Consider the following 72,089-nt stretch of genomic DNA (forward strand, 5'->3'; position numbering starts at 1 on the left):
TCACACATGAGTGATTGGGATGAGTGATTCTATTTATCGCTTTAGCAAACAGTGCATCGCAATTTTTCCTCAATTTCGACTTGCGAATGTTTGAATTTCCAGCATTGACACGAAAGAAACGGAGAACAGGTAAATCCATGTGTGCCCTGCAGGTGGAGCTAGCTAACTCAGCAAGCTAGCTAGCTTCCCGGGCAAATACTTTTATTTTAAATTAAGCATGACAATTACAAAATGAAATTGCAGGTAACTTCACTTTAATTTGAATCATACAGCAGCAAGTGACAATAATCCAGATCCAAGCATATTGACAATGAGCACTTAAAAACATACCACATACATAAATTGCAACTACGATAAACAAATTTGTCTGGATTGGGATTTAAACCTTGACTCTCCATATTTTAGAGGAGGTTATTTAATGACTGCACCAACCATTAAACAGCTATTTGCACGTCCCACAGGAGTGATTGGGATGGGTTGTTTCATTTCTCGCTTGCGCAAAGGGCTGTGTGTTGCAATTTCTCGTCAATTTCAACATGCACATTTCTTAATTTCCAGCATCCAGAATTAACAGAGAACAGGTGAGTCCATGTGTGCCCTGCAGGTGGAGCTAGCTAACTCAGCAAGCTAGTTAGCTTCCCGGTCAAATACTTTTATTTTCAATTAAGCGTAAAATTCACAAAATTACATTGAAGGTAGTTTTACTTTAATTGAATCCATTTTGTAACTTAAGAGTGGACAATTACTCTAAAAAGATTAATGACACCTTTTGTTTCTTTTTTTATGGGAGATTGTTTAGTTTTGGGTGCCCTCCCGACCTGGCTATGTAGACATAATTATTAAATAATCTCATGATTCTAATTAACACATCTGGAAATAACAGAATCGAATAAGCTGCATGCATTCTTGAAAAGCACCGGGTCCAGATCATGTCCCCTGTCAATCATGACAGTTACTGCTACTTTAATTCTATAACTACTTAAACATTATCTGTTGAAACTGAACTTTGACATTGTCGATCATTATAGTCAACTGGTGGAAAGACATAAAACAACAGAGCATGAATCAACCTGCTATTGGTGAAGCAAAGGAAGTTGAATCAAAAAGCATTCTGTGAATAAGTGATGTGTGATATATTTACTCCAGAGGGCAGAAAAGGGTCTTTCTTGTGTCTTTGACATGAGAGGAAAACCTCATACATGCACTGTGGCATTATGTGGAGTATGTACTAAATGTAGATACAACAGTCCTCTGACCACATTTTGGGTAGGTTTGCCTTTTTTTATATGCCTGCCTAGTTTTGACAGTAAATGTGAACTATTTGAGTCCTGCTTGGTTCAAGCCTCACGTCCCCTGAGCTTCACAAAGCAACACAAGTCGAGCCATGTTTATTGATATATAGATTCATATAGAGAAGATTCATTAGTTTCTACAGTATTAACATCTGTATAAACGGGCTTGGCCTGGTTAACTTGCTCCACAATAGATTGCTGCTAAATATATTAGTTTTACCTGATTATCAAAATGTGTTCGTCATTGTTCATTTATGTGAATTAATGCTGAAAACCTTTGATTTCCTGATGCCACGTGAAGACTCAAACACTTCTCAGATCTGCTCTGTGACCTTGACACAAAGTCAAACCTTCTAATTCTAGAAAAAATGTGTGAAGAGGAAGTTCCCACCTCCAATATATTCATCAGTCATTCAGTCAATAGACATCATGGAGGCCACACCTCTCTGCAGACTGTGTGAGTGCTTAGAGTGTCTCTCTAAATCTGCTGCTAATCATAATGTATATATGCAAATAAAAGCTGTTTTCCTTCGTGTCTCCCTTAATACATGTACTGGTGCTTCTAAATGCAGAGAAATCTAGTGAATATAAGTTATTTTATTATGTTCATATACGCTTAATGTGCAGTCACTTGACTTGCATGAATCACTTTTGTCACAACAGAAAAATATTTAAAAAAAATTCTGCGTCTTATTCTCAGAAGCAGCTTTTTTTCATGTTGTTCAAAACAGGCTCCAGCTCTTTGAATATGACTGGATCTTCTTTGATTGTGAGGGATTCAAAAATAACAATTTCAGTGTTTGTTAATTTAAGTTCAACATATTACATTGAATTTAGATATTAAAAGGGAACCTAATGGAGAAAAAAAAATGCTGTATTTGTAAACGATTAATTAGAACCGTATATACTTGTTCTCTTCCATATGTCGGGAAAAACATTTCTAAGTTGATAAGGGCATTACATAAATGTTAAACCCTTGTTGTAAGCTGGTCCTCTGATCCTGGAGAGTCCTGCACTTCCTGTTTTGGAGGGAGACAATGTGACTTTGAGCTGCAGTACCAAGATGGCGTCCTCAGACCTCATAGCTGATTTCTATAAAGATGGCAAGCGTATACTGCAACAGCATCTACAGCCTCTTTAAACCACCCAGAATGCTGCATGTGAACTCGTGTAAATAACACTTGCTTGTAAAAGAGTTCACCAGTCTGCACGTTGCTGCTTACAACAATATATTTTTAGATTCAATATTGCTTTTTGAAGTCACAAACGGCAAAGGTTGAAAGCCTGGTCTTGTCCAATGTGTCAAAAGGTCAAGATTAATTTATATAGCTGCAGACTTCTCATGAAGAGATCATGTGAGAAACTCACAAACAGAAAAAGGTAGGACCCTCGGTGCATCAGTGCTGCCTGCACTCTGATGGGGGGAGGGGCTCCCCTTAACCAACACGTGTGTGCAAAACAATGCACCGTTTGAATTTCAAGATAAGACTCTAGAGAACTCCTTCATTGATTTCACCAAACAGCTTCAGTTTCATTGCCACAGTATTCTGTGTGAAAGTGAAAAGGACCTTTTCATCAATCAAGTTTGCATTTCCTTTCTTTTTTTGTTCACATTCAGTGTTATGTCTCAATGAGGTCTGTGTGTTTAAGTTTGAAGTGTTTCATTAATTTCAACAGCAGACGCAAGGGTATCAGTACAAGGGGTACCAGTCATCGACACTCCCTCAGCCGGTACCGAGCAAAGCACAACAGATGCATATGCCTTCTATTATACCATTGATTAGGTAAGTATGATGATACACTGGCCTCTAGTGCTGACCTCATCTCAATCTGTCCTCTTGACCTTTCATAGTAGTTCTCGTGGCTCCTTCTGACAGTTGATTGATAACAGTACAGTTAATAAAGAATAATAATGTTAATAGTTGCAGAAAGTATTTACATTAAGCCTGCAATAATTATTTTGTATAATCCAAACATATTTCAAGCTTTTGTTGTTTGTTTTTACCATGTATGTCCTTGTCCTTGAGTACCTTGTAAAGCGCTATACAAATAAAATATTTTTATTTTAATAAAAAGTTATAAAGCATGGAGAAGTTTTGTATGTTTTCCCCTTTTTTTTGATTGTTAATCATAATTTATATTAATCCTGTGTTTCTTCCAGGTCGCTGAGAGCAGAGATGTCAGACTGAAGGAAAGACGCTTGTTTACGACGTTTCTCTGTTATATGTCAGCTTATTTTACATTTTAAAGTGGGAAATATTTGTATGTATTTTGTATGTGTCATACAAGGACTTCTGTATCAAATGTTACACATGTGATATGATTAGTTGGTGTGGTGAATACTCATACTAAAAAATAAAACTTGTTGCCAGGATATATTTGGAATCATTGAGCACAGCTATGTGGCTGTTCATCGAGCGTCTCAAAATGGACTGACGTGCTTCTGAGTCGTCTTGCAGCATCAGAGTCTATTTTTAAGAATGAGCGGTTCATTAGAGCGAGACAGTTAAACCACATTGTTCTATCTGCTCGCTTCCGAAGAGCAGTAAACGTTTAAATGCACTCAACTGTGGTAAACTACTGGCATCTGAAGCAATCAAAACAAAGATAATAAAGTATGATAAATAAGTAAATAAAACTAGAGTCTGACTGTTGTGCACAGTTTAAACATTGGATTGCACATGAATGAATGAGGAATTGTCAGTTTTTGGTCTGTGTGATCTACTGGTAGCGGTACTGGTTGTGCAGCTAATCAAATCTGTTGAAAAATGTTTTGGTTGGAGTTTTTCCTGCTCGAGGGACCGAGGATGCCGTTTGTTGTACAGATTGTACAGAAGTTCTCAGAGGCAAATGTACGATGTGTGATGTACTGTAGGGCTGTACAGATACACTCGAATGTAATTGTGGCACCTACAAAACCTGTCACACTTTGCATCACCTTTTACATCAAGGTGCATTTTTTTATTTGAAAATGTATCATCTTTACCCTCTAAATCACCGTAATGCAACTGTTGAATATTAGTGTTACAATTCCATAAATATATTGATGGTTGCAATCAAAGCAAGAGAGATGAAGCTGTCCTGTCACGCTTTTAAAATGCTGGATTTATGTATCAGGGATTTAAGAGCAGATATTAACACGTCTTCAGCAGAAGCTCACATTTGCTTCAATTTCATTCGTTAACTACGAAGAAAGGGGAGGAGCCTGCTTTCATGAGACCTCACTGTACTTCTGGTGAAGGTCAGACGACATGGAGGCCACAGCCCTATGCATCAGACTGAGTGAGTACCAAGTCTGCTTTAAGTGAAAAAGGTCCTTTTTTACTACAAGAGACAAAGCTCATATCACATTGAAAGAATTATTATTTATTATATTTCCTGACAGACATCTTCTTTTATCTCTGCAGTGATGAATGTGTTGCTGTTGCCGGTTGCAAGAGTTCACCTTAATAATGCACAGGAAAGTTGTATGTAACAGTTTGTCAATTACTTATAATTTTTTGTGCTAAATGTCAGAACATCTGTAATGATAAATCTGAATATTAGAAGTTAATATTTCTAAATCTCTTGGTTTATCCTCCTCTCTGTATTTCTGTCATATAGATGCTCTGATTGTTCCAACCAAACTGCAGCTCTTTGAATACAGCTCCCTCTCTATTACGTGTGAGGGTTTCTACACCACCGGATGGACCGTCATGAGGAAGATAAAGATGAGGGGGGAAGTTGAGGAGTGTGTCAGCACCTGGGCGACAACGCAGGCATCCATCTGCGCCATCAAACCTATTTATTTAACCGACAGTGTAGAGTACTGGTGTGAGACCGGAGACGATAGGAGCAACGCTGTCAACATCACCGTCACCGGTAATTCACTTATTGTTGCTTCACATGTTTGCTGATAACTCATCTAAAAAAAAAATCATCAAATAAAAAGGGTGAAAAACAAGCAAAAACATAGGCTTTGTCAATAAAGACAATTCATTTAATTAAAAAATGTAGTAAAATGTTCACAATTTATCAGCTAAATCTGGGTTTGACAATGTGAGTTTTAATGTTTACTTATTGAGGCGTTTTCTAATAGTGTGTTTAGTAAAAGGCTATAATTAACTTATATTTTTACAGTGTATTCCTGTGCTTTTACATCCATCATAACTCTCTGACTCTTCCAACTACTAATCACGGTCCTAATAAACCAATATCACATTTTTCTTTGTTGAGCCGGGGATGTGATCCTGGAGAGTCCTGCTCTCCCCGTGATGGAGGGAGAAGCTGTGACTCTGCAGAAACAAAAGGACCTCCTCGGCCCTGGTGGCTGATTTCTATAAAGACGATCTTCCCATCGGCACCAGCTCCGCAGGAGAGACGACCATTCACGGCGTTTCTAAATCCAACGAAGGACTTTACAAGTGCAGCATCTCTGAGTTTGGAGAATCACCGCAGAGCTGGCTCGCTGTCAAAGGTGAAACATATCAGGGTTTCAAGCTTTTGTTGTTGTTGGCATGCACAATATGAGGCTTAAATATGAAATAAAATTAAAAAACTGCTTAATGTGCTGCTACTGTAAACTAATCTAATGAGCCAAAACTGCTGACTTCAACTGGTTTGGTAGTTGTGAATGTGCAAAGTGTTTTTTATATTACAATGTTAAAATCTGAACAAATTTACAATTTTAAGAAATATATTCAAAGCTTATTTCTTTCCAATTGTGCACATGTTGTACTTCTGTGATTTAAAAATGATTTAATTATTGAGTAGATAAACAGTAAACAATTATTTATGTCACATAGATGTTTCTGATTTAGAGCCAAAATATGGTTGGGAAGATGAAGAGCTTCATGTTCTTTTGGAAGAAAAGATACAAGTATCATCTGCAAATGAAAAAACAAGACAAAATAATAATGATAATTTTTCTTGATGAAGAATGGTGATGACATTTTACGAATACAATAAAAAAATGGTCAAATACTGAACACATGTTGAAACTAAACAGCTATCTTTTATCATCATTCTTACTGATACAATTGAAGTTACTTTCACGACCTTATAGAAAACATGCAAAAAGGTATTTGCTTCTACTGCAGCAATATTCACTGTGCCTTCCTCTCACCATTTATTTGGGGGCAACTGTAACTCAGGGGGATGAGTGGTCGTCCCGAAACCACAAGGTACCCAGTTCGATCCCCAGTCCCCCCATAGCTCACATGTCGAAGTGTCCCTGAGCAAGACACCCAACCCTTGCTCCCCGGGCGCCTCAAAGGGCTGCCCACTGCTCCCTAACCAGGGATGGGTCAAATGCAGACAAGAATTTCCCCAAGGGCACTAATGAAGTGCATGTTTTCTTCTTTTTCTTATTCTATGTATCTGTGTCTTTGCAGCAGTTCCCAGAGAGACTCATCACTCCTGCCAAGTGGACCTCTTCTTCAGGACCGTGTCCACCATCGTAATGGTGGTTCTGCTGTTGCTGCTGCTGCTGCTGCTGCTAGGACTACTTCACTGTGGGAAACTCAGTCACAATAACTGATACCCACCAATGTGCAAAACTGAAGACAAAAAAAATTACGTTATTTCAAAGTTTTTTTGATACATTTCAGAGTTTTGAGATTTTAGTGACAAATGTGGCTTCTTTAGGTCTCATGATTCTATTTTATTGACTTCATCACAAGCAGAAAAAACTCTACCCTACAGATCGACGCTTGACCTATTTTCTATTTTTAAAAAGCGCGCTGTATATCTTGTTCTATGTTTTGTTTTAGAGACTGCAGATGCTGGTGATTATTTAAGTGACCTAGACACATACCACAAAAAAAAATATGAAAGGGTCACACGCTCAAAGATATGCTGTTAATATAGAACTCAACCTGTTTTTGAGGGGTCATTAGTATCTTCTAGGGCTCCACAATCTACTGTTTTTCTATTGTATGAATAAATAAAAATTCAGAAGTCAAATAAAGACATTTGTATAGGTATTTTGTGTGTTATATATTCTTAAATGTCTGCTCATTCAATTTCTTACAAACATTTAAAAAAAGGCAACTTAAAAAAAGACCAACAAAAGACATCTTTTAAGGTATTGTGACTGCAAAAAGTTTATATTAACTTTTTGGTTATGATTAAATTTTTCATTGACCTTTGAAATCACTCATATTGTATAACTGCTCATAATGTAATGAATGCACATACAATAAATGCAAAATACATGTACATGACACAAGTGGAGTCCTTTAATTAAAGCATATGGACTTGAGGACATTTTCATCTGATCATATTGAAATATTCAAAGCCTCTTGAATGAGTGACATATTTCAGGACTACAAGAAATCGATCTGGACAAAAGAGAACCTCCCCAGGGATGATGCTGAATGTATTATACTGGGTGGTTCTTAGTATTTAAATAACTGGCATGTGATCCAAGCCCAACCTAACACGGCCTGTCAGGAGCTATTGCTTCAATTAATTCTTAGGGATTATTTACTCACATGAAACACTATTTTAAAATATATTTAAAAAAACATTTTTAGGATTAAACACATTCAACTCTGGGTTATTGGAGCATTGTTGTATGTGTTGCCAAAAAAGTGAAAAAAGCCCAAATTCACTGTGGTCCTCTGTTGTTTGGAATAGTCTGACTTCTTAAACCGATTACATTAGAGATCTAAAATGAATGCATCAAATTATTTATTTCCTCTCCCTCTCTGACTGCTCCTGAAGTTTCTTCTGAATCTCTTCTCTCTGACTTTCAGTCTCTTTCAGGAGTTTGTTTTCTCTTTGTCTCGCTGTAGTTTCCCTTTCCATTATGGCATGTTATTAATCATCTCCTCTGTTGCCTCCAGTAGGTTATCTGTGTTCTGTAAGAGTTCCTTACATTGGTCCTCCCTCCTCTCCAGATTATTTAGGTTTTATTTATGCCTCCTCATTCTTGTTTTTTGTCTGCTTTTGGGGTTTTCTTCGTCTTCTTCTTGTTCTCTTCTATCTGTGTCTTGTTCTCCTGCTGATGTGAGATGAGTTTCTATCTCTGGTTCTTCAGATCTTTCTTCTGGTTCGTCAGTGTCGTTATCACCTGTTGTACATGACACAGTACTTCCTCATTGTTCTGTAAGTCCTCATCAAGTTCAGCCTTCAAATGCTTCTCAGTGTCTCCCGCGTCCATCGGAGGCTGAAGTTCTGTGCTGTTGTTTGTAGTTTCTATGTAAATACAAGAGATGTCTGTTTAGTTCAAATTAGTTTTTTTATGTAGTCTTGCCCTTTGCTAAAAAAGATTGAATATAACAGAGAAACATAGCAGAACGGGGATATCATTATCATCACATTATCATCGTTTTAACAACGGTTATGTTTATAACAGCAAAGTTGCTTCATGACGTCAAGAGAAGTTAACCAGAACCATAAACCAGAGACAGATGGCTTCTGTTTCAGTGTTGTAAATAAAGGTTGTGGCCGTTCTTCTGTGCTGTGCTTGTGTAAATAGGATGGTGGTGACACTACCTATGATCACACCAGTTAGTTAGCACGATGGACACATCTAAGCAGATGGAAATGTGAATAGCAGAACTAGACTGGACCTTAAAGAGATCAGCTGAAAATATAAAACACATAACTGTTAGTTACAGACTACAACTGTCTGTCACTGAAAAGGTGACAACACCTCTGACTTATACATCCTTTTTCTACCTGTATAGAGGTCATCAGGACCTCTGACTGTCTCTGGAGGTCCAGCAGGTCCAGCTCTGGATACCAGCCTCCAGACTCACAGTGTAGCACCATTGCACTGCTGGATTTGGAAATATCTACGTGAGGTAAGGAGACAGAACCCAACAGAGTAGAAATGTTAAAAACTGTTTGAATGTAAAGTTACCATAATACTTACCACACCCTTTTTGGAACAGTTGCTCCGGCCAGCCAAAATGCTATTCTTGCGAGCCTAAATTCCCTTCTGCTTAACCCAACTGGGATTCAGGTGTCTCTGTGGTTTACCTAGGTACCCCTTTCTTTGAGCTCACGTACAGCACCCTTCTTGTCATCACAGGAACCCTACAGGTTGCCCCAAAGTTCAAAGTTCAGGCTCTGGATACCAGCCTCCAGACTCACAGTCTAACACCACTCCAGTGCTGACTTTGGAAATCGTTATTTCAGGTAAAGAGACAGAACCTAATCGTGAGCACGAAGGTAAAAACAATCTTTGAATCTTAATTTGCCACAAGAATGAAAAAATATCACTCTTTCAAGTAAATGTAACTTAGACACTGCACCTCCTTTACCTGTCAGCGCTTTTGAGTTGAGAGTTTCAGTGAAATGTCTCCGAGCTTAAGATTGTTGACGACCAGCGATGTTCTCCTCTTGTATGACGGATGCTGATCATCCAGAAGTTCTTGTCCAGAACGCCACACGTGGACAAATCTGGGTTTCAGGTCCGGTCTCGTCCACTCCACAGTGGTGGAAGCAGCATCCAGGGCGGGTTTGATGTGGCATGGCAAAATGATGTCGCCACCAGCTACTGCTACTATTGGCAGACGTGGACCGATTACCTGCGACTGACCTGAGGAAGAAATTATGGTATTTTATAACGGTGGTTGGAGCTGAACGCATTCCCCTCTGGAATGCTGATGGTCTGAAAACAGTCTCTCTACTGGTAGCAAAGTGGAAACAACACAAAAGCGGAAACAACAGCTTTAGCCTTCTATTCATTAAATATTGTGTGGGGACAGTATTGCTGTAAAGAAATGAGTCTGAGATTGGCAGCCTTTTAACTTCCAACACAACATTAATGAAGATGTACACTACCTTCACAGCAGTTTAGTAGCAGAAACAGGACAACAGTGTGATGGAACACCAAAGCACTGGAGGTCAAGAGTCAACGTTTCAGGGATGGTTCATCCTTCTGGTTAAACATCCTGGAGCTCTGAAATTGTACAACTTAGGTCAAACTTGTCAAATTTAAACACAGTAAATGCAGATGACGTTACTCTTTCAGGTCTCTATCCAAAATACATTATTTTGTAAATTCTCCCCCTTTCTGATCTTTTTTTCACTTTCATGTTCATAGACTGAACATTTGTGAACTTTACTTTGCTTTAAGTTTGAATAATTTTTTTGAGTTAAAATGTCGGTAAACCTTCAATAAATAAGCACAGGAGATGTTAACTGTATCCGTACCTTTATGCAGGAGTCAGTATGTCGTCTCAGCACAGAAGACTGACGGCTGCATGATCATTAGTAATAATGAGGAAGGACTCCAGGGACGCGCCAGATGGTTTGTTACACAGAACCATCTTAGAAAGCTGTCATTGGACAGGATATACGTGGCAGGTGATTGGATGAACCATCTGTCAGTCAAACTCTTACTGGAGCAATTGGGAGAAGATTGAAAACGTATTTTATATGTAGAAAAAACTAATCAGCTAAACTAATCTGTTCAGGAGACGCCATTGTTTATTTTTTATAGAACAAACAGTTGTCTCTACATATTATCTCACACACGCCTAAGCCCCGCCCCTAGCTGCCTGGCGCTCCTCACAGGAAGCTGATTGGTGCGTGCTCTGGCTTAACGAATGAATGTTATGTTTCATCGTCACTCTGCTGCAGCTCTCCATTAAAATCTCAATTTCCCAAATTAAGTCAGATGAATCAATATAGTATTTTCACCACATTATGACATATTGTTTGTGTTTTGATGGACTCATTCATTGTATTTCAAGACCTGATCGCTAGTTAGAAACAGTTATACTATTTTATCCAGCTGGCCAAATGTGTACTGTTTTCAAGGAAACGTTGCAATTGTCACGATTCAAACAATTCCCAGTCAACATTTAAACAGTTTTTAGTGCCGTATTCAGAGTCTTAATCAGAATCATTTAAGTATAATTGCAAGACGCTAACTACACAAAAGATGCATCTTTGTGTGCATGTTAGCACAGACTATGATGCAATCAGACAATCAATTATATTTTTAAAACACATTTAAACAATGACTCATGCAGACGGCTCTCCTGTCACGTTTACATTGTCTTAATGTTTTCACCAGGTAACCACCAAACGGATCAGAACGAAAGAGTAAATGAGGATACTCAGGACAGAGATTAATGAATGACTTTGGTCAGTAAAACTATAAAGTAGTAAATATGGCAATATTCATTGCAGTGTTTGGCATCCCTTCAATAGGTTTTATGATGTGGTAGATAAGGTTAAAGCACCGGGTGCTCAAGAGGTTAAACATCCTTTATGTTTATGGATTTTATTTAGTCTGATACTTCCATCTGCATCCTGTAAAAGCAGATTAGCAAACCACAGGAAACATTCACTGCTGAGGTATTAATACTCACCTCTATCTGTTTTTTATGCCGTTTCACTTTGTATTGCTGCAGCTAAAAGAAACATCTGAGACTTCTGTCCTGGTTATTGATTATTAAGTTTTATCAGTGCCAATATTTGACACAAACAAACATGGCAGCTTTCATAAAATGAAATACCTATAGAAGATTGCATAGTAGTTACGTTCATGTTTATTCAATAATTTCTTTAAAAAGAGAACATATACAGTTATTATTATAAAAATACAAAACAGAAGAAGTTGTATTAATTTTTGGGAAACAGACTGATTAGTCTGCAGATCAACAGTGTTCTCATACGCATTTGCAACAAATAAAGGAAACGATAATTAATGCACAATATATTCAAATCAGGCTTGATTTGAATATATTGTGCAACACAATGATGAAACTTTTTTTTTATAGAACAATCACATTTTGAGCACTAAACTGACTGAATGATGTGAGCAGAGAATAAACTGACCAGTTGAATGTGGTCACACTTCGTTTAAGATAACCACGTAGATGTATTAACAACTGAGGATCAAAACTGAACACATGCAATATTTTAAATGTTTACGCAATTGGATGATTTATTTCCTCTTCTCTCTCTGACTACACCTGAAGTTCCTGCTGCTCCTGAAGTTTCTTCTGCTCCTGAAGTTTCTTCTGCTCCTGAAGTTTCCCCTGCTCCTGATGTTTCTCCTGCTCCTGACGTGTCTCCTGCTCCTGATGTTTCTCCTGCTCCTGAAGTTTCTCCTGCTTCTGATGTTTCTTCTGCTTCTTATGTTTCTCCTGCTCCTGAAGTTTCTCCTGCTTCTGATGTTTCTTCTGCTTCTTATGTTTCTTCTGCTCCTGAAGTTTCTCCTGCTTCTGATGTTTCTTCTGCTTCTTATGTTTCTTCTGCTCCTGAAGTTTCTCCTGCTTCTGATGTTTCTTCTGCTCCTGAAGTTTCTCCTGCTCCTGATGTTTCTCCTGCTCCTGATGTTTCTCCTGCTCCTGATGTTTCTTCTGCTCCTGAAGTTCCTTCTGCTCCTGATATTTCTCCTGCTCTTGATGTTTCTCCTGCTCTTGCTCCTGAAGTTTCTCCTGCTCCTGAAGTTTCTCCTGCTCCTGATGTTTCTCCTGCTCTTGCTCCTGAAGTTTCTCCTGCTCCTGATGTTTCTCATGCTCCTGATGTTTCTTCTGCTCCTGAAGTTCCTTCTGCTCCTGATATTTCTCCTGCTCTTGATGTTTCTTCTGAATCTCTCCTCTCTGTTTTTTATTCTCTTTCAGGAGTTTATTTATTTTCTCCTTGTCTCTCTCTTGCTTCCCTTTCCATTCTGTCATTTTATTAATCATCTCCTCTGTTGCCTCCAGTAGGTTATCTGTGTTCTGTAACAGTTCCTTAAGTTCTTTCTCACTCCTCTTCAGCTTATTTAGGTTTTCATAACGCTTCTTCTTTTTGCTATCTTTCTGTGTTATGGGGGTTTTCTTCTTCTCCTTCTCATCTATCTGTGTCTTGGTCTCCTGCTGTTGTGAGATGAGTTTCTCTCTCTGGTTCTTCAGATCTTTCTTCTGGTTTGTCAGTGTCGTTATCACCTGTCGTACATGATCCAGTTCTTCCTCCTTGTTCTGTAAGTCTACATCAAATTGTGCCTTTCTCTTGTCCAAATACGTCATTTTCTCACTTGTGGTCATGAACTTCTTAGTGTCTCCTTCCTCCATCAGATGCTGAAGTTCGGTGCTGTTGTTTGTGGTTTCTATGTAAATACAAGAGACGTGTTTAGTTTGAAGTTCAAGCCTGTTCTGTTGCTAAGAAAAGATTTTAAGGGGACGAAACAGTGAAGCAAAGCAGAAAGGTGACGTTAAGAATAGCAACAACAACAAAACTACTTTTATATTACAGAATCATGAAGTTATAAACTGATGGAAGGTGGGAGATAAATCCAGTCAACTCATATCAGTTTATTTTTTATCTGTTTCACTTCCATTTGAAATAGCAATCACTTAATGAATGAAAAGTAAAGATGTAGTTCTAGCTTGGTGCTCGGGTTATTTATGTAATAACCAGCAATGAAACAGAATTTTACAAACTCTAGTTGAGGAACAGCCAAGTTTAATTCAAAATGGGTTTAATATTTGCTAGGAAGAGAAAAGGGAAGATTTTTTAAGTGAAGTTAGCTTTGGTGAAGCTAAAGCATGTGAGTCTGAGGGCCAGCTGTACTCGGGACTGATTCATTTGAAGATAAGCAAGGGTCTTGGGATAAGTGGTATAATACCAAACAATTTGTATGCTCCACAACTGCAGTGGACACAGAGGATAAGATCATGTCAAGTGGTTCTCAACCCTTCGTAGATCTACAATCTTAACAGAATAAATGTAAAAATAACCATGAAAAAGATATGTAAACCAGAGACAGACGGCTTCTGTTTCAGTGTTGTAAATAAAGGTTTTGGCCGTTCTTCCGTGCTGTGCTTGTGTAAATAGGATGGTGGTGACACTACCTAGAATCACACCAGTTAGTTCTCCTTTCACCATGAAAGTAATTCATGTAAAAATGTGAATTAAAAAGAGACGTGAAAGCAATTGGAGGTTTGAAAATAATATACAGTATAAAAAGAAGTACAATGAAGTTCCAACTTACGTGTTTTGTTTCGTCCCCGTTTCCACACAACAATGATGACTGCAACAACAGGCACGATGGACACAACCAAGCAGATGATGATGATGCGAATAACAGAACTAAACTGGACCGTAAAGAGATCAGCTGAAAATAGAAAACACATAACAGGCTACAACTGTTTGTCACTAAAAAAGGTGACAACACCTCTGACTCATAAATCCTTTTTCCACCTGAAAGACGGATGTGGGTCTCTCTGGTCTGGTTGGTGGTCTTCTGGTGGACTCTACAGGTGAAGCTGTTTCTCTTCTCTACAGTCAGTCTGCTGCTGACAGTATAGAGGTCATCAGGACCTCTGACTGTCTCTGGAGGTCCAGCAGAGAGGAGGTTTCCCTCAGCGTCCAGCCACAGCAGCTCAGGCTCTGGATACCAGCCTCCAGACTCACAGTGTAGCACCACTCCAGTGCTGACTTTGGAAATCGTTATTTCAGGTGAGGAGACAGAACCTAATCGTGAGCACGAAGGTAAAAACAATGTTTGAATGTTAAGTTGCCACAATAATGAAAAAATAGCACTCTTTCATGTAAATTTAACTAAGACACTGCACCTCCTTTACCTGTCAGCCCTTTTGAGTTGAGCAGTAAAAATCATTTAGTTTTGAAAATGTAGTTTTGTTAACCATGACTGGAGGGTTCAAATGCCCTCCAGTCCCCCCTTGGCCCAAATAATCTGCACAGTATAACTGTCAATTAAGACTAAATAATGTATTTATACATTTCCTGGATGACTATAGTGTTTTAAGTGCTCAATGAATTCACACCAACTTACCGACAGTGAGCTTGACCACAGATTCTGTCTCAGATTTGGAAACTAAACATTTGTACGTTCCCGCATCAGAGAGTTTTACTTGAGAGAGTGTCATTGAAATGTCCCCACACTTCAATTTGTTGGTGGACAGCGATGTTCTCCCCACGTACAACGGGTTATCCTCAAGCTGAAGCTGCACACCGTCTCTTCTCAAAAGGACAAAACTGGGCTTCAGGTCAGGTCTCAGCCACTCCACGGTCAGGCCAGTGGCATCCACGGTAGTTTTCAGGTGACACGGCAAACTGATGTCATCACCAACCATTGCCACTATTGGCTGAGATGTACCACTCCCCTGAGGCTGACCTAAGGGGAAAAACACTGATATATCATCAATGCAACTATGTCATAATGTTATACCACTATGTTAAAGTTATGTAACTGACTTTTGATGAACAGTGGCCACTGGGGCCACATTAAGAGATTACTGGACCATTGAATTTTCCTTTAAATCCCACAATTCCATTCTTCTAAAAGTCTTCTACTCTACTTTAAAGTAAAAGCATGTGGCCATTGTTGAAGAAATTATGTTTCTAAACATAGTTCAGGAACTTGGGCCACGCCCCACGCGCAGCTCGTTCCCTCACACCAGGGTACTTAAATGCAATCAACACGGCACTTCTGTCCCGACTCAGTCCCTACTAGTGATGGGAATTCCGGCTCTTTTTAGAGAACCGGCTCTTTTGGCTCGGCTCACTAAAAAGAGCCGGCTCTTTCGGCTCCCAAATGGCTCTTCAGATTTTTTGGTGCTTAAATTAATTTATTACCAACAATAATGTAAAATGATGCGCAATATGAATTACTAACGTAAAAAAAACATGCACTATATCAAATGTGTATTATATAAATACACTTTTATTTATACACTCTACAGAGTGATACAAAAAAATTAGAAAGTGCAAAAACAAACGTTTAACTGTTTTCAAATGAACTTAACTAACTTTTAACTATTTTAAACTTTTAGCTTTTAATACTTAACAAATTTAAAGTGAAACAACATACAGAAGCTTACAGAATCACACAATAAAATATAAATAAAAATGTATAAAACAAAAAGAAAAAAATCAGCATCCTGAGTTGTGTCCTTCATTGAAGGTTTACATTGAGAAAGACCAGGTGCCTCAGCTTTGAGGGCTGATCCTGTTTCTTCTCCGTAATGATCTACTCTGTTTTGGAGAAGATTCTCTCTGAGGGACTGAAGCTGCTACAATGCGCAGTCTCTGTGCGTCACGTGAGTGAGGCGTGGGCCCCTCCCTCCTGGTCGTGTGCTTGCTGTGTGTGTGTGTGTGTGTGTGTGTGTGTGTGTGTGTGTGTGTGTGTAACTCCCGCCCCTCCCCCCTCTGCTCAGCGCATGCACAGAGACGACGCTACACATGTTGACCAATTAAATGCGGCTTGAGAGAGAGAGAGAGAGATTGAGAGAGAGAGGAAAAAAAAAGCGGCTCCCAATCAGGAGCCGGCTCCCAATCAGGAGCCGGCTCCCGTCGTTCACTAAAGAGCCGGCTCTCAGAGCCGTTTCGTTCGCGACCGACACATCACTAGTCCCTACATCCCTCCCACCCACCCCATTCTTCTCTCTCTCTCTCTCTCTCTCTCTCTCTCTCTCTCACAGGAACAAAGGGGGGGCTCTGATCTGCAGAGCGCCAAGAGACAGCCCCCACCCACGGTCTCTACCCCCGACGTTACCGGCCGTCCGCCGGAACCGCCACCGCCAAACCTGCCTCTTTCTCCCATCCCTCTCCCCTCATCTCTCGCTCCCCAAGAGGGATGCCAAGGCCATTTTTTTTCTTTAAAATGGAACAATATATTAACCTTTTAAAGTATACTATAAATATAAATAAATAAATACATACAAAACACTTGTCTTCAAACTGCAGCGTCAAACCTTTTAACTTCAAACTATAAAAATATATATTTAAAAAAAGAACAGACACAAGCATCAGGTGGCCTGATGGGACCGTGTGCAACAGAACTCAGAAACCGTCGGATTCTACAAACTGCTGCTTTACTGGACTACACGTCATCATTCATATCAACTGGAGAGATTTGTTCCATCAAGGCGAGGACGGACGTTCAAAAGCTCGTGCTCGTGTCTCCAGCGATCTCTGTGTGCGCTCTGATCCGCGCTCTGATCCGCGCTATTTAAATTGGCTCAGGCACCGGAAGAAAGCACCGAAATCTGCGTTGCTTTTCGGTCCGGTAGGTACCGGACGTGTTGGTGTTTGCAAGTTGTAAAAGCTCAACTGTTGTTGTGTAGTTTACCTCCACAAGAGTGTGTTAGAAGAAGGAGGACAACAATGTGATGCAAGGCCAGTGCACTGAAGTCCCAGGGCCGAGGTTTCAAGAGGAGTCCGTCCTTCACAGGAATCATCCTGAAATTCTGAAAAAAATAATCGTTTAACTGTAAAACACGTGAGACCAAGTCATTCTAAAATCTTCTATTTCAAAATAATTGTAGTTATATTTGTTCAAATTGTATTTGTTCAAATGCTATGACAAAGAAAAATAGATGAAATATCAGTGGATGTCACAGGACTGTAATAATACATCCGTGATAAGCAGTTGTAAATCAAAGTGAATTAAGATTTTATTTGATACTCCAATATTACAGGTGGTGGACCATGTCATGAATATGAGGAAAGCTCGAACCAAATGGACTTTCAATAAGTTAAATTAATGGTTTGGTCCCAGATTACTCAACCACTCACTAAAAGACTGATTTTACAATCACTGTCCATCTTAGTCTGTTTTTGCTCTTCTATATGCAGTTTCATGATATTTACAACATATTGACGTCAACTACATTTAATTTTCTGAGCGTCTGATTTGAGCTTCAAAACCCACAGACATCTATTTAAAAAGAATGCAGAAGAAGCGATGAGGTGCTTGTCACTAGAATAATGTCTTAAAACACGAGTGTTTCATAAAGAAATCCTACATACCTGCTGCTAAAGAGTCGCCGAACCGAAGTAAAAGTAAACTGTTAGGTCGTAGTCCAAGATAAAACAGCCTACGAATAAAACCAAGTGTACTTTTGCCCCAACCCCTCTGTCAATAGATAACATGTGCTATTACTTTATTGATCCTTTCCATTAAACTCAAGAGCGTAAGACTATGCACAATGTTCTACATCTGCATCTATTTGCCTTGAAGCCTCAAGCTGTCTTGATTGTTGTGCAGAGTTCTGCTGGATGCAGAACATCAGAGGCCTTCTGGACCACGTAATCCTGCACTCTGATCCTTCAGGTAAAATAGAGCCAATCAAAGTAACTTCTCCAAAACGTTGAGAGTAAACGTGTGTGTCCCTTCATTGCACTTTCGTTTCCTCTCCGTCTGTTTATTTATGACCTCATAGTTCAAACTGAACTCTGGACCTGCTGCCTGCAGTATAGTTGTCGTAAAATACTTGTATATTTGTATGAAATACTAAAGGAAGCTGCGTCGGTTTTCCTTTAACAAATGCATCTGTCTGGATGGACTGAACCAATTCAATGGACTATTTCTAATAATGGTGGTTATTTCTATGGCTTATTGTTAGTGTTATTTATTTGTATGAGGTTTTTTCACTTCAGGCCAAAACAAATCCCAGCGTCCAATACAAATGTCCTGATTATGTTTGTAGGAGGTGAAGTGTCTTTATATAAAACTGTACTTAATATTACATGAGATGTAATAGTTTGTTTCCTGTTCACCAGAGTTCTGTCCTTTAAATCTCAAATCCCCTGGCGCCACCTGTTGAGATCGTACTTTATTTCCTCTGGTTTTAAACTCACAGCAGCTGTTTCCTCAGCAGCAGAGGAAGAGGAGGAGGAGCTTCTGACTTCTTGATGTGTTGAATGCAGGTGATGCTCAGACAGTCAGCAGCCGAACAGCATGGAGGCCACAGCGCTCTGCAGCCCGCTGAGTGAGTAAAGGTCTTTGTGAAGCAAATAACAGGAAATGTAGAGTTGTAATCTCACTGATGATGCAGCAAATATTACAGATAATTACATGTTCCAGTTATGTGATATATACATAATATATACAGTATATATATATCAGAAGTAATATCTGAGACAGTGACAGTTCTCTTGTCTCTGTAGTGAGGACTGTGATGTTGCTGCTGGTCGCACAAGCTGATTTGAGTTATTCTCAAAACGCTGGTAACTAACTTTACAATTTTATGTGTATTTGCTTTCTTTTTTTTAGAAACAATGTCTTTTCATATTCTGTATCCCAAGTGATAACACCTAACTACAAGTATGCTTGAAAATAAGATACCGGTAATAAAGCAAAAAGCCAAAATGAGCCTTAAAGGAGGACTTCAGAAACATTTCAAGAGTGTAAAACAAATTCAACTCCGTTTCAAAAACATGAAAGTCTTTTGTTTTGTTTTAAATGTAAAATATATTTGATGCAATAGCAGACATGTCCTTCTTTGGATGCAGCTTTTCCGCAGGTTGTTCCAAACAGACAGCAGCTCTTTAAATCTGAGTCCCTCAGTGTCAGCTGTGAGGGACTGGAGGGGCTGACTGGATGGAGAGTGATGAGGAGGATCAAAGGAGTAGATGGAACATGTGCTATAGACTGGTCATCGACAGGACCCTGTGAAATTAAAGATCTCTTTCCAGCAGTGGACAGTGGAGAATACTGTTGTACAATGGGAGCAAAGACCAGTAACACTGTCAATATCACTGTCACTGGTATGAAAATACTTAAATACTAAGAATACAATGTGTGTTGATGTATTACTGTGTTAAATACAATATGATCGAATAAACTATTAAAACCAGGAATCCTCAGCCACATTGGCCTTCTTTATTCCAAAACGTTTTAAGCTGTGTAATTAACACATATTCCATTAAAACGTGTCGTTCAGAAGGTCCAGTGATCCTGGAGAGTCCCGTCCATCCTGTGGTGGAGGGGGAAGCTACGACTCTGAGCTGCAGAGATGAGCAGGCGTCCCCCAACCGCACAGTGGACTTCTTTAAAGACGGCCGCTTGATGCAGAGAAGCTCCTCATTAAACGTAATCATCCTAAGTGTCTCCAAGTCCAATGAAGGAGTCTACAAGTGCAGCATCTCTGGAGCTGGAGAATCACCAGAGAGCTGGCTGACGGTCAGAGGTGAGACGTACCCGTGTTTCAAAATACATCTATGGATGCTTTGTCCCAAACCCATGTTTTAAAGCTTGATGGAAGTATTACACACAATTTGTACAACTCAATGTGAATTTGTACAAGTTGTCTGAGAACGGATGTCAAAGTCTCAGGAAGTCCTTTACTTTTTATTTTCAGAGAAAATTGTGAAAAATAGAATGGATTGAACAAAGCATTTTATTTCAAGTCTGATATTGACATCCAAAATAATGCTTTTCACAGCATCATGTCATGTCTAATCTGTAAATTTCCCCACTGCGGGACTAATAAAGGAGTATCTTATCTGCTGCACATCCCATGATCTCTCCAGCCGCCGATGAAGCGCCTCATCACGGCCCTCGGATCCTTCTGCCGCTCTGCATTGGTATCAGTGTGTTCCTGGTGGCTCTGCTGATGTCGGTCGGATTGCTGCAATGTAGGAAACGACCACCAATCACCAGAGGTACAGACAGATGGACCCCGCTGTTATTACTCATGCAAAGTTTGCTAAAAGTGGGATCTTCATTGCTATACTATGCAATACTATGTTAGTATTCAACATAATTTCTGATGGTTCCTGATGGCCAATCACATGGTTCGCACTCATGTTTCATAGATGCAGAAATTAAACTTTCTGTTGGATCAACAAGCCAAAGAAGACGTCCTCCCATCCACACCCTGTAAGAGGGACATGTAAAGTTAGGCCTATAGAAACATCTCCAAGTTCTTCCCTTTTTGACATGTAGAAAAATGGATTCATGCCTTCATTTTAAGAAGAAAAAAAAAGAAAAGAGAGAGGTATCAGTCCAGCTGCAGCCATGCAGAATTTATTTCATAATTTCACTCATATTAAGCAGGGATCACATTATTCTTTTAATTGTCTATAATTTTTGACCCCATTGTCCTTCTGACATTGTCGTCTGCCGACCTCTACGTATATCATTCTGGGGCATTTTGGGTGGTGTGATGAACAACATCGTAGTCCAGTGAATCATGTGTTTCATGCACGAACATTACACATGCACACGTGTGCACACTTCCACGAAGGGTTAAAAGCGTAGCAACTATGTCAACGATGATAAAGAGTCCGGGGTTGAGATCCACAAACAAAATATGGTCGAATAAAGTTAAAACAAGTCGAATAATGTGTCCGCTTTAATACTTATAGGACTAGATTTATAGAATGCATGTACATACGCTTAATTGCTTTGACATACCTGCCTGTTACTCATGAGGTGTTGTATTTGTATTATACTGCAGTGTATGAAGAGGTCAGAGCAGATGTTCCCACCCAGGCAATGTATCCTTTCTTGATGAAACCGAGGATGGAGAACGGTAATTAACTTGACTCTGAAAAACAAAGACTTTAACATGTAAAAATGTAATATGTTAGTATTCAAGATTGCATTAAGAAAATCTAACCTGACATTTATAGACTATCTTTTAGGGTTGGTTCATCTTCAAGCTTTTAAGCTTGTGATACTTAGGCTTCTTTTTTTAGCAACCCAGACATAAACCACCCGAGAAACCCACGGACAGAAGAGTAGACGGGCCCCAGGTTCACCGTGTAGCAGCTCTCATGCTGGCTGATCTTGCGGTTATCAGTCAAGAGGCCACTGTGGAAATAGTTCACCACAATGCACGTGTTAGCTTTATTTTCATCAGGACATCAAGCGCTATAAGCTTTAACCTGAAGTGTTGTGTAGGGAAGTGAACGGAAGGTCAATAATCAGACCTCAGAAGACTTTACACTGCAATACATTTGAACCCTTATTTTCTCACAGATACATAGTTTATCTGTATTACAGTAAATAAGACCAATTGACACTACGTCCATCAGTCCAAACTGTGATCAGATGGAATAGGGCAACAATTTGTAAAATATAATTACTTTAGAATAGAAATAATTGGACTCTAATAAAAGTCTAATGAAGTATCTAACAAATATTAAGTTGAGTATCATCTGCATGATAATGATTAAAGCTGTGGATTGTACAATTCAGAAAAAAAGTGTTTTTTAGAAAAAGTATTGTGCCAATAATTGAGCCTGACATCTGTTTGTGTGGTTGTGTGTATTTATATAATTAATTAATCTTGTGTTTTGTAATGTCTCAGGCTCTCAAATCTAATGGACAATTAAGTCATCTGAATCTGATGTTTTGACTAAAAGATGTTTTTTTATCCATAGCTGTGCATTATACAGCACATAACAGTTTACATCTGCATTTAATGGGTAGTTTATAGACTGATTCATGTACTTTTAGAGTCAGTGTATTTTAATCAGGCTTCCCCTGTTGTTCTGAATTTCTGACGAATGTTAGAATGCTATCAAGAAACTTCCAAGTTATGTCGGGTCGTATAGATTTCTGCTTTCAGATGAATTAAAAAGTTCACAATTTTGAATTGAATTTCTCTCAAACAGAACCAAGAGGATCCAGCCATTGCACCAGAATTGCAGGTACCAACCAACTTTTAACAGAAGAGGATCACTTCTATTATACGATTGATTAGGCAAGACTGACTTTGCTTTATTTTATGTGTAGAAATAGAGAGGAAAAACAGTAACTTGTCCTATTGATGAGGGGACTGTGTACATCTTGACTGTTCTCAACTTCTAAAATTCATATTTATCAAAAATTTAAAAACATCAGCACAAACATGAGAGTTAATGTTGTGAACATACTGACAGATATGTCCTTCGTCCCTTGTGTGTCCTGCAGGTTACTGAGCGCAGAGGCTGAAGAAAGAAGAGATGGAAGACGTTGTCATGTGTGCAGGTCGACCACACACAGCTGTTGAATTAATGCATTTTGTAATATGTCGACCGAACAATTTTTTAAACTGTTACATTTCCAATCATCCCCGTTGCAGAATCAAAGTTTTATAATTTTTCTCTAAATACAACTATTTTCAAACTGTTGGGAGAGTCGTGCATGTTCATGATAAAAGACAATATTACAGTATCGCAGGCTATGCACATTTGTAGAGAGAGTAACTGTATTCTTATGTAATGACAATGGGAAGTTTCTTCATTATCGGAGGGCTTTAGCTAACTCACAGCAGCAGTTAAACCACATTGTTCTACCGTCTCTTCTTCTGAGATGCTGTTTACCAGAACGGAGCTGCTGGAGATCGGAACTCACTCACTGCGGTCAAGTAGTAACATAATTACATCAGTTTGACCTGAAACAAATATAGAAACATGTATACTGTGAGAAATGGTAGCATCCCTTCTGATGCATGAACCAAGCTGTTTAATTTTATTTTTCATGTCAATATTAGATAACTTGACGCAACATTAGCATAATAAATACAAATGAATACATTTTAATTTAAATTGATTAAGTGTCCCCATTTCCACAAAATTAAGACAAGATGAAGCATTTATATCAACATCTGTTAGAGAAGCTTCTTAAATGATTTCATGTAAAACCTGATATGTGCTCAGTTTCACCAAATGTTTAATACAATTATTGTATATTTGTATTACCTAAAGCTTACATCCTCCATCAATGTACGGAGCCAATAATGCTGCTGTTTTCAAATCTATGTATGACTTTGTTGAACAAATTCTAATCAAACGATAACATAGCTTGTGGGAAAGAAGTGGCCAACGTGGTTAAAGACAGTATGTTGTATTTATGAACACAGTAAATACTGTATTGATATAACAAATGAATACCGATGTGTGAAAATGGATGGAACGTTAGCTCCTCATCTGAGCTCTGCAGCTCACTCAAAGCCTCCGTGGCTAATTGTGTTAGAGTGCAAAGGTTAAACCACATTGTTCTGTCAGCGCAGTATGAGGAAGCTCACACAGGAAGAGCAGAGCTCACTGTGGTCAGCAGGTTCACATAAAGCACTCGAGTCTGCAACAGATGCAAAAGATATGAAACCAATAATAACTTCATCATTACCAGTTCATGATCAAAAATACAAGACATCTTTCAATGATACACAAGTTATTTACAAACACATGGACATTTAAGAGTCATGGCCTTTAACATTGATACAACACCACATGTGTGTGTGTGTGTGTGTGTGTGTGTGTGTGTGTGTGTGTGTGTGTGTGTGTGTGTGTGTGTGTGTGCGTGTGCAGGGGCTTCTGAGTAAAAGCATGTAATATTAAAGGGAAAAAAGTATTTACAAAAGAATAAATCACCCTCATATAAAGTTTTTAGGATAAATATAATAATAATCATAAATATCAACCTCAAAGTCAGGGCATTGCAAAAGTCAGTTTTCTCTGCTAAAAGTGGTTTGTTTAGGTTTTGAAAAAAAGTTTCCCCCTGAAGTCCAGTCCATCAACCCGTCATACTTCACATGGCCACTAGAAGCCCCTGTCAGGTCAATTTAAACATACCTAAAACACAAACGTGCTCCTTATGATGACAGCTATAAGTCTCATAAATGTTTAGTGGTTCATCCTGTACTTTGTCACTGTTTTATAATCTGTCAGCAAAATAAATATGCCATTCAAAATCTCTGAGGAGATGAAGGGATCCCTTTTGTATCTGAAAGGTCTGACTTTTTTCTTCTCCTCCAGTTGTTTATTGGTTTGCTTCTTGAGATTATGGAACACGCTCTTCCTCTCTGACACTATCGTATCCCCATATATAACATAGACCTTAAAAATTTGAGTGTATCTTGTTGTTTTTTCCTAAGTTCAGGATTTATTTTGATATCTTGGCATTCTGGCTGTTTTCTATTGGTCTCTCTTGCAGTTGGTGATGTACCGGCTTCTCCAGGCCCTTCTTGTGATGCATTAATAAATTAACCACTCATAGCACATCTTTACGTTCTTCCTCTACTCTCTTTAACTGCACATCAAGGTTTGTGAGGATTTACTTTCCTAATGTCGGTAAATGTGCTTCCGCTGGCAAACTGTCTTATTGAGGTTCTTCCCTATGAAGCCGATACGATGTTTCCTCTAAACAACAACCACCTCGACAGTAAATTCTCTCTTCAGTTGGAATTAAGCATAATAGGAATGTTACTTATTTTCAAACTCTCCAGTTTGATGATGGACAGTGACGTTCTCCCAATGTAGGACGGACAGTTGTTACCCTGTAGATCCACACCTTCACGCCACAATGGACAAATCTAGGATTCACGTCTCGTCCACTCTGCAATCATGTCAGTGACATGCACAGCAGGTTCCATACAGCTAACATGATGTCATCTCCAACTGCTGCCACAATTGGTTGTAATAAATACATTGCACCATTACACTAAAATGAGTATTCTGAGAGAAAAGAGGTGATGTCGTCAGAGAAGCACAGGTTTTTCTTCTACACAAGAGACCAGTGAAACCCCTATAAATAGTTTTTTTATGGGTGACGATGGTTCTTTCTCTCACCACTGTGGAAAAAACAAGCTGAGAATAGTATGCAGCTTACAACATGGCCACTGCTGACAAAATGCAATATGAACATCTAATTTAAAATGCCATTCCTTTATTTAATTATATGACACATTTTGGTCTTCTGTTTTACATTGTGAAAAAAGTTCATGAGCATCAGAATTGAGGTCTTTCTTGTATTTGAGTCTGTGTTCCTTGGCTCCACCCACTGACATTAAGCTAACCACTGAGGCTATTTCCACCTTGACAGCAGCTCGTTCTCTGAGACAAGGTTTTCAATCTCAAACTCAAAGTTAGTGCTGCAGCAACAGCAGAAAAACAGCCACACAGGAAGAGACCACGTCTCACTGTTGAACTCACTTTCACAGTCAGATGGTCAGACGGTCAGCGGCGAGACGACATGGAGCTCACAGCTCTCTGCATCCGACTGTGTGAGTACTGACTCTGTCTCCAGTTAGTAAAAACTCAACTACCAAGATGATGTGACCTCTTGGTGCAATATGTGTTCGTGGACCAGTCATGATATTTAACAAACCTTCCAGAGCAGCTGTAGTCGCTGCAGGCATCGATACAACATGTGGATGCTACGAACACGTCTCAGTGATGTTTAGCTCTTCTTCTTTGTGTCTCCAGATCTGAATGTCTTGTTCCTGCTGTGTGCACCTGATCAGAGAGTTGGTGAGTACCAGATGGTTGCTCATCTATGAAGCAGGAAGATGTGTTCTTATGTGATTTTAGTGAAGTCGTTTTTATTGTGTTTTATGTGCAGATTGATTTCAGATATATATTTCACTAGTTTATAAATCAACATCAACACAAATATCCTTTTTCTTTGTCTCAGGTTCAGTGTTTCTTCGTGTCGTCGCAAACAGACTGCAGTTCTTTGAATATGAGACTCTGACTTTCCAATGTGAGGGGCTCAAAGGGGAAGAACTGTCATGTAGATCTACTGCTAAGATAAAATCAATGAGGTCCTCCTGCGTCATCGAAAATGCTTTCCCAGAAGACAGTGGAGAGTACTGGTGTGAAACTGGAGCCGTGAAGAGCAACATCGTCCACATCACCGTCACTGGTATGTTTGCATTAATATAATAACTCGTTGTTATTAAAACATCATGACTATAACTAGAATATCAAACACATGTTTTCCAGCTGGCTCAGTGATCCTGGAGAGTCCCGTCCTTCCTGTAGCGAAGGGAGATGATGTCACTCTGCGCTGCAGAAGCAAGACGACTTCCTCCGACCTCACGGCTGATTTCTATAAAGACGGCCTCCTCATCAGGAACGGCTCTACGGGAAACATCTCTATCCTCAATGTTTCTACGTCTGATGAAGGACTCTACAGGTGCAGCATCTCTGACGCTGGAGAATCAGCAGGGAGCTGGATGACTGTCACAGGTAAAACAGAGCAATGCTTCAGAATGATATTTATATATATATATATATATATATAAATATATATATATATATATATATATATATACATGTGATATAATTAAATGTAATCCCTTCTCCCTGTTTTCACTGAAGAGACGAGACCTACCTCCTCCAGTCCATCCTCCAGTCCATCATCCTCCAGTCCATCCTCCTCCAGTCCTACCTCCTCCAGTTCTGCCCCATGGATCGCTGTGATCTTTTTCTTCATGGTTCTGCTGTTGGCGGTCGGAGCTCTTCACTTTGGCAAAGATTATTGGCAAAGAGGTACGGAAACATTTCACTGACTATTTTGCCCACAAAGCTACTGTAGACAGCAGTCTGCAGGTGATGAGTTTGACCTTGTGCTCATACTGTTTAGTAGATGGTGATTTTTTTGGGTTAGGGTTGAAAAGTGGGCCTCCGCTGAATGGAATCTCTGCATCATTAATGCTTTGAAAATGTGTCACTTTTTGAGATCGCCCCTTCAGGGATTGTGCTTCTCCTATAAGATTGAGTCTGGCATGCAACACAGATCTCAACCAGCAAACATTTGTATTGAAACAGTGTTTTACCGACATGCAGCTAGGGGGAGAGCTGCAGTATTAGGATTGATACTCGTAACCCAGCATGCTGCCAAACAAGAGAGGGACCCAATCTTAAAATTTAAATTTAGTGATTCCACCCCTTAATACATTAAACAATTCAATGTAATATTACTAATATTACAAAATTAAGCACAGAACTAATGAACGTCTTTCTTGTCGTGCAGCATTGCTCTTCCTGTCCACACTAACACTTGGACCAGGCTCAGCTGAGGATCAAGCAGGTGAGTAACTGAAGCCTGCATCAGTATACTGCTGTATTTTTGGCATCCTATATTGGGCATCATTTTATAATTATATCTATTTATTTGGATCTTTATAGCACTTCAAAAAATCACTACAAAGTGCTAGATGTTCACTGAATTGTTTATTAAAATAAGAACTCTATTTGTGAAAATAAAAATAGAAATGTTAATAAAATAAATGGCTTATTATGAATGCAAAACTGACTTGAGTATCTGCTTTGTGAATTGATTTATCGTTGGGTTTTCAGTCTCTGTCGAGTCCAATGCTGCGGATGCAGACACAATAATATATGCGACTGTATCAAAAAACAGGAGGAAGAAAGGTACTTCACCTGACATAGTTATTTTTGCTTTAATTGTACTTTTAGGTTCTTTTTCTACCTCATGTCCCATACAGAACACAGCTAGAAATATCTACCATCTTTTGGGCATTTATTCCCTAAAACAGCTCAATTATTTTAATTTATCATTTGATAACCATCAACACAGTCTCACGGCAGTTAGTGAACTAGTCTCTGAATACTATCTATTGATATTATGTATAGGGACACAAATTGTCCTTTTTTTTAGCACAACATCTTAACTAACGAAAGTTAGGGTTTTGGCAACAAAACCATAAAAACATTTTTATATATCCAACTTTTAGAATAGGTGCACAACCCCAAACATTGAACTATTACTGGCTCAAAGAAAAAGCATTCAAATGAACAAACTTAACTTTAGTGGATCCTGAGCATTATTACTGATGCTGATGTATTTACCTATCAACTGACTAACTATATCTCTCCTTCAGGTGAGGATGAATTGTTTTCTCGAGCTCTTTACTACCCCGTGGGACCAGGTGACACTCAACACATGGGTAAGACTTGTGTTAAAAAAGCCATTTGAATGGTAACTCATTTTGATAATAACCAACATAAGAGACCAATTTTGTGATAAAATTAGTTTTCTAGTAATTCAATATTTTAGCAACACACTCACATCATTCCTTCGTTTTTCAAAGGAGAGGCCGCAGCAAGTACCAACCCATCTTTAAAAGAGAATGCCTTGTATTCTACAATTCCGTAGGTAAGACTGCATCGACATCTTAGTGGATGGATCGTAGAGATACAAATATTTAAGACTGGTGTATGATCTGGTGGTATGAGGGTTGTAAAATAATGTTAATTGACTATAAAACTGTATATGGGTTTAATTGTATTTTAAAATCGAACCTTTACTGACAAGGGATCCATTTTGTATGGGTACTTCTGTACCTTAAGCAACAGGTGGGATGTATCGGAGCTAACAGCGTTTCTGAAACACAAATTTGACAATGTTGACAATGTGAACACTATTTGCAAGTCCATAATCAACTTGAATACAGCACCACTTCCAACAGCATTTACCTTTCCTCTTTGGTGAAAGCTTGGCTTCTATGAGGAGACTAATGTTTAAATGGTTTGACTCCAAATTGGGAATTGTTGTATGAAGTCAGTATTTCTAGATGTAACCTAAATGTATCATCATTAATTAGGATTTGTTCTAGTTGACGATTAGTTTGGAATAAGCTATGTGTTAACATTTGTTGAATCAATAACTCACAACACACACAGATGTTGTTGAATAATGTCAAGTCTTGAGGCAGGGTTTGGGCAGAACAACTATTTTCAGGCTGTAACTGCACTGACATGTTTTCTTGACATACTTTAAATTGTATGTTCTTATGTTGTTTGTCTTACAGCCGACTGAAGGATGAGCTGCACGTGTTCACGTCTTCACACAGCATACCTACATTAGCAAAGCCATATGAGTGGAATGAGGAAGTTCATCCATATTACAAAACATAGTCAAATGAAATACTATGTTATGTTTATTAATAATTAAAGAACAAATTGAGCAAACAAAGTGTACATTGTGTAATTCCAGTTAGGTAGCACAAGTACAACATTGTGTATATTCATATTTAATAATATTCAATGGTATATATTATGAGCTGGACTGACTTGGTTGAAAGGTCACGTGAAGTTAAAAGCATTTTGAAATGGACTAATGTCATCATGCAGCCTTCATCTGAGTTCTTTGGTGAACTAAAGTATCTGTGTCTATTTGTATGAAGTATCAGTTCATTATTATGGTCTCATAGTTAAACTGACTGGTTCCATTTATGTCTGTTCAAATGTGTGAGAACACCATTCAAAGCTGCTTAAGCTTTTAAATACACTCACTAACTTAAAAGTAATGCATCGCTTTTATCTGAAGCAGACACACTCAGTTTGTGGTAAACACGGTATTGTACCGATGACAACATCCTCTACAAACGAGAAATACATTTGCTTGAATGTTGTATTTGTATGTTGACTTGCTGTCTGGTTAGCGATGCAAATGTCCTTAACCAACCACTTTCCAAGGAAATGTAAAATGGTGCAACTTTTTCCATTTCTCCTTCTTTTCCTGTGTCTTACGTACCTTCTGCAAAGCCTGTTGTAGCAGCTCGTCTGACTTCTCTTTCTAACTTTACCTCACGTTGTAATTCAGAGCGTCAGCGTTTGTTTTTGCACTACGTTTGTCCTCTTCAGCATCCCGTCCATGATGAATTCATTCAGTTTGAACCCCAGTTTTTTAGCAAACCAGTGGATGATTCTGTCGACAGAGGAGGTGATAGTGGCAGAGTTTCTGCAAAGTGTTTTTATGGCGTGTAGCAAAGACAGTAAATTACATAATATATATTACACTGTATAACTTTGTTGCACTGAACAGAACATATTTGTGATATGAATATTAAACTTTGAGTCATTTCCACTTTGTTAATTGTATGATCTTTACAATAGCTCAACTATTCATTTTAGGGCCTTTGGAATCTATCAAGTTCCATTCATATCTTTTTCTTCAGGATTTTAAATAATTTGGTAGTATCCTATTCTGGCTGCTATCCTTGCGACTCAACCCCATGAAACCCTGGTAGCTTCTCTATCCCTATTACAAAATCACGTTAGTCTGTGAGGAGGAAGAGCTGCATGCAACATATGTCAAGGATTCACTAAAAGAATAAGCATACCAGCCCTGACTCAGAGACTCTGTTTCATAAATCATGAAGTTTGATTATTTTGCAATTTTTGATGAACATCATCACACCACAGACGCTACCACACGTTAGTGTTCCATACAACCGTATAGAAGTTGGCTTTCTCGTCCAAATAAGTGTTGTTTTGTTCTGAATCGGTCCAATTCACTGCAATATTTCTTCAGTCTGGATAATTTCATTAGGTCATCCACTGCAGGCATAATTCATATTTTGTCTGTGGAGTGATGAGGATGATCCATTCTTGTTAAGCGGTTTGGTTCCATGACAAAAAAAGAGCAAATTTTCCGTTCTTTTTTTTAAGAATATATTGGGGCACTTTATTTGAAAGAGAGTTAAGAGGGACAGGAAGTGTGGGAAAGACATGTCATTGCAACTCAAATTGTGTAAATATTTGCCATACTAATATATCATTTACTCATTGCTCATTAAATCCATGCTCTACTTCAAAACTGCAGTGGTTATGTCAAGCAAGCGACTAACACACTGCAAAAAAACCTTACTTTTCTTGATGTTTGGCTTATTTTAAGAAATCTTGTCAAGCAAAAAAATCTGCCAATGGGGTAACTTTTTTTTGCTTTGATATAGGATGATTTGATTGAATATGGGTTTTGCTGTTTTGCTTCTTTCTAGAAGGGCTGTTTTTGCAGTGTATGCCTATTTGCAAAATGCTAATAGTTTATTTCAGTGTGTCTTATGCCGAGCAGCCACAACTTGGCTGTGCGATGCTACTCGGCCCTGCTGGTGTGTCGCTGAGGACCAACGAAGCAAAGTGTTGAGTTGAAGTTTTTCTCTCGAAAGCTGCGAGCATCAACACCACAGGCCGAGCATTCAGCCCCTTCTGAACAGCTGTGTTTTCAGACCCGTCATTCATTCATTATTAATAAATTAAAACAAGAACAGAGTCGATGTTAAAGCAAGAACTATCAGCCTATGAAACATTACAAACAGGGATGTTTTGCATCACAGGACAAACACAATTTGACGTGTTCAACATAACCTTTCTTCACTTTAATAGCACTTATTTATTCCACATCTTTTCACAACATTGCCAAGATAATACAGTGTCAATAACACTACTATTAAGAGTGTATTTAAAAGTTTAAGCAGCTCTGAACGTTGTCCTCACACATATGACCAGACATAAATGGAACAAGTCAGTTTAACTGTGACCATAATAATAAACTGATACTTCTTAAAAATAGACACAGATACTTTAGTTCACCAAAGAATGACGAGAATAATATTCGTTCATTTTAAAATTCTTTGAACTTCACATGACATGACAACCAAGTCTTTCTTATTTAATATGAATACACACAATGTTGTAGTTGTACTATCTATCTAAAGTACACAATGTACACATTTTATGCTCAATTTGTTCTTCCATTACTATTATACTTGTTGTAATAAAGTACACATGGGCTGTTGTACTTTCTCATTTTACTCATATGTCTGCCTATTTACTGTGAAATTGTAATCATGTCTTTAAAGCTTCTCCTTCAGTCAGCTTCCACTAGTTGAACTGTAAGATATGAGATAAAAAGATAGGAACAAGTAAATATAAAACATAGAGGAAGCATGTCAAGGGAACATACACATACAGAAATTTGAAGTTATAGCCTATTTGGCTATAGCCTATTTGCGCTGCCTAAACTTGCTTCAAGGCTTGACATTAAATAATAACAAAAGAAAAAATTGGGATAACTAAAAATAAAACAAATCTTTTTGTGTTCAGAAAAAACTGAAGTGAACGTTGTATAATGTATAATATGTATAATATATATATATTGTATTTATGTTACCAAATCGAAAACACAGAACCAAGTGTTGCAAATTGTTTTCATGGTTTTGTTGCCTAAAGTTAACGCTCGTTTCTTAAACCTTGTTTTGTGGTTTTGTTGCCTGGATCCAATATTAGTTTGGTCCATCTAAGAGAGCAGAAACTAAACAGCACCAACACAACAGAATACAGACTGACTGACAGGTGATCTCTGTCAAGAGTACAAGTCAGCAGTAGCTATGAGCGCTTCTTATGAGCAAAAATGTCAGTGAAATGTTTCCGTACTTCTTTGCCAATAATCTTTGCCAAAGTGAAGAAGTCCGACCGCCAACAGAAGAAGCATGACGCAAATAGTGACAACGATCCATGAGACAAGACTGGAGGAGGACGGACTGGAGGGGGTAGGTCTAGTGGAGGAGGTAGGTCTAGTCTCTTCAGTGAAAACAGGAAGAGAAGGATTAAACTTAATTACATCACATATGTATAAAAATCATTCTGAAACATTGCTCTGTTTTACCTGTGACGGTCATCCAGCTCCCTGCTGATTCTCCAGCGTCAGAGATGCTGCACCTGTAGAGTCCTTCATCAGACGTAGAAACATTGAGGATAGAGATGTTTCCCGTAGAGCCGTTCCTGATGAGGAGGCCGTCTTTATAGAAATCAGCCGTGAGGTCGGAGGAAGTCGTCTTGCTTCTGCAGCGCAGAGTGACATCATCTCCCTCCGCTACAGGAAGGACGGGACTCTCCAGGATCACTGAGCCAGCTGGAAAACATGTGTTTGATATTCTAGTTATAGTCATGATGTTTTAATAACAACGAGTTATTATATTAATGCAAACATACCAGTGACGGTGATGTGGACGATGTTGCTCTTCACGGCTCCAGTTTCACACCAGTACTCTCCACTGTCTTCTGGGAAAGCATTTTTGATGACGCAGGAGGACCTCATTGATTTTATCTTAGCAGTAGATCTACATGACAGTTCTTCCCCTTTGAGCCCCTCACATTGGAAAGTCAGAGTCTCATATTCAAAGAACTGCAGCCTGTTTGCGACGACACGGAGACACACTGAACCTGAGACAAAGAAAAAGGATATTTGTGTTGATGTTGATTTATAAACTAGTGGAATATATATCTGAAATCAATCTGCACATAAAACACAATAAAAACGACTTCACTAAAATCACATAAGAACACATCTTCCTGCTTCATAGATGAGCAACCATCTGGTACTCACCAACTCTCTGATCAGGTGCACACAGCAGGAACAAGACATTCAGAGCTGGAGACACAAAGAAGAAGAGCTAAACATCACTGAGACGTGTTCGTAGCATCCACATGTTGTATCGATGCCTGCAGCGACTACAGCTGCTCTGGAAGGTCTGTTAAATATCATGACTGGTCCACGAACACATATTGCACCAAGAGGTCACATCATCTTGGTAGTTGAGTTTTTACTAACTGGAGACAGAGTCAGTACTCACACAGTCGGATGCAGAGAGCTGTGAGCTCCATGTCGTCTCGCCGCTGACCGTCTGACCATCTGACTGTGAAAGTGAGTTCAACAGTGAGACGTGGTCTCTTCCTGTGTGGCTGTTTTTCTGCTGTTGCTGCAGCACTAACTTTGAGTTTGAGATTGAAAACCTTGTCTCAGAGAACGAGCTGCTGTCAAGGTGGAAATAGCCTCAGTGGTTAGCTTAATGTCAGTGGGTGGAGCCAAGGAACACAGACTCACATATGAGAGGACTTAAAGAACTTTAAACAGAACAATTTAAACCAAGTTTATAAGATTATATTAAGGAACGCATTTTGAATGAAATGTTACGTACACAGCATTATGTTGTAGAGCGGCCATGTTGTAAACGGAATAATCCTCTCTCAGCTTGTACGTTACATGGAGGTGAGACTTTCCACAGAGACAAAGAACCTACGTCACCCATAACAAAGATAGAACGTGAAACTTATCAAGTATTTATAGGGGTTTCACTGGTCTCTTGCATTGTGGTTTTCTTAAGACATCACCTCTTTTCTCTATATTTATTTGGAAGTTTCAAGGTGCAATTACATGTGAATCAGTCCAATAAGGAAGTTGCATAGCTGCACAAAATATAATTGCGTTACTAATATATCAATGCTAACTCGTTTCAAAGGCGGCACAAACAACTGTCTCCTGGAGGAAAGACCAGTGACCCATCCACATGTATGTATTACGTAGGAATCGTTGTGGGACGTCCTACATATCGCCACAAACTCTGAGTAAAACAAGCCTGAACTGTTTGTTGCTCTACTACATTGACAGCTGGTTTCTAGTAGAAAATACAAGCAGGAAGTGAGACTTGACGCTCCGAGGTGAACTGCACATCATTTCATGGCACCTTTCACAATCCAATCGAAAGTGGATTGTGAAATGTACTTTGCACTTTTGTAATATGTGGAGTTCACAAAAAAGTTCTTGAAATAAAAAAACCATCGGCTAATTATTTCAAATGTTTATCCTTTTCTAGCTTACTCCTACTAATACTAATACATTTATACAATATTGTGTATATTATTGTAATGCACTACCTTGATGTGTTAAGTACTTCTTCTGCTGGGTTTTTATATCCATGAACTACTTCCTAGAAATGTGTTGTATGAAGGCAAGCATGCACTGCGGTGGATCAGACACTTAAAGTACTCTATATACTTCTTTAAAGACTAACCCAGCAGCTGTGAGTGACTCATTGGGTCAGAAATACAATCGAAGATGAGCGACTGCTCGGATGAAAACGTCCTTCTTGCACTTCCTCCCTTTTCTGGCAAAGTTCCCATCAGATCACACACAGCGTCTTTCTTTATGATGTCGTAAAAGTTGGTTGAGTAGAAACTGAAAAACAAAACCTATTTGTAAAAACAAAACCCAGATCGAGTCATGCCCTTTGTGGTCAGCCTGGTCAGATGAGAGGAAAATTCCATTATTGAGACAAATTAGGATATATAAGAGATCATAACTTCACATCAGGTCAATGTGACATCAGCTTCTGTTGTTTAAGCTCCACAAAAGGTAGGAACCCTTTCATCTAAAAAAAACTATTTTTAAAATTTCACCACGAATATATGTATATACATATATATATATCAGCATAAGAAAAGTTATACCTAGTTAGTTTAGTTTAAATTTTTCCTCTAAAAGGATGTTTATTTCAGCTTAATTCATAAAACATTACACTGACAGCAACTTTTAATAGAATAGAAGGAAAAAGTAGATTCAAAGAAATATCAAAACAAAAAACTAATTCATTAAAATAAATGTGAGTACAAATATGTGTATAAGTGTATCTATGAGTGTGTATACACAGCATGTGTGTATATATATATATATATATATATATATATATATATATATATATATATATATATATATAAATATATATATATGTGTGTGTGTGTATATATGTAGAAAAACTGAAAAAATTATGTAAAACAGAAATATACTTAAAATAGAGTAGAAGATTATGAACACAGATGTAAACGTGACTTTAACTGTCTGACAGGCCACTTTTAGGCAGATTAATTAGCATAAATGGAATATGATATGCATAAATATGTTTTATATATATATATATATATATATATATATATATATATATATATGTATGTATATATATATATATATATATATATATATATATATATATATATATATATATATATATATATATATATATATATATATACTAGTGTATAATTACCTGAAACTATGAGTCTGCCATGTTGCACACGTTTACATTTTTAAATTATAAAGGTTATAAAGGGATGGCTACCAAAACCTAAACACTAATTCTCACACCATTTGTTCTCCCTTTATTTTTCTGTTTCTGTTTCCCTGTCACCAGAGACTGAGAGGAGTCCCGCTTGCACATGGAGATGGATCCACATGTGGTGAAATGGAAATTGTGTGAGTATTTTTGCAATTGTGTAAAAAAAAAGTGTTTTTGTGTGTTTTTTTAGACAAAGTATATATATTTGTTTTAAAACTCAGCAGACTAAATGATCCCTTTGACATTTTACAGACTGGTGAATTTGGTTTTGCATGTTTGAGTCATCCGTCTTTGCTCTCTAATATTTTCCGTGCGTGTCGTCAGCTCCTCGCTCTGTTCCTCTCAGAGTCGTTCTGCTTCAGAGCAGCAAGGTTTCGTTTTCCCTGCATGAGGACTGAGGTCAGTTTCTGGACTTTACTGAAACATTCTGGTGTCACATGCTGAGCAGAGGAAGTGGGACCAGCTGACTTTAGCCCACTGGCTTGGGGAAATCCTTCAGTTTCTAGACTCATGCAGGCCCACTGTCATTCCATGTGTCATCATATCATACATGTGAGATAGATAGTCGATGTCTGATCATATTAGGTTATAGATCATTATCAATCACAAAGATAGATACAATGTTTAAAGACTGAAAAATTAGTTTGTCTTTTATTAGTTTGATTTTTTTTCTTTCAATCCTGAGTATAAAGTACATTGAGCTAAATAAACCATGGCCATGAACAGAAAAAATATGAAATGCAGATAAAAGAATATCTTTTTTTAAAGGGAATTATCCATTTTTTAAATGTGTGGTTTTCTGTACAGTGATATAACAGATAACTGTTTATTTTATGGGTCTATAATTTCCAAAACTATTTATTTCCAGTATTTAAAAAGACAAGGTAATTTGGTGAAAATAGTTTTCTATAACCCAAAAATTGTTATTTGTGTTCAGAGAAGAATCCAGATTATGGTATATGGAGAATGAATGAAGATGAAATACATATTCTTGGGTTTAAATTGAGATTTTCTTTCAGGGACGTTCCTATATTCCGAACAAATAATGCAGATTCAAAGTAAAACGATTCCAAATAAATCAACATTGTTCCCGCTGAATAAAAGCTGAGGAGTTATAGATACGGAGGAAACACTTAAAGTGCAGTTACAGAGTCAAACAACAAGGATGTTGAACCATTTCAGTTAATAGCAGGTTATTTTAATTGAGTTTAGGAAGCTTTACACTGTGGCTTTTTTTGTTTTCCCGGTTATTTTTGTCTTTTATGTTTTAGTGTCTCACCTCAAATAAACGTTCTCTCAAACAGACTTCGGCTTTCGTCTTCTGGCTGATTTAAAGATCCCAAGTTAACGATCTTTTGATATCTTCTCTTTTGGAAGTAAAGCGGTGCCTTCTCTCTCTCTTCATGTTTCCAGCTGCTGTCGCTGTGCTGCTGCTGCTCACACTCCACCACAGCAACACTGCTGCTTTCAGACTGAGGGAACATCTGGCTAACTGTCTGGAGGACAAGGACTACCACGAGCTGCTGCACACCGTGAAGACCGGCCTGCCTCGTGTCAATGCATCCCATCATGTCGTCATCGTGGGAGCCGGCGTGGCTGGACTGACGGCCGCCTGGCTGCTGCAAGACGCTGGCCACCAGGTCCGTGCAGCAGGAAGACAGCAGACAGCTGCTTGTATTTATTGTTTTGATACTTTTATTTAGATGTTTTTACAGTTAACGAAAAATAAATGGCTTGAAAATAAGAAAGAATGAAATTACTTAACCATGCATCTGACAAAGAAGAACAAAAACAGATAAATAAACAAAATAAGAAGACATTTTTCGTCAAAACAACCATGCAACAATTCAACAACGTTGTCAGTCAATTGTGTCAACTATAAATTCAGCCCAACAAACAGATATCAACAAACATATTCAAAGGGTTCTTCAGACAGTTGCTTGTATCGTTCGTTGGCCACTAGGGGGCAGAATAAACATTTCAACAAGCTGCACTGTGCAGCCACCACCGAGACAATCTTTAGATTACTTACATTTCTAAAGTAGACGGTAACATATGCAGCAGAGGGAAAATAAATGCACATTTTTGTTCCACCTTCTTGATTATCATTTCTTATACAAAATTAAAGTGGGGTTGTATGAGGTACTTCTCCATAGTCAGTGAATTATTACAGTAGGTGGAGTTTAAAGAAACAGACAGAGAGTACAGTAGTGTTCTTCCACAGGTGTATTTGAGACACCTGAAAGAATCAAGATCAGCTATATTTATATTATTTTCTTTAATATAACTGAAGCTGTTATATCTGCTCTCTTCAAAGAAACAAGACACCTTTGACAAAAACAGTCATTTTACCAATCACAACAGGAGTTGCAGGTCCATCGGTTAGTTTGTGTTTTTGTTTAGTTTTTTTAAATCTGAACTAATCTCAAAAACACTAAAAGTCACACAATAACACAAACTAAACGCTGGCTCCTTGTTTTCAGGAGATAGACACCTGTGGTTAGGCCCTTTATTTAACTGTCTTCTCAAGGTGACCCTGTTGGAGTCCAGCGGTCGTGTTGGAGGGCGGGTGGAGACCTACAGGAATGAAGAAGAGGGCTGGTATGCCGACCTGGGAGCCATGAGGATCCCGAGTTTTCACCGGTGAGTGAAACTGTGTCTTAAATGTGCAATAACACACTGTTTGGACCTTTAGCCAGTTAACACATGTTCCTTGTCATGAGCCCTTTGTTAGAAATGTCTTTATTTGTCTTTACTGGAAATGCTCCATGCTCCTCCTCTCTGCACAGCATCGTCCGCTGGTTTGCTCACAAGCTGGGAGTTGAGCTGAATGAGTTCATCATGGAGGACATCAACACCTACTACCTGGTACACGGGCTGCGGAAGAGGACGTACGCGGTGAAAGCGAACCCCGACATCCTGAACTACAAGCTGCCCAGAAGAGAGAGGGGGAAGTCGGCCAACCAACTCCTGCAGCAAGCTCTGCAGAAGGTACAGAGAGGAGGCATACAGTCTATTATTCTATGTTCTCATTCCAATTAGCTGAAAGATATTGTTCCAAACAGATGTTTATTATGTCAACTGATATCCCCTTAAATGTCATAAAGTAAATTTTCTAATTGTTATTTGTCTTTCCCGGTTGCTGAAACTTTTAATTTCTTCTGGAATTTTAGGGGCTGAAGGCAATGTTGTGTTGTTGTGCTTTTATAGCTCAGTAAAAGAAAGCATATACAGTATATATATATATATATATATATATATATATATATATATATATATATATATATATAAATATATATATATATATATATATATATATACAAAATGAGTCACGTTCCCAGTAAGCATTGATTTGATAATATGGAGGTCAAAATATGTTTATTGAATACAACTGAAAACGCCACTGTAAACAGCAGCAAATTCCTTGTGTGTGCAACGTACTTGGCCAATAGATGATTCTGATTCTGATTTTTTTCTGGAGGTGAAAGATGAAGTGGTGGCACATGGCTGCAGAGCTGCTCTAAAGAAGTACGACCAGTACTCTGTGAAGGTAAATCAGACACACATATAATGATGTGAATGTTATGTTCCCCCAATGCACATTGGACCAGGGTTTGGGACCGCTGAACATATTCTCAGCTGATCTGTTTCGCAAAAGGTCTCCTGAATAAAAAATCAGTTAGATTACATTTCAATGAGAGGTTGTAGTAGACATTTGCCTCTCACAGGAGTACCTGAAAGAAGAAGGTGGCCTGAGTCCAGAGGCGGTGAAGATGATCGGAGACCTGCTCAACGAACAAAGCCTCATGCACCTGGCGCTGACTGAGATGATCTACATCGAGAGCGACGTCAGCGACAGCACCACGTACGATCGGATCGTTTCACACATCTGTGCATTGACAAATTTGTCCCGAAAGACGTTGTGTCTTAGTTTACTGAATTAGTGAACTTGAACTTCAACTAACTCCAATGTAAACCCACTAGCGTCATTATGAATTTGTCTGAGCAAATGACACAATATGACGAGCGAGATAGTTCCCACCAGGTGGACAGTAAGACAGGTTGACCAGTTAAACAATCGTGGGACTCCGCCCAGGAGGCCGCCGTTTTTGTCCTGTGCAAAACTAAAAAAGTGAAGCTTTTTTTTGTTACTTGTGCGTGGCATGCACACCGGCGTTTATCGTCTACGCGGTGTTCACAGGATTATTCTCCTAAACATCAGGGGACGTACAAAGAAAATGAGCAGTGAAGAATCAAAAAGACAACGAGTGAACACCATAATGCAGCCTCCACTGAGCCGAGGAGGGATTGTAATTACCTGTCGACTTGTATTCATGGACTGCTGCATTGCCTTTGTACAAGACCCGTAGATAAAGAAGTCTAGTATTGAAGAAACAGAGGTTGAATATCCTGTAAACTTTTTGATTTGGCTGCTGAATATTTACTCAAATGAAGGTTTCTTAGACCCATTGTTTCTAAAGCATCTCAAAATTAATTGACCTTCTTTATATAATCCATAGATGTGTAAATGATGCTTTTATCAGTTTAACTGAGTTACAATTTACAAATCTTCTGAGGTACACGACCGAGCGCTGATAATACATGATTGGGGTTAACTACTACTTAGCTACACTTAAATGTTGATGTCCAAAACCGACACTAGAGGGCAACGTAGCTCTAGTTATAAGCTTTGGGCCAATGACCAAAGGGACTAATCATCTTTCCTTTTGTTTTGAAGGTACGACGAAGTGACTGGTGGGTCAGACCTCTTCACCAATGCATTTCTTTCTGTCCTTGACATTCCCATTCTCCTTAACTCGAAGGTCAAACGTGTCAGCCAATCAGATGAGGGTGTAGTTGTATCCTATCAGATGGGCCACCAAACCTCTTTGACAGACCTTTCTGCTGACATTGTTCTGGTAACAACCACAGCCAAAGCAGCCCTCTTCCTGGACTTTGATCCACCTCTCTCCATCAGAAAGATGGAAGTCCTGAGAGGGGTCCATTATGAAAGCTCCACTAAAATCCTCCTTACCTTTCGGGAGAAGTTCTGGAAAGAGGACGGCATCCGAGGCGGCAAGAGCATCACTGACGAGCCCTCGCGTTACATCTACTACCCCAGCCACAGTTTCCCAACAAATGAGACCATCGGTGTCCTCCTGGCTTCCTACACCTGGTCTGACGACTCCCTCCTCTTCTTAGGAGCGAGCGATGAAGAGTTGAAAGAGATGGCTCTGAGAGATTTGGCAAAGATCCATGGCGAGCACGTCAAGTCTCTCTGCACAGGAGTGGTGGTGAAGAAGTGGAGCCAGGATCCTCACAGCTTGGGAGCCTTCGCTCTCTTCACGCCCTACCAGCATGTAGAGTACGCTGAAGAGCTCTTCAAGAGTGAAGGCAGGGTGCACTTTGCTGGGGAACACACGGCCTTCCCTCACGCTTGGATCGAGACATCCATGAAATCTGCAATCAGAGCTGCTACCAACATTAACCAAGAGGCCGCTAGAACTCAACATGACGAGCTCTAGGGTTTTGCTTTTGGAGTCTTTTTAACTCATGATGCTTAGAATTGTCCTCCAAAATGTAGACGTGCAAATATGGGAGGAGCTTAAAGAGTATTAAGAATTCATGAAATGCCTCCTGCTGTTAATAGGATGACTGTCCCATCCTTAAAAGGTTTAGCTGCACATTATCAACCTCAACTGATGACTTGTGGGTATTACGTGGCATTATTAAACCTGACCGTCATAACTTATACCACTTAATAGTCAGAATCTGTTACCTTCTCACAAGTCACTCAGTCAGGACCAAATACTGGCAAAACAAATCTTAAAAAAACTACCGAAAGAAAATGGCTCCCACTGAGAAATTATTTATTTTTCTGATTGCATATAATAATAATAATAATAATAATAATAATAATAATAATAATAATAATAGGAACTCCATCACAATAGGGCAACAGCATTGACAAATGATCATACAGATAGAAAAACTGATTCAATGACATAATTTAAGAGCTGCATTCCAGGACACAACAAAAAGGCTCAGCACATATTATGAAGAACAGTTCAATTCATGCTCATACTAATTTGTCAATTCTAACCTTTAAAACGTTCATTTGAGCTCTCATAGGTTTTCCTTTGAGAACTCTAAATTAGTGTATTGTGCTCTTGATTTTGATAGATGGTTTGCCAAATTCACATTTTTAAATGTATTAATTCAAACTTAAACTAGTATTTTGAGATCTCACAAGTTTATTCGTATGCAACAATTACTCATTTATGCTCTCAAATTAGTGACTTCTATGCTACAATTACTAGTTGACAATAGACAGTAGTTTCCAATAAAAAAATGAATTAGTTTTTCATCTTTAAACATGGGACATGTACTTTGACGTATTGTAAAATTATTCATAATTTACAAAATTCAAACTCAAATTGAGTGAATATTGAAATATGGGTTAAGTACATGTTTGATTAAAACAGCCACATGTGAGGGAGTTAGCTTAGTTAGTTAGCTAGCTATGCTAGTCTCAGCAAACACTTCTTTAATCACAACGTTAACATCAGAGCTGAAGTGGATGATGTGCCATGTGTAAGTCCATAGCTTCTCTCAGCCTGCAGCACATGGCTAGAGTGAAGCGAGGACCGTTCAAAGACCTGGGAGGGAGTGGGAATTTCAAGTGTTGGCCGAGTTGACACGATTGCTCGAAAATACTAAACTAATATCATTATTAAAAATACTTAACCTTCACTCAATCAAAGCCAAACTTCACACATATACTCCTAACATATAGAGCATTCATTAATAGTCATAGTTATGATAAGAAAAAAACTATTTTTTTTCCTTTTCTGTGTACTATCATTAACTAATATACCACTAACACATATACAGTATGAACTTATTATCTATGTTCACAAGGGGTTTCTGTATATTATAGCTGTTTTAATTATTTAAATAGACCTTGGGGTTGAGGAGATATTCAGTATTTAGTTGAATGCAAACCATTCGCAATTTTCACCATTAAGGAGGTTAAGTCATTTATAAATAAATATAATTTGAATGCAAAAATGTGTCAATTGAGACAAATCAAATGTCTGCGTCGATGAAAATCAAATGTAACCCTTTAAATCACATCACAGTTTTTGAGAGAAGTTGCAGCAAACCAAGAAATCCTGGGCTGCGATGATCACAATAAAGACCTGGAGGGACTACTGCAGATGATATAACTGTATGAAGATTATGAAACTGTATGAAGATTATATAACTGTATGAAGATGAAATAACTGTATGAAGATTATATAACTATATGAAGATTATGAAACTGTATGAAGATGATTTAACTTCATATGCAGATGATACAACTGTGTATGCAATTGATTTACCTTCATACACAGAGTATATTACCTGCTCTATTTCATTTGTTTTATCTAATAATATCAAATCCAACCTTCTATGCTCTAACGCATAGCCTGATGATTAGTTACAGTGAAACGTATTCTTCATTCATTTAAAGCAAGTAGCCTCTGATCCGTCCAGTTGTTGTCTTTACTCATTGCTTTAACAGCATATGAGCAGTTTTCCTGCTCTGTGTAGGAACAGCATTGGTAAAACCAAACTGCTGGGCAGACCAAACCAGAATCCAGATGTCAGCACCAAACACCCAGCGCTGTTGCTCAGCAGCTGTGAGTTGTATATTGCGAGACAGACGAGGAACCCTGTGAACCACAACCACAGAACTGCCATGATGGCATTGATCGTATGGAACGCTCTCTGCTTTGATCGATCGACTCGCTCTCTTTCCCCGCCCATTTCCCCCGGCCTTGGACGAATCAGAACACAGAGAACACAAATGCTGCAGAAAGTTATGACAATTAAAGAGAAGACCAATAAACAGAACATTGGGATGATGGGAAGATCAGGAAGGAACAGAACTGATAAACCAATCCATCCAAAGCACAGCAGCCAAACACATACAATGACGATGTTTCGTATCTTGACCCCGCCTGACTGTCTCAGCCCCAGATACATGACGGGATGAACAACAGCCAGGTATCGTTCCACACAGGTCAGGATGTGAAAGCACATCTGACCCGGCATGATGATAGAAGACACACAAATCCCCACGATGAACACCTCGTAGAGACCAGTAAAGAAGCCACAAAGGGTGATTGCAGTCCCAAACGCATAGATGAGCTCCATAGCAGCCGCGTGGAAGGTGATGACGTCAGAGTGCCTCGTCGTTGCAGAAGAGCTCTGCCGCCGCCATTGTTGGTAACCCAGGTAGAGGATGAGGATGGAGAGCGGGAGGAAGAGCACTATCCTTGTGGCGTTGAAGGCAATGCTGATGAAGACTACATCTTCAACGTTTAAGCAGCGGATAGGGAGGAAGACGGCAGAAGAGTTGACAGACATATCGATTCTCATGGTTTTGCTTTTATGACAAAAAGGGAAAAAAGAAAGTGAGAAACTAATTAATGAGACAATGAGACAACAATTATTAATTATTAAATGTCATTAATTAAAGGGATTTAAAACATTCATTGTCCAGTTATTTTGTATATGAAGCAGCATATATATATATATATATATATATATATAGATATATATATATATATATATATATATATATCTATATATATATATATATATATATATATATATACATATATATATATGTATATATATATATATATATATATATATATATATCTATATCTATATATATCTATATATATACATATATATATATAATATTGCAGATGTTCTACTGTGTGCAGATTTAACAACAACAGATTTAAAATGTGCTCAGGAAAACCTTCAATAACAGTCAAACAACTAGCAATGTGCCTCATGGCATGAAAATGGAAGTTATTAAAAAATACGGATTTGTATATAATAGCAAATTAGTTTTTAAGTAGATTTGTTCTGCAGGATCGAAAAAATAATGCAATCAAGCGATTTGTTGCTATAACATGAAGAGTTTTTGCTGCCTCAAAATGTTGCTGTTTTGAAACACATTTTGGTTTAGGATCTCATAATTTGGACTTAAATGTCAATTTTTTTGACTTATTAAATTGAATTCATCACATGTGTTTATTCTGTCATTCATAGTTACTTTCCTCTACTTGTTTTACTTTTGGAGCCAGACATGGTCTTCTGTAAAATATTGCTAATGATATATGAGTCAATACAAAGCATCTTTTTAAAGGAAATATCTTAAATTAATGATTCATAAAAATGTAATTTAATATTCATATCAGATGTTACAGAGTTTAACAAGTAAATAAACATGGCATTCAACAATATCAACTGAAATGGTTGCTTCATAAAGGACACCCACCTTGTCAGCTGCTTGTTTCTGATCGTCCAAACCCTCCGTCTGCTCTCCTCTAGTCCCGATATACATGTATATGAATATGAGTACACATATTAATCAATGCTCCTGTATGCGAGTGTCTTTATGGCAACAGCAGAACTGACAGCTGTTGTTGTTGTTGTTTTGCATATTGTCAAAGAAATGATGGATTTGATGTCAATCTTAAGTAAACTATGGCAGGCAAATGTTCTCTTTCAGCTGCTGATTAGCATCACTGGCGGTGACCTCGTGTCTCGGGATATTAAGTTAGTTTAACATGGAATATCCAGTTAGATTGATTGGTTTTTGTTTAATGCAGGATGTGTAAATTATCTTTTTATTTGTATTCATTTTAAAGCTTCAAACACAAATCATTTGAATCAGATATTTCCTATTATTCATTTCATCTGTCCGTCAGGTTTGACAGGATTTAAATGACGTGCAAAGCAAAGTGTTTATTCTAATGATACAGCATGCAGACTGGAAGCCACTGTGTGAGCACAGACAGCTGTTTCATAACAACACAAACAAACAAAACAAACTATTGTTTTCTGGATATAAAACGAATAAAACTAGTATTATAATTCCAGTTAGTGTGACCACGGTCAGGTCTGACTCATTTAACCTCTATTAGTTAAATGAGTCACTACAGAACTGCACCTGCAACCCAAGTTGTGGGTTTAAGCAGTGATTATTTTTCAAGGTTAGTTGTTGGCTACTGCAGCTATTTGCTATACGTTTTATTTGTATTTTGCTTTTATAGTGAAAGAATCACAAGTGCAAAGCCACATTACCATGTTTCAAGCAAGCCAATGTGAAGGACGTCATGTCATGACAGTTAGACATTAAAGGGACCTCGTGCACTCTTTCTTCAAAGGAAATGTCTATATTCAGGGAGTCTTGCCAAAATGCCTAGTGTGTTTCGTTTTTGGCCTTATGAACTATTTACATTTAACAAGTACACGCCTTGGCAAAATGAATGAATGAATGAATGAATATATACTTTATTAATCCCCAAGGGGAAATTTGGTGTCGATGTAGCAACAATTTACAGACAAAAAAAAGATACAAAAACAACAGGGATGAAAGATATATAAAATAATAATAACAATAATAAATCATAAAATATAATAAACCTGTTGAAATGTTTACGTTTGCGATCAGCAGAATTGTGAAAAGGTATAAAGGAATGTGTCGTGCATTGCCTGCAATAACATAAAGCTTGTGAACTCATTGTCCCGTAGTGCTCATACTATGGATCTGTGAAGAGAACTGGATACGGCGTTGGAGGCGTCCCGTTTGTTTCTATGAAAGTTGCATGAAGCAAAAATGGTTCGAGAACCGAGCACCGACCACAATAAAACAAAGCATTGTGTTGTTACGAAGGAGTTTCAGTTAAAAAATGGTGTTGTTTGGTTAAAACATTTAAAAATTATAACCTTTATGCCAAAACATGGTCGGATTTTGGCATGCTGGGTATCCAACTGTGCATAAACCCCCGCTTAAGACGTGTGACGTGTTCTAAGAAACCTCCCCTGACCACGGAAGCCGGTGCAGTCGAAAAACTTAGTTGGGGAAAAAAACTGTCCGGCCGCATTGGGATTTATCAGGTACTAATATATACAACACACAAGGATCTACAATGCTTTATTAGACTCCTACAAGCTCGTAGAGTTACAGAGAGGTGTCTTTCATTGAAATCCGACTTTGTAAAGTGTACTTATTAACGATCTAGTGAAACGTTTTGGCCACCGCGTGTACGTGACGGTGAGAATACGGGGTTTATGTAATTGCATAAACTTAAATTTGTTTCTGACCCAATAGAACTCTTTCCACAAGGCTTTACTGTATTTCAGCAATTTAAATGAAGTTAATCAAAATCTAGTTCTGGAGATCCTTTAGGTCAGTGTTTTTCAATCTTTTCTGAGCCGCGGCCCATTTTCCACAATAAAAAAATCCCGCGGCACACCAACAACCCAAAAAATTACAGAATGTCACATAATACAGCAGATATGGTAGACAGTTAAAGCTGCGAGCAGCTGTGAACTGGTCCTCACTGGATCCCAGCACGTTTAGGGTAGCCGGCGGGTCGCCGAATGGCCTTGGAAGGAAACCAGCCAAACCCATGCATGGTCTCAACAAGCACAGGGACCAGCAATTAATTTTTTACAGTTTGACCCTTTCAGTGCAGTAAAGCTACTTAGGTTTCAGCGTCACTGGCATCCGTCATGGTTCCAAATTACACGGGCGAAAGGCATGCTGGGAAAGACTGTCTCAGCGTTGGTCGGCTAACTGCTGTTTGTGTGGCGTGTCTTCCGGTCTGTCTCTTCCTGTTGTGTTTTGTGCACGAGTGTTACCCAGCATGCAATTGGGCGCTGTCATTTTTATTTAAATCCGATGCTGTTTGGCTGATTTCCTTTGGCCAGTAGGTGGCGCTACGACAATGTGAACATATACTGTGCATCATGTTTCTGTACGTGAAAAGTAGACCAGGTGATTTAAATTGCATGTAAATGGGATGCAGTTTGGTATATTTAGTTTGGCCAGTATGTGGCGCTAGTAGGTTACTATGAATATATAAGTATCTTATATTTAAGCAATAAGGTACCATGAATATGCTTTATATTTCATGAATAAGGTACGATGTGATTTACTGATCAGGTCGGTTGAAAGCAGGGTCGATGATGACACACACACACACACACACACACACACACACACACACACACATGCATTATGTTTCTCTATGTGAAGAGTAGAGCAGGTCATGTAAATTAGATGTAAACCCGATGCCGTTTGGCTGATTTAATTTTGCCTGTAGGTGGCGCTATGACAATCTGAACATTTGTCATGTACATGTCCTCAGGCATGGACCAGTATCATGCATGAGGAGTATTGGGATAATAGCATCATGTATGGAGGAGTTACAACAGCTTTCTCTCATATAGCGGTTAGCTCAAAGTAGGCGCGTCTTTGGGTCCTCGTCACGTCAAGGCCGTTGAGTGAAAACGTTGCGAGCGCACAAGCCATACTCCTGAGGGTATTGATATCACTTTAGAACAGAATTTAAGTCGATTGTCTGAAATTTGTAGGAGGAGTAGTATTTGGCGTAAATGCAAATATATGCTAAAATTAGCATAAATGGGCCGAAAATGGCAAATTGGCCGAAGTACTGTAGCGCCCCCTATTGTTCAAATTGGACGCCTGATTTATTGCAAGTTAGGGGATGCTATGTGCACATATACCCCAAGTTTGGAGTCGTTTGTCCAAATAGTTTTAATGTTATGAGTGTTTAAAATCAAGACACGCTCCTAACAGGTTGATTGGTCGATATCTCCTCAACGCAATGAGATATCAAAGAAATTCCAATGCAGTATTGATGATCCAGTGCCATTGATGATGAGTACCAAGTTTGGTATGAAACGGAGCAAGCGTTTAGGAATAAACTACAATAATGTTTTTTTCACAAAATCCAAGATGGTGGAAAATATTCATAGGCGGACTTTATGGGTCTGAGAGGCTTTTTTGTAGAGCAGGTGGAGACAGACATGTGTGAATTTTTTCAAGTAAAAAAAAAATTCTGGGCGAGGGGCGTTGCCGGTCCAACTTGTAGGGGGCGCTAGAGAGCCATTTTTTGGAACTTTTCTTTCCAGCTTTAATAGATGTCTATTTTCACCAGACCTGACAAACGTTCCAAATTTGGTGAGTTTTTGAATATGACAAGTCCCCCAAAAAGCAGTCCAATGTTCTAAAATAAGAATCATGAATGATTAAAGCTGCGAGCAGCTGTGAACGGGTCCTCGCTGGATCCCGGCACGTTTGGGGTAGCAGACCGGTCGCCGACTGTTCTCGGAAGGAAACCGGCCAAACCCATGCATGGTCTCAACAAGCACAGGGACCAGCAATTCATTTTTTACAGTTTGAGCCTTTCAGTGCAGTAGAGCTACTTAGGTTTCAGCGTCACTGGCATCCGTCATGGTTCCAAATTACACGGGCGAAAGGCATGCTGGGAAAGACTGTCTCAGCGTTGGTCTGCTGTTTGTGTGGCGTGTCTTCCGGTCTGTCTCTTCCTGTTTTGTTTTGCGCGCCAGCGTTACCCAGCATGCAATTGGGCGCTGTCATTTTTATATAAATCCGATGCTGTTTGGCTGATTTCCTTTGGCCAGTGGGTGGCGCTATGACAATCTGAACATTTGTCATGTACATGTCCTCAGGCATGGACCAGTATCATGCATGAGGAGTATTGGGGTAATAGCATCATATATGGAGGCGTTACAGCAGCTTTCTCTCATATAGCGGTTAGCTCAAAGTAGGCGCGTCTTTGCGTCCCCTTAAACGTCAATTTCCAAAAGTGAAAACGCGCACGGAGCACAAGCCATACTCCTGAGGGTGTTGTTATCACTTTAGAACAGCATTTAAGTCGATTGTCTGAAATTTGTAGGAGTAGTATTTGGCGGAAATGCAAATATATTTTGACCCCTCCATTATATCATAAAGACAGACACTATATTAATAAGTTAATAATTGATGTATTGGCGTCACAAACATCATCGTTCATTCATTCATTTCAAAGCTTCACACACCAAAGCCATGGTGTCATTATGATCACTATGCCTGTTTTATATTTATTGTCCACTTGGTGGCGCAGTAGAGCAAATGAAGCCCTATGAAGCTTCGGCCCATGAGCAAACATATTGGATGGAAAGCTTCAATGCTTCAGGAAGCTTCATCTCTCCATCACTAACAAACAGACAACAAACAGGTATCTAAACGGGCCAACTTACGGGACAGCTAACAGGGGACGGACCCAGGAACAAACAGTACAATCCGACAAGGGGACAGGAGACAAACAGGGTTTAAATACAAGGGGAAGGTAATTAGGCATAGGTGGAAATAATGAGGGCAGCACAAGTGAAGGGAATACATAATCAATAGACAATCGCGGACAATCACAGGGGCAGGAAGTGCAGGGAAAACAGAGGACACATAAGACAAGGACTTCACAATAAAACAGGAAACAAGACAAACCAACATCATGACACCTCTGCTGTGATTCAGCAAAAAAAAAAACGGCAAATCCTGGCCTTACAAGTCAATATAAGTACATTTCCCATGTACACAATAAATATTAGCATAAACCACAAGTATGACTTGATAGCACCCCGGTTTTTGAAAATATGGCTTATTGATAGCACGAAGCTACACAGGATTACCATAAAGTTTTGAAATTCTTAGAGCCTACTGAATCCACCAATAACGTCAAATCCGCTGGGAAACCAAACTTCGCCAAAATACGCAAAACATTGCCATTTACTCTTTACTTTATGTCCAGCAATTTTTTTTTTATTGACTTACTTATGGCTGAAATATGATTGATCAAGGCCTTATTGGTCTCTATTGCTTCCTCTCAGCCCGCAGCACATGGCTAGAGTGAAGCGAAGACCATTCAAAGACAAGGGAGGGAGTGGGAATTTTTAGTGTTGGCCGAGTTGACACGATCGCTCGAAAAATACTTAACTTCACACAATCAAAGCCAAACTTTGCACATATACTCCTAACATATAGAGCATTCATTAATGTAGTTACGATAAGAAAAAACAACTTTTTTTTTCTTTTTATATGTTTATTTGTTTTCCTTATCTGTGTACTATCTTGAACTAATATACCACTAATACATACTGTATATCAACATATTATCTATGTTCACAAGGGGTTTCTGTATATTATAGCTTTTTAAATTATTGAAATAGACCATGTGGTTGAGGAGATATTCAATATTTAGTTGAATGCAAACCATTCACAATATTCACCATTAAATTGCTGGGGTTAAGAAGGTTAAGTAATTTCTAAGAAATTATAATTTGGATGCAACAATTTATGAATTGTGAAAAAAAAAAAATCTGCCTCGATGAAAATGAAATGTAACCCCTTAAATCACATCACAGTTTTTGAGAAAAGCTGCTGCAAATTAAGTAATCCTGGGCTGCGATGATCACAATGAAAACCTGGAGGGACTACTGAAGATGATATAACTGTATGAAGATGGTATAACTGTATATGCACATCATATAACTGTATGAAGATGATTTAATTGTATGAAGATGATTTAACTTCATATACAGATGATACAACTGTGTATGCAATTGATTTACCTTCATACACAGAGTATATTACCTGCTCTATGTCATTTGTTTTATCTAATAATATCAAATCCAACCTTCTATGCTCTAACGTATAGCCGGATGATTAGTTACAGTGAAACTTATTCTTCATTCATTTAAAGCAAGTAGCCTCTGATCCGTCCAGTTGTTGTCTTTACTCATTGCTTTAACAGCATATGAGCAGTTTTCCTGCTCTGTGTAGGAACAGCGTTGGTAAAACCAAACTGCTGGGCAGACTAAACCAGAATCCAGATGTCAGCACCAAACACCCGGCGATGTAGCTCAGCAGCTTTGAGTTGCCTAGAGCGAGACAGACGAGGAACCCCGTGAACCACAACCACAGAACTGCCATGATGGCATTGATCGTATGGAACGCTCTCTGCTTTGATCGATCGACTCGCTCTCTTTCCCCGCCCATTTCCCCCGGCCTTGGACGAATCAGAACACAGAGAACACAAAGGCTGCAGAAAGTAATGACGATTAAAGAGAAGACCAATAAGCAGAACAATGGGATGATGGGAAGATCAGGAAGGAACAGAACTGATAAACCAATCCATCCAAAGCACAGCAGCCAAACACATACAATGACGATGTTTCGTATCTTGACCCCGCCTGACTGTCTCAGCCCCAGATACATGACGGGATGAACAACAGCCAGGTATCGTTCCACACAGGTCAGGATGTGAAAGCACATCTGACCCGGGATAGTGATAGAAGACACACAAATCCCCACGGTGATCACCTCGTAGAGACCAGTAAAGAAGCCACAAAGGGTGATTGCAGTCCCAAACGCATAGATGAGCTCCATAGCAGCCGCGTGGAAGGTGATGACGTCAGAGTGCCTCGTCGTTGCTATGTTGTATATTATTGTAATGCACTACCTTGATGTGTTAAGTACTTCTTCTCCTGGGTTTTTATATCCATGAACTACTTCATAGAAATGTGTTGTATGAAGGAAAACATGCACTGCGGTGGATCAGACACTTAAAGTACTCTATATACTTCTTTAAAGACTAACCCAGCAGCTGTGAGTGACTCATTGGGTCAGAAATACAATCGAAGATGAGCGACTGCTCAGATGAAAACGTCCTTGTTGCACTTCCTCCCTTTTCTGGCAAAGTTCCCATCAGATCACACACAGCGTCTTTCTTTATGATGTCGTAAAAGTTGGTTGAGTCCATCCATTATCAGCCGCTTATCCGGGGTCGGGTCGCGGTGGCAGCAGGTCCATCAGGCCGACCCAGGCTTCCCTCTCACCCGCAACATTTTCCAGCTCATTCTGGGACCCCGAGGCATTTCAAGGCCAGCCGGGAGATATAATCCCTCCAGCGTGTCCTCGGTCTTCCCCGGGGTCTCCTACCAGTTGGACGTGCCCTAAAACCTCTAATGGAGGCGTCCAGGATAACCAAAGTCACGTTTACATCTGTGTTCATAATCTTCTACTCGTTTGTATTTTAAGTATATTTCTGTTTTACATCATTTTGTTCTTTGTGCTGTCTTCTATATACATATATTACATGGTTACATCCCTCAGTTTTTCTGCACCGCCTTTTCGTTTTTTCTCCATTTTTTCTTTCTCTTCTCTCTCACAGATTGCTAATGATGTGTCATTAGCTCATCATTAAAGGTGATTGGACGAGGAGGGGTCTGGAAAATGCGTGGGCGGGACTACTGGGCCTATCGTAGGGCCACTGGGCCTCTTATGCGTCTTTACATAAAAAAAAAAGGTCAGCCGCTGCCGGCCCATTACTGACCGACCCACTGGGAAAACTCCCGGTACTCCCTATGGCCAATCCACCCCTGGCTGTTTGAAACTGAGTTCACATCATAACCGTATGAATCTCTTCTACCTGGAACAGTGAAGTGAGTGTCTCTGGTCTGGTTGGTGGTCTTCTGCTGGACTCTACAGGTGAAGCTGTTGCTGTGTCTCTTCTCCACAGTCACTCTGCTGCTGACAGTATAGAGGTCATCAGGACCTCTGACTGTCTCTGGAGGCCCAGCAGAGAGGAGGTGTCCCTCAGCGTCCAGCCACAGCAGCTCAGGCTCTGGATGCCAGCCTCCAGACTCACAGTGTAGCACCACCCCTCCTCTGTCTCTGTCCATCCCTGATAGACTGATGCCGGGCAGGGAAGCAGTCCCTGATGAGCACAGTGAGACATGAGCTGAAAGAGTGAATTATTTTTATGGAATATGTCCATCATCTTTTATGCCACTTGATTTCTGTTGCATAGTCCAGGAACACATTTTTATTTATTTATCTTCATTTGCTCATACAAAGATAAACGGCAAATATTAATCATATATTCTGTTTGTATTGTGTAACATGACGGGACGAAGGACACAGAAGTTAGGGTAGCGCACCAAAGTCAGTTCTGCAGGTTCAAAGCCCCCTTTTCTCCTTTTTCCGAAAAATGAGAGAAGTGTGTCTATTCAAAACTAAAACTGTGCTATCTCCTCATACACAAAGTCAATTTAACTTTTCTGACACTTATTACATTACATTTCATTTAGCTGACGCTTTTATCCAAAACGACTTACAATAAGTGCATTCAACCATGAGGACAAACTCAGAACAACAAGAATCAAGAAAGTACAATTTCTTCAATAAAGTTAAACTACAAAGTGCTATCAGTAAGTAACATTTAAGTTCTACTAAAGTGCTACTAGGTGCTACCTTCCTTATTCAAGGTGTAGTCGAAAAAGAAGTGTTTTTAGTTTGCGGTGGAAGATGTAGAGACTTTCTGCGGTCCTGATGTCAATGGGGATCTCATTCCACCATTGAGGAGCCAATGGCTTTTGGCAAAACGGCAAGAATCGGCGAGTCGCGCATGCACAAGCGTAATCTACGTAAACAACGTTTTATGTCCGTGTACTTTGTGCTTTTGGACTATGTGAAGGTCTCGTGTAGCTCATGGAGGGTAGTTATCCTGAAACCACAAGGTAGCCGGTTCGATCCCTGGTCTCCCCATAGATTTAAGTGTCCTTGAGCAAGACACTGAACCCCTAGTGCTTCACAGCAGCACAATGCTCCTTAATTACAAAGGATGGGTACAATGTAGAGAATAATTTCACCACTGTGGGAATAAAAAATGATTATTAAAAAATATATATTAAAAAAAATATATCTCATAATAGTATAATTCTAATCATTGAGAACCACTAGTCTAGCCCCTGGCTAAGCTGTCGCCATGTTGAGAGTTGTGTGGAGGAAATCCCTTAATGAATTCTAAACTTGTAATTGAACACCTTCTAATGAGTGTAGAGTACACAGCATGAAGTCACCATGAAATCTGTTGTAGAACAGAGAAGAACTGATATTGCTGAAAGTGAACAAATGAAACAAGATGCTGGAACTTGAATGCTGAAGCGTTTATTGCAGTAAAGTTAAGAAGCTTGTGTTTTGCAGGTTATCATGAGACAGACTGGTCCTCCTGCAGCTCAGCTTTCGATGTCGACACTGATTGAAAATGTAAAGCCAACAGCAGCAGGTGATGATCACATCTTCTTGGAGCACATGAAGGCATTCTTATCTGCGCAGTTTTTATCGTTCGAACCTGGAAAAAGGTGAAGGAAAACATCACATTCAGTGGCATCCGGAGCTTCATTGTAAAACATCCTTTCAGTGGTTCATCAAACACATTGTGAGCATTAAAACTGAATAATCTTGTTGGTTCGCACATTTAGTCACATGTCCTGCTTTGAGCAGACAGATGAAAGACCTCATGCAGTGATCATCAGTTGAATCATTCTCTTTTTCATTACCTTTTTGTTTGTGCCTGACACAGTTCTCATGTCCACCAAAATTGTCTGGCTGACCAGGGTGCCAATGAGCATTAGTGACACCAGATCCATCAGCGTGTGTGAACCCCTCCTGAAGAACACAAAGGTGGGGGTCAGTGATGACATGTGACCAGGGGGGGGAGTGGCCCGGGAGCTACTGTCAGACCGGCCCACTCAATACGGCGCATTGCCCACTCAATGCATCGCACGTATCCACCAGTCAGTGGCTTAATTGGAAATATACCCACACTTAACATTATTTTGGACGATTACAAAGAAATCACATCATATATGTTTTTTTTCATAACATTTGGCTCCACCAATTTGCCTGGATGGACACATGAAATAAAATAATACTGGCTATTGTACTACTCCAGGGTAGGCATAGTTTGCTAGATGAATATGCTTAACTCTGGGCTAGTATCTGATGATACGTATAACTACAGAGCCTTAAGGAATAAACGTCAGCAGCGAAAGACTAGACAATAAAGAAACTGTAATCAGAGGGTAGAATTAGTACGAACTATCTTGTAGAACAGAACATACGATGGAGTGTGAACATCAGGGGTATCAGTAGTGCTGCATGCTGGGTATGTGATTGTGTGTGTATGTGTGTAGGGGTGTTGAAGGTGCATAACAAAACAATAAGTTAAGTAACAGAACCTAAACTAACTCTGCCGGCCCAGGTGCATTATAGTCACATGGTAATAAAAATAATATCAGTATACTCCTTTAAAGGATTTACGTGCCATGCTGTCGAATCACGCTAAAAAACGGCTTCGTCTGCGAGCGAGTGACGCAAAGTTCCCTTGGTACCGGGTTATACGGAAAGAATGAAAAATTAAATAAAATAAATAAAGATGTTTTATTTTGAAGAACGACCGGATACATCCGTCTGTGCCTCTGAGAGTCTTAGTCTTGACACATGTCAAGAGGTTACGTGACAACGTTACCCCAAAATAAAACTTAAATGTTTCAACTCTGCCGGAGTGCCGGTGTTCTGGATTAAATCAAGGCAGAATATCCTAAAATCGCCAAAAGCTCTGAAAACCTGCAAGCAACATTCAAACCATCGCGATCAGTAGTGTTGCATGCAGTAGAATGTCAGTCAGTGATTACTGACTTTATGTATTAGAGTAGATTTAACTGTTTTGAGACCGGGGAGTCCCCCTGTATCCCCTATGGCCAGTCCGCCCCTGCATGTGACACATTCTCCAATCCGTCTGATCACAATGAGACGTTTGCTACTTACCCCGGATCTTTGGAGTCCAATCCGTACAGATTGCCTTCCAGGGTTGGCACGGATGGTGATACAAGTGCCTTTCCACGACTGTTCTGGAGTTTTCATTGGGACCAGTTCACCGCCTAAGCTGATGCAGCGTTTCTGAAATCAACAGAAATAGGAGTGTGAGTCTTCACCAGCACTTTATCATCACACACAACAGATGAGGATAGATGTATTACAATTGTTATATCTAATGTGTGTCAGAAAATGTGTGTTTGCTTCACCCGTGCGTCATTGAAGGATTTTGGAGTCTGGAAGAATTTAACGCAGAAATCGGCATCAATGCGGCTCCATCCGCCACCACAAGGAACATCTTCTATTGCCTTACATGATGCCTCAGTTTCGTCAACTGTGGGAAGACAAGAGCTTTCCTCACCAAGATTCTTGAGTTTTAGTTCAATAGCGTGTTGGTGACGGTGTGGTACTTACTGTGAGGATGGGCTGTGACAGCGTTCAGGATGCCCACCAGCAGGACCACAGTTACCACAGTTAGATGCATGACTCTCTCCGTCTTAGTGCTGATCAGCTGGAATATGATCTGCAAATGTGGCAGTACTCATTTTGAATATTTGCTAGACTATTTCTTCACCGGGAAAGTCACGTCCAGGAGTCACAACAAGACAACATGAAGTGGAACGGCATATCATTCCAATGGAATTTAGTTACTGTACGGATTAAACAAGATATAACGTGTTGATTATTTTGAAGTAGTTAATAGAGTAGAATGTAATCATGAGCCTAACAGACTTCAGTGAAGAGAAGAAGAAGCTCACCACAGATGTGTTCTGGTTCCTCGTTGCTCCTCGGTCTGACTGTCAGGTGTTTCATTCTCTCCCTTTTAAACTCACCCATCGTGCCCTGTGGACATGTCAATGCTCTACCAATGTCTCCAAACATATCATTAACATGTGATTCATCATAAGAACAAACACAGCATCAACGAATCCCCATGCAACTGAGAGACAGACTCCATCTCCCAAATCTTTCAGCAAGATTTTGAACTATTAAACTTAATGACAGATTTTGTCTTTTGCACATTTTTAATTATTGCAGTTTACGTTTTATGCTATTTTCATACGTTTTATGAGTTTATAACGGGTGTTTATTTTGCTGCTGAGAGTAAGTGGTGTCATACACTTCCTGATTGTCACTCACTCTAAGCGTCACCTGTTCTGTTTTACACAAAGTCAATATCAACACAATATTAATACAACGTACTTTTGGGAGACCACGTTTTAGTTTTTTGTGTCCCAAATGCTTTGACCCACGTAGAGCATTTCTTCATTCCTGTGCTGAAGTAAGCAATGAGACGACATGAACCAAAGGAACATTTAAAAGTTCATTTCAGGACTTGAGTCAGTTATTATTAAATTAAAAATTAAATCAATATTATTTGCGAACCCCACCCTTCAACTTACTATCTTTGGTGGTTCTCATCGATGTGAACTGCCTCCTGGCTCTAAATGTCCCTCTAACATTTGAACAGCTTCTAGGCCTGAGGTGATGTCAAACACCTGAACTGAGCTCGGACTTTATCATGTCACACAGAGAGAGAGAGAGAGAGAGAGAGAGAGAGAGAGAGAGAGAGAGAGAGAGAGAGAGAGAGTTAAGGGACAGTAGGCTCTCTCTGTGCAGCCACACCTGGGTCAGCGTTGGAAAAGATCTGTGCTGAAGTCATGAAGTTTCAGGTTTAAAAGGAAAAGGCTCATCATATTTGATGTTTCTTTTCATCAATAAATTCCTAGAAGTGTCCAAATTCAGAAAGGACACGAGTGGATAAGAAGAGAGATTTTATATTGCGTTAAAGACAATGAACCAGGAGTAAACTGAAGTTTGTTTTGTACACATACATACACACACACACACACCATACACAAGTGCGCACATGCGCACACACATACACACACACATACACACATACACATACATACACGCACACACACCATACACAAGCGCGCACATGCACACATGCCTACACACACACACACACACACACACACACACACACACACATACACACACACACCATACACAAGTGCACACATGCACACATGCCTACACACACACACACACACACACACACACACACACACACACATACACACACACACCATACACAAGTGCACACATGCGCACACACACACATAAACACACACATACACGCACACACACCATACACAAGCGCGCACATGCACACATGCGCACACACATACGCACACATATACACACACACACACCATACACAAGTGCACGCATGCACACACACCATACACAAGTGCACACACACCATACACAAGCGCGCACATGCGCACACACATACACACATATACACACATACACACTATACACAAGCGCACATGCGCACACACATACACACATATACACACATACACACTATACACATGCACACATGCGCACACACACCATACACAAGCGCGCACATGCACACATAAACACACACATACACACATACACACACAGCATACACAAGCGCGCAAATGCACACATGCGCACACACATACACACATACACGCACACACACCATACACAAGTGCGCACATGCACACATGCGCACACACACACACATAAACACACACATACACGCACACACACCATACACAAGCGCACACATGCGTCTACACACACATACACGCACACACACCATACACAAGCGCGCACATGCACACATGCGCACACACACACATAAACACACACATACACGCACACACACCATACACAAGCGCACACATGCGTCCACACATACACACACATACACGCACACACACTATACACAAGCGCGCACATGCACACACACCATACACGCACACACCATACACAAGTGCACAAGCGCGCACATGCACACATGCGCACACACATACACACACATATACACACATACACACTATACACAAGCGCAAATGCACACATGCGCACACACATACACACATACACGCAAACACACCATACACAAGTGCGCACATGCACATACGCGCACACACATCCACACATATATACACACATATACGCACACACACCATACACAAGTGCGCACATGCACATATGCGCACACACATCCACACACATATACACACATACACGCACACACACCATACACAAGTGCGCACATGCGCACACACATACACACACACAAAAACTCCCGTTACTCCCTATGGCCAGTGGTGGATTGGCCATAGGGAGTACCAGGAGTTTTCCCGGTGGGTCGGTCAGTAATGGGCCGGCAGCGGCTGACCTTTTTTTTTTTTTTGTATGTAAAGACGCATAAGAGGCCCAGTGGCCCTATGACAGGCCCAGTAGTCCCGCCCACGCATTTTCCAGACCCCTTGTCCAATCACCTTTAATGATGAGCTAATGACACATCATTAGCAATCTGTGAGAGAGAAGAGAAAGCAAAAATGGAGAAAAAACGAAAAGGCGGTGCAGAAAAACTGAGGGAAAAGAAAAAAAAAAACCTCTCGCAACTGATGCTGCTGAGAGCAGAAATATAATAAACATGTCTGCTGCTGCGGGGCCGGCGGCGGTGGCGTAGCCTCCGGCTCCGGGGCTTTGGCTGCGCCGGGCGCGGCGGGTCCTCTCAGGTGTCGTCGGACAGTGAAAGTGAGGCTCCCGCTGCCATGGTGGCACAGTGACATGAAGGGGAGCTTCTAATGAGGACAAGACACGTCTGGTATGAACGGAATCCCTCTACTGGTGAACTGCAGTATTACAACTGTTAAAGCATTGAGAACGCGCTCTTGCACCCGACATGTATATATTTTCCACACCTAACGTCAACATTAGTTAGCGTCAACAAGCACGTATCATTGTACTTTCTGCCTTCAAAGTAAAAGCACTTCCTGTTTCCATGCTCTTCACAATAAGAGTAAATAATGTAATAAAACAAGTTACAACATACAGGAGGGGGAGGAGGAGACTGGTGGTGGTGATAGCAGGTGAGTGTGCTAGCTAACATGTTGATGCTGTGGATAAACACTCATTCACTAAATGTTCAGAAACGTTGTCTATGAACTTTACTTGACATAATAGACAGCGTGTGGTGTAAATCTAGTTATAAAATGTTGGAAAATAATATACTATCCTGATTAATTATAATTAATTATAATTACAAATCAGGTCACCAGAGTTAAAGTGTTTTAAGTGTTTCTGTCAGTGTTTATGGTTTATTGTCCTTGCTTTTCTTTTTTTTGAACACTTATTTATGAAAATTTTCAGATTAAATTACATCAAATAAGAGACAAGGAGACAATGACCCATTCCAGTATAGTAGTGTTATTAAGGGCTTGTGTGATTATATGTACAGTACATCAACGGACCGAGTTGGCACAGTATCTGCGTGCAGATTGTGGTGGTCAGTCTGGACCAAAAAGTCCAGGGCCGAATTTTTGTCCCAGTCCAGACCTGGGTTTAAATAAACGTAGCTGTGACTACACCAGTGTTAAAACTCCATAAAGTCATTGGACTGAAACCTGTTTTTATTAATTTGAACAGAAAATACATGATACATTATATTTAAACTTTACCTGTGGTTACAAGACTTTGAAAGAAGATTTCTGCCTTTCAAATGAAAATAAGTTTTGGTTGTTTTTCCAGGAAAATTCATACCCAATAAGTCAGAAATAAAACAATGAACAGATCCCCCACAAGGTCACCGTTGTTTCTCTCAACTACATTTGTGATATTTCACAATACTTTTGTGTTTTTCTCTGTGATGCATATTCCCAGGGAAACGCCCAGACAGTCAAGTTAAATCACGATAGTAATACTATTTATTTAAACCTTTTCATTGTTCATTGTTCTACTTTTAGTCATGCAAAAGCTTATTGTTGTCTATTGAGTTGAACTGAGTGGAGTACTTCTGTGCAGCATTTCTGCACGTTTCCACATACAGAAGTGGAGCACGAGGTTTGGGTCTCTGTCCATCAAACAAATTATTAAAAAAAATTGAAAGATGTGAAATACTGTTGTTCTGTGTTTTCCTACATGACTTGCAGATGACTATCAATAAAGCAACAGCCTTAGTATCGCATTGCCCCAGAGCTTTTTTTTTGAAGAAGAAGTAGAATATTCTGAAAACAACTTCAAAAGAGAAGTTGAGGTATTAATACATCAGAGTTACCACGTTATCTTCACCAACATCACATTTTGGGTAGAAAACTGTTTCTCAGAACCAAGAAACACGTAACATTTGAAACTCTAACGACAAACACAGAGATGGAAGAATACTTTTAAAACAGCTTTGCATACTGAGGTCACATCTTCCAGATCGCTGAGCAAAAGCCGGACCAGGCTCCTCCATTACTTGCGTATATGAATAGTCTATGATTCTCATTAAAGCTTTTCTACAAACAAAAACCATGGCAACAAGTTCCATGACACTACTGCTTGAGAAGTGTTCAGTTTAGTAACCAGTTCTACATGGGGGAAATACAAACTGCCTGTGTGTGTATGTGTGTGTATATGTGTGTGTATATGTGTGTGTGCGCACTTGTGTATGGTGTGTGTGCGTGTGTGTGTATATGTGTGTGTGCATGTGCGCGCTTGTGTATGGTGTGTGTGTGTATGTGTGTGTATGTGTGTGCGCATGTGTGCATGTGCACGCTTGTGTATGGTGTATGTGTGTATGTGTGTGTATGTGTGTGTATGTGTGTATGTGTGTGTATGTGTGTGCGTGCTGTAATGTCTTGAGAGGTCGGATCGTGAGGCGAGGTGTGGGTGCACAGATCAAGACGACAAGCAGTGGCTTTTTAACTCAAAGTTCTGTATTCAGATTCTGTTAGCAAAAGGTAAACTCAACTCCAACAAAAAGTCGTTACACAAAACAAACTTCAGTTTACTCCTGGTTCATTGTCTTTAACGCAATATAAAATCTCTCTTCTTATCCACTCGTGTCCTTCTGAATTTGGACACTTCTAGGAATTTATTGATGAAAAGAAACATCAAATATGATGAGCCTTTTCCTTTTAAACCTGAAACTTCATGACTTCAGCACAGATCTTTTCCAACGCTGACCCAGGTGTGGCTGCACAGAGAGAGCCTACTGTCCCTTAACTCTCTCTCTCTCTCTCTCTCTCTCTCTCTCTCTCTCTCTCTCTCTCTGTGTGACACGATAATGTCCGAGCTCAGTTCAGGTGTTTGACATCACCTCAGGCCTAGAAGCTGTTCAAATGTTAGAGGGACATTTAGAGCCAGGAGGAAGTTCACATCGATGAGAACCACCAAAGATAGTAAGTTGAAGGGTGGGGTTCGCAAATAATATTGATTTAATTTTTAATTTAATAATAACTGACTGAAGTCCTGAAATGAACTTTTAAATGTTCCTTTGGTTCATGTCGTCTCATTGCTTACTTCAGCACAGGAATGAAGAAATGCTCTACGTGGGTCAAAGCATTTGGGACACAAAAAACTAAAACGTGGTCTCCCAAAAGTACGTTGTATTAATATTGTGTTGATATTGACTTTGTGTAAAACAGAACAGGTGACGCTTAGAGTGAGTGACAATCAGGAAGTGTATGACACCACTTACTCTCAGCAGCAAAATAAACACCCGTTATAAACTCATAAAAGGTATGAAAATAGCATAAAACTTAAACTGCAATAATTAAAAATGTGCAAAAGACAAAATCTGTCATTAAGTTTAATAGTTCAAAATCTTGCTGAAAGTATCCAGGAGATGGAGTCTGTCTCTCAGTTGCATGGGGATTCGTTGATGCTGTGTTTGTTCTTATGATGAATCACATGTTAATGATATGTTTGGAGACATTGGTAGAGCATTGACATGTCCACAGGGCACGATGGGTGAGTTTAAAAGGGAGAGAATGAAACACCTGACAGTCAGACCGAGGAGCAACGAGGAACCAAAACACATCTGTGGTGAGCTTCTTCTTCTCTTCACTGAAGTCTGTTAGGCTCATGATTACATTCTACTCTATTAACTACTTCAAAATAATCAACACGTTATATCTTGTTTAATCCGTACAGTAACTAAATTCCATTGGAATGATATGCCGTTCCACTTCATGTTGTCTTGTTGTGACTCCTGGACGTGACTTTCCCGGTGAAGAAATAGTCTAGCAAATATTCAAAATGAGTACTGCCACATTTGCAGATCATATTCCAGCTGATCAGCACTAAGACGGAGAGAGTCATGCATCTAACTGTGGTAACTGTGGTCCTGCTGGTGGGCATCCTGAACGCTGTCACAGCCCATCCTCACAGTAAGTACCACACCGTCACCAACACGCTATTGAACTAAAACTCAAGAATCTTGGTGAGGAAAGCTCTTGTCTTCCCACAGTTGACGAAACTGAGGCATCATGTAAGGCAATAGAAGATGTTCCTTGTGGTGGCGGATGGAGCCGCATTGATGCCGATTTCTGCGTTAAATTCTTCCAGACTCCAAAATCCTTCAATGACGCACGGGTGAAGCAAACACACATCTTATGACACACATTAGATATAACAATTGTAATACATCTATCCTCATCTGTTGTGTGTGATGATAAAGTGCTGGTGAAGACTCACACTCCTATTTCTGTTGATTTCAGAAACGCTGCATCAGCTTAGGCGGTGAACTGGTCCCAATGAAAACTCCAGAACAGTCGTGGAAAGGCACTTGTATCACCATCCGTGCCAACCCTGGAAGGCAATCTGTACGGATTGGACTCCAAAGATCCGGGGTAAGTAGCAAACGTCTCATTGTGATCAGACGGATTGGAGAATGTGTCACATGCAGGGGCGGACTGGCCATAGGGGATACAGGGGGACTCCCCGGTCTCAGAACAGTTAAATCTACTCTAATACATAAAGTCAGTAATCACTGACTGACATTCTACTGCATGCAACACTACTGATCGCGATGGTTTGAATGTTGCTTGCAGGTTTTCAGAGCTTTTGGCGATTTTAGGATATTCTGCCTTGATTTAATCCAGAACACCGGCACTCCGGCAGAGTTGAAACATTTAAGTTTTATTTTGGGGTAACGTTGTCACGTAACCTCTTGACATGTGTCAAGACTAAGACTCTCAGAGGCACAGACGGATGTATCCGGTCGTTCTTCAAAATAAAACATCTTTATTTATTTTATTTAATTTTTCATTCTTTCCGTATAACCCGGTACCAAGGGAACTTTGCGTCACTCGCTCGCAGACGAAGCCGTTTTTTAGCGTGATTCGACAGCATGGCACGTAAATCCTTTAAAAGGAGTATACTGATATTATTTTTATTACCATGTGACTATAATGCACCTGGGTCGGCAGAGTTAGTTTAGGTTCTGTTACTTAACTTATTGTTTTGTTATGCACCTTCAACACCCCTACACACATACACACACAATCACATACCCAGCATGCAGCACTACTGATACCCCTGATGTTCACACCCCATCGTATGTTCTGTTCTACAAGATAGTTCGTACTAATTCTACCCTCTGATTACAGTTTCTTTATTGTCTGGTCTTTCGCTGCTGACGTTTATTCCTTAAGGCTCTGTAGTTATACGTATCATCAGATACTAGCCCAGAGTTAAGCATATTCATCTAGCAAACTATGCCTACCCTGGAGTAGTACAATAGCCAGTATTATTTTATTTCATGTGTCCATCCAGGCAAATTGGTGGAGCCAAATGTTATGAAAAAAAACATATATGATGTGATTTCTTTGTAATCGTCCAAAATAATGTTAAGTGTGGGTATATTTCCAATTAAGCCACTGACTGGTGGATACGTGCGATGCATTGAGTGGGCAATGCGCCGTATTGAGTGGGCCGGTCTGACAGTAGCTCCCGGGCCACTCCCCCCCCTGGTCACATGTCATCACTGACCCCCACCTTTGTGTTCTTCAGGAGGGGTTCACACACGCTGATGGATCTGGTGTCACTAATGCTCATTGGCACCCTGGTCAGCCAGACAATTTTGGTGGACATGAGAACTGTGTCAGGCACAAACAAAAAGGTAATGAAAAAGAGAATTATTCAACTGATGATCACTGCATGAGGTCTTTCATCTGTCTGCTCAAAGCAGGACATGTGACTAAATGTGCGAACCAACAAGATTATTCAGTTTTAATGCTCACAATGTGTTTGATGAACCACTGAAAGGATGTTTTACAATGAAGCTCCGGATGCCACTGAATGTGATGTTTTCCTTCACCTTTTTCCAGGTTCGAACGATAAAAACTGCACAGATAAGAATGCCTTCATGTGCTCCAAGAAGATGTGATCATCACCTGCTGCTGTTGGCTTTACATTTTCAATCAGTGTCGACATCGACAGCTGAGCTGCAGGAGGACCAGTCTGTCTCATGATAACCTGCAAAACACAAGCTTCTTAACTTTACTGCAATAAACGCTTCAGCATTCAAGTTCCAGCATCTTGTTTAATTTGTTCACTTTCAGCAATATCAGTTCTTCTCTGTTCTACAACAGATTTCATGGTGACTTCATGCTGTGTACTCTACACTCATTAGAAGGTGTTCAATTACAAGTTTAGAATTCATTAAGGGATTTCCTCCACACAACTCTCAACATGGCGACAGCTTAGCCAGGGGCTAGACTAGTGGTTCTCAATGATTAGAATTATACTATTATGAGATATATTTTTTTTAATATATATTTTTTAATAATCATTTTTTATTCCCACAGTGGTGAAATTATTCTCTACATTGTACCCATCCTTTGTAATTAAGGAGCATTGTGCTGCTGTGAAGCACTAGGGGTTCAGTGTCTTGCTCAAGGACACTTAAATCTATGGGGAGACCAGGGATCGAACCGGCTACCTTGTGGTTTCAGGATAACTACCCTCCATGAGCTACACGAGACCTTCACATAGTCCAAAAGCACAAAGTACACGGACATAAAACGTTGTTTACGTAGATTACGCTTGTGCATGCGCGACTCGCCGATTCTTGCCGTTTTGCCAAAAGCCATTGGCTCCTCAATGGTGGAATGAGATCCCCATTGACATCAGGACCGCAGAAAGTCTCTACATCTTCCACCGCAAACTAAAAACACTTCTTTTTCGACTACACCTTGAATAAGGAAGGTAGCCCCTAGTAGCACTTTAGTAGCACTTAAATGTTACTTACTGATAGCACTTTGTAGTTTAACTTTATTGAAGAAATTGTACTTTCTTGATTCTTGTTGTTCTGAGTTTGTCCTCATGGTTGAATGCACTTATTGTAAGTCGCTTTGGATAAAAGCGTCAGCTAAATGAAATGTAATGTAATAAGTGTCAGAAAAGTTAAATTGACTTTGTGTATGAGGAGATAGCACAGTTTTAGTTTTGAATAGACACACTTCTCTCATTTTTCGGAAAAAGGAGAAAAGGGGGCTTTGAACCTGCAGAACTGACTTTGGTGCGCTACCCTAACTTCTGTGTCCTTCGTCCCGTCATGTTACACAATACAAACAGAATATATATGATTAATATTTGCCGTTTATCTTTGTATGAGCAAATGAAGATGTGCTCATCAGGGACTGCTTCCCTGCCCGGCATCAGTCTATCAGGGATGGACAGAGACAGAGGAGGGGTGGTGCTACACTGTGAGTCTGGAGGCTGGTATCCAGAGCCTGAGCTGCTGTGGCTGGACGCTGAGGGACACCTCCTCTCTGCTGGGCCTCCAGAGACAGTCAGAGGTCCTGATGATCTCTATACTGTCAGCAGCAGAGTGACTGTGGAGAAGAGACACAGCAACAGCTTCACCTGTAGAGTCCAGCAGAAGACCACCAACCAGACCAGAGACACTCACTCCACTGTTCCAGGTAGAAGAGATTCATACGGTTATGATGTGAACTCAGTTTCAAACAGCCAGGGGTGGATTGGCCATAGGGAGTACCGGGAGTTTTCCCGGTGGGTCGGTCAGTAATGGGCCGGCAGCGGCTGACCTTTTTTTTTTATGTAAAGACGCATAAGAGGCCCAGTGGCCCTATGATAGGCCCAGTAGTCCCGCCCACGCATTTTCCAGACCCCTCGTCCAATCACCTTTAATGATGAGCTAATGACACATCATTAGCAATCTGTGAGAGAGAAGAGAAAGAAAAAATGGAGAAAAAACGAAAAGGCGGTGCAGAAAAACTAAGGGAAAAGAAGAAAAAAAACCTCTCGCAACTGATGCTGCTGAGAGCAGAAATATAATAAACATGTCTGCTGCTGCGGGGCCGGCGGCGGTGGCGTAGCCTCCGGCTCCGGGGCTTTGGCTGCGCCGGGCGCGGCGGGTCCTCTCAGGAGGTGTCGTCGTCGGACAGCGAAAGTGAGGCTCCGGCTGCCGTGGTGGTACAGGAGGGGGAGGAGGAGACTGGTGGTGGTGATAGCAGGTGAGGTGAGCTAGCTAAAATGTTGTGGATAAACACTCATTCACTAATGTTCAGAAACGTTGTCTATGAGCTTTACTTGACATAATAGATAGCGTGTGGTGTGAATCTAGTTCTAAAGTGTGTAAAAATGATATACTATCCTGATTAATTAACCACTATTTTATGGTGCTGTGGTTTGAGCATGCAGATCTGCTTTTTCACAATTTTTATAATTACAAATCAGGTCACCAGAGTTAAAGTGTTTTAAGTATCAATACACTTTCTTCAAACCCACTGTCCAATTTGTTCAAATATGCTTTACCTATTTTTTTCTGTCAGTGTTTATTGTGCTTGCTTTTCTTTTTTTTTAACACTTATTTATGGACATTTTCAGATTAAATTACATCAAACTACTACAGCTACAGGCACCAAGAGAATGAGGCAGCATACACTCTTGAAGATACCACTCTAGATCACGGCAACTTCTTAGAGATTATTCTTCTCCTCGGAAAATATGATGTCATCCTGAAAGAGCATCTCAGCAAATGCATTGAGCAGAGCAAGCAATTGCATCAATCTGGGGCAACAGGTAGAGGGTCCCTTGTCACATTCATGTCCAAAACCACAGTCAATTCGGTCACAGATACAGTGAAGCTACTAATTCAAGAGTCCATTTCTAGTCAGATTCAGGAAGCTGGCATGTTCTCTGTGCAGATTGACACAACACAAGACATAACCTCACAGGATCAATGCTCAGTCATTCTGAGATATGTAACTGATGTTGTTAATGAGTGTCTTCCAGTGCCACTGTCCTGATGTACTTTAGCCAGCATCCTCCTTGTAAGAGCAATACACTCTTTTCTTGGCTATCTATTATACATTTATTTTAGTCAACACTTGGCAACTTGAATGGATATTAATAACATCTTTTGTTTCTGTCTTTCACAGGGAGTTCTATTTGTATGAGTATTTGTATAAATAAACACTCTTGAATCTTAAATCCTTTCTCCAGTATCCTTCTTAAGAGCAAGGGAGCAACATACTGTGTAGTCATCATTTATTTTATTCAATGCTTCAGAATATCAAGGGATATTATTCAGTATAGTAGTGTTTTTAAGGGCTTGTGTGATTATATGTACAGTACATCAACGGACCGAGTTGGCACAGTATCTGCGCGCAGATTGTGGTGGTCAGTCTGGACCAAAAAGTCCAGGGTCTGTGTAGGAACAGCATTGGTAAAACCAAACTGCTGGGCAGACTAAACCAGAATCCAGATATCAGCACCAAACACCTGGCGCTGTAGCTCAGCAGCTTTGAGTTGCCTAGAGCGAGACAGACGAGGAACCCCGTGAACCACAACCACAGAAATGCCATGATGGCATTGATCGTATGGAACGCTCTCTGCTTTGATCGATCGACTCGCTCTCTTTCCCCGCCCATTTCCCCCGGCCCTGGACGAATCAGAACACAGAGAACACAAAGGCTGCAGAAAGTAATGACGATTAAAGAGAAGACCAATAAGCAGAACATTGGGATGATGGGAAGATCAGGAAGGAACAGAACTGATAAACCAATCCATCCAAAGCACAGCAGCCAAACACATACAATGACGATGTTTCGTATCTTGACCCCGCCTGACTGTCTCAGCCCCAGATACATGACGGGATGAACAACAGCCAGGTATCGTTCCACACAGGTCAGGATGTGAAAGCACATCTGACCCGGGATAGTGATAGAAGACACACAAATCCCCACGGTGATCACCTCGTAGAGACCAGTAAAGAAGCCACAAAAGGTGATTGCAGTCCCAAACGCATAGATGAGCTCCATAGCAGCCGCGTGGAAGGTGATGACGTCAGAGTGCCTCGTCGTTGCAGAAGAGCTCTGCCGCCGCCATTGTTGGTAACCCAGGTAGAGGATGAGGATGGAGAGCGGGAGGAAGAACACTATCCTCGTGGCGTTGAAGGCAATGCTGATGAAGACTACATCTTCAACGTTTAAGCAGCGGATAGGGAGGAAGACGGCAGAAGAGTTGACAGACATATCGATTCTTATGGTTTTGCTTTTATGACAAAAAGGGAAAAAAGAAAGTGAGAAACTAATTAATGAGACAATGAGACAACAATCACCTTCTATTCAAAGATGATTAAAGGGATTTAAAACATTCATTGTACAGCTATTTTGTATATGAAGCAGCATATATATTTTATAATATTGCAGATGTTCTAATGTGTGCAGATTTAACAACAACAGATTTAAAATGTGCTCAGGAAAACCTTCAATAACAGTCAAACAACTAGCAATGTGCCTCATGGCATGAAAATGGAAGTTATTAAAACATACAGATTTGTATATAATAGCAAATTAGTTTTTAAGTAGATTTTTTCTGCAGGATCGGAAAAATAATGCGATCAAACGATTTGTTGTTATAACATGAAGAGTTTTTGTTAAAAATTAATAATTTGGTCATGAAGATGTGTTATAATAACTAATAATTAAGTTACGGAACAACGTGAATGAGTTTGTAAAGTTTCATGCAAAAAATGTTATGGAAATCATTGTAGTTAAATAAAAAAAGATGAAATACTTAACAATAATATGTAAAAATCATGAGATCCTGCCTCAAAATGTTGCTGTTTTGGGACAAATTTGGCTTACGATCTCATAATTTTTTTGACTTAAATGTAATTCATCAAATGTGTTTATTCTTTCATTAATTTTCTCTACTTTTTGAGCCAGACATGGGCTAATGAGTTAATACAAAACATATTTTTAAAGGAAATATCTTAAATGAATGATACATAACAATGTAATGTAATATTTATATCAGATGTTACAGACAGAAAATAAACATGGCATTCAACAATATCAACTGAAATGGTTGCTTCATAAAGGACACCCACCTTGTCAGCTGCTTGTTTCTGATCGTCCAAACCCTCCGTCTGCTCTCCTCTAGTCCCGATATACATGTATATGAATATGAGTACACATATTAATCAATGCTCCTGTATGCGAGTGTCTTCATGGCAACAGCAGAACTGATGGCTGTTGTTGTTGTTGTTTTGCATGTTGTCAAACACATCATGGATTTTATTTCATTCTTAAGTCAATTATGGCAGGCAAATGTTCTCTTTCCATTATTCCTTCACAGTGAGTTCAGCTGCTGTTTAACATGGAATATCCAGTTAGATTGATAGGTTTTTGTTTAATGCAGGATGTGTAAATTATCTTTTTATTTGTATTCATTTTGAAGCTTCAAACACAAATCATTTGAATCAGATATTTCCTATTATTCATTTCATCTGTCCGTCAGGTTTGACAGGATTCAAATGACGTGCAAAGCAAAGTGTTTATTCTAATGATACAGCATGCAGACTGGAAGCCACTGTGTGAGCACAGACAGCTGTTTCATAACAACACAAACAAACAAAACAAACTATTGTTTTCTGGGAATAAAACTAATAAAACTAGTATTATAATTCCAGTTAGTGTGACCACGGTCAGGTCTGGCTCATTTAACCTCTATTAGTTAAATGAGTCACTCCAGAACTGCACCTGCAACCCAAGTTATTGGTTAAAGGAGCAATTCTTTTTTTAGGTTAATTGTAAGCTATTTGCAATAACTTTTATTTGCACGTTGCGATGCCTTTTATATTGAAAGAATCATAAGTGCAAAGTCACATTGTCATGTTTCACGCAAGCCAACGTGAAGGACGTCGTTTCATGACAGTTAGACATTAAAGGGACCTCGTGCACTCTT

At 39.6% G+C, this 72,089-nt stretch overlaps 1 protein-coding gene across 1 annotated transcript; it reads left to right on the forward strand.

Moving 5' to 3' along the window:
* Positions 1–18,930: 18,930 nt before the first annotated feature.
* LOC306734514 (L-amino-acid oxidase-like) lies at positions 18,931–41,967 on the forward strand (the record flags this gene model as incomplete). The annotated part of the gene is made up of 15 exons (XM_079215871.1): positions 18,931–18,961; positions 19,916–20,161; positions 20,505–20,636; positions 26,169–26,213; positions 26,377–26,607; positions 26,688–26,933; positions 27,066–27,236; positions 27,721–27,777; positions 28,592–28,657; positions 37,856–38,082; positions 38,973–39,085; positions 39,232–39,433; positions 39,924–39,992; positions 40,171–40,307; positions 41,181–41,967. The coding sequence occupies 15 exons, from the start codon at positions 18,931–18,933 to the stop codon at positions 41,965–41,967; spliced, it is 2,760 nt and encodes a 919-aa protein (XP_079071997.1).
* Positions 41,968–72,089: the final 30,122 nt, after the last annotated feature.

Source organism: Taurulus bubalis (genome assembly GCF_910589615.1).
Source record: "Taurulus bubalis genome assembly, chromosome: 3".
NCBI classification, from domain to species: Eukaryota; Metazoa; Chordata; class Actinopteri; order Perciformes; family Cottidae; genus Taurulus; species Taurulus bubalis.